Consider the following 72,089-nt stretch of genomic DNA (forward strand, 5'->3'; position numbering starts at 1 on the left):
ATCTAAACCATCCAAACCAATCTCAAATCTATAAAAGAAGCTCATTCAAGGGTCAAATCATCTAAGTTTACATTTGCATACTCTCAAGTTGTCAATTTATATCTAGCTTACTTCATTCTTAGCCTAGTTTAGTTAATTGCATTGTCATTCCATAGCTTAAATCATGTTGAATTGCATGGTAATTGCAAAATAGTTCTTTGAATCTCACACTCTAAGTTATCTAGTCACTAATGTAAATTAAAATGTAATAGTAATAGCTTAATAAATAAAACTATTCCTAGTTAGGAAGAAATAGATGCTCTCTTTAGATTATTATGCATTGTTTGATTTCATTCAACTAACCAAGGCACTAATGTCTCATTATGTTATGTTTTTATGCTTGTACATGCAACGGTAAATTTCAAATGATGGGAATGGGAGTGGGCACACCACCCCCTGATTGTGCAGCAAAAATAGAATATGATGGAGCTTTCTTTGTTGGAACCACACCAATGTACAATTCATATAGTAGGATACTTTGTGACCCTAATAAATAGTTGCATGTTAAGCATGACTCCTCTCTATGGTCATCTCTTGAATCTGAAGATCCCTACCAGCCAACTATGCCTCCATGGTAAACACTAACACTTTGCTCGTTCTCTTACTGACATCTTACCACGGCATCATAATCTCTTCCACTAGGTGTTGATGTAGTGGTTGTATTTGATCACCACCACCCTATCTCTACTATTGCTCTTGACCAAGTATTTTTTGTTGTCGCAATCAATTTGTTGATAGTAATGGTTCTAGACCTTGCTAAGAAGGATTGACCCTCAATCTAGTCTGGCTCTTGCCACCACTACCTCCATCATCATCTTTACCTCCATTTCCACCATCTCCATCACCACTAATCAGTCCTATCTCTCCACCCTTACCCCTATTATGATCTCTTTCATCGGTGTGTCCTACCTGACGCCGATAGCCTCTTCATCCTATATCATCAGGATCATAATATAATGGATCATCTATCCTAGGAGCCACCTCCTCTAATGTAATCAATCAAGAAAAGGGATATTGCTTTAAATATGTCATGTACTCATCAATGAGCCCTACATCCATAATATCAACATGATAATCGCATACATAAGGGGGAAGGTGTTCATGCTCCTCCATAGCAATCTCAATCAAAAGGTGAGATCCCCAAGATGGATCCTCATCTCGAATATGAGCATATATAGTAGAATGCTAAGAAATGCCCTTTAGTATGCCATACTAACTCAACACTCAGTTAATGATAAATCTCTCTACAATAGAGAGTGCACCTAGTTAGATATTGAATCATAAAAGAAAAGGGAATCTCAAAATGATTTGACCACCAAGACTCACAATCAATACATGTGCCCCAAGAAAAACATCATGGTCTCACCAACATATCCTCAAGAACATGAGCCCACCCACAAAAGAAATCATGCATACCTCAATCAGGCATCAAAATATCCCCAATCAAGCCATCAACACTAAAAGAAGAGCATGCTATGAATCATGCATATGATTCCAATTAATATGTCAATGAATAGTGGAATCATCCATGAATACTCGTCGTGTAGCAGCAATGCCAACTTGTGGATCCTTATCAAAGTACACAAGATTTCCAATTATTGGAATGAACAAAGTTTTCCATGCATCCCTTGGTGTCATAGTAATATCACCAGTAGGCATGTGGAAGGTTTTATGCTTTGAGTGTCATCTCTTGAAAAGAGCAGTCAACAACCCCTTTTTTTTCTAAATATTAGGCAAATCTAGGTAGTAAATCAGACCTAGCCTCCCAATAATGCAAATAGGGTTGCAAGAAGAGTGGGTTTGACCATGGAGGAAACTTCATAGTTAAGCACGTTCAAACCAATGTAGTATTGGGATGGGTGACCTCCTAGGAAGTTTCGGTACTTCACCTCTGTGAGTATCACCTAGATTCAATGAGTGCTAAGTGTTCCATTTATTCTCATGAGAGATGAATTTGTGTGAAACATGATTCAATGAGTTTGACTCAAAAACTACATAGTTAAATCTTGATAGCAATATCATAATGTATCTCTTGTCATCTGTCAACTATAGAGGCATACTCAAAACCCTCGATCATTGACCTCTAGATGTGACAACTCCAAGATCACATTGTATCAAAATAACAGAGTCATCAATCCAACATGTAGATAAGAGAAGAAAAACAAGTAAACATCAAAATTCAGTTGAATGGAAGAGCAAATAGATCGAACAAGATTAAAACAAAAGGGGCTAACAAAAGGTTTCCCCCATGCAACTCAAGATAGCCTACATGTGATTGGGAAACTACATGTAACCTAAGGAGAGTAGGGGACGACCCAAAAACCAAAAATGACTCAATAATACCTAGGTACAACTAAGGAAAAGAAGGGAAATTGGAAATGACTCCAGAATTGTAGGAAACAACTGACAAATGAGGAATGACCTAGGATAGACAAGAAATGAATATGTGGGTTACAATACAAAATGCCTAAATGGAAACGATTCCATAAATCCTAGATACAACCCTAGAAATAAGGGACTAGTGGAAATGACTCCTCATCTACCTAGTACAACTTAGCATGCAAGTATGTGACTCAAAATATAAATGGTTGAAACAATTAGAACATATGTTAAAAAGTCAACATCAAGATTGTAATAAGAAGTTAACTTACAAAGTGGACGATATGCCTCAGATCATCAGTGCCTCCTAATGAGCTGAAATCAAGAATCAAAAGGTAAAAATAAATGGTATAAAAAGTGATTTTGACCTTATTATACTTTTTTAGAGTAATTAAGTCAACTTTTGACCTGACAAGATAGAAGAACAAAATTAGGCATCAAGTTGCATATTGGGACCAAAATCAAAATCAAGGTAATGAAATCAATCATAAAAATTTGCGTAACTTCAAGTCAACTCAATTGAGCTAAAAGTTAACATTGGTCAAACCCTAATCAAAATGCAATCGCCAAGGGGCATAATCAATTAAGCATCCACATAATCAATGTAGAATTATTGGAAATCAGTTTCCCACAAACTTTTTAGGTAAACCAAAGTCAACAACATCAGATTTTGGTTAACACTAATCACATTTGGTCAAACATGGTAGAAAAGCATATTATAAATTACCAAAATTAATTTTGAGTCAAATTAATATGTTCAAAGCATTCAAATATTGGTCAACCAAAGTCAAACTTAGTCAAATCTCACTCAAGAAGTGGTCAAACTTGGTCAAAACATGTTTGGAATCAACACAAAATTGCTCCAAAATAATTCCTCATTCATCTGCATCAATTTCACATCATCTTAATCATTAGAAATCAGGACTACATCACTTTTTTATTTTGACTTCGGTCCCATGGGGGCATGACCACATTTAAAATCAATCAAATGGTGAAATCTTGTGAAAACTACTTCATTTATCATCTGAGCACATCAAAAATCAATCAAATTCATATTGGTTGAATCAAAGAATCCTATTAGAACTACTTCATTCATCATCAATTCAAGCTAATTATCAAATCAAATCTAATGTCAACATCAGGTACATCAATTTTATAAGGAATCATGTTAAGTTGAGGGTTCCAATCAATCTGAATCATTAATTTTGGAATGATTAATTTCATCATAACCCATATCAAATTGCTCAATCTCATCAAACAACAGGGGCATGTCAATTTCATTGCATCACATCAAATTGGTGGTGCCTTTATCAAATAGTTGACTTCATCAAGACCCAGATCATATCAATTTTTTTACAATAATCAATTTCATCACACAACATCAAGTCAGTTATTTGTCCCATCAACCTCGTGATTTCAAATCTTTCTGACAATAATAATCAGTTTTATCTTGTCACGTCAAACTAGTTACTTGTTAACATTGAAATCAATCATGAAATAGGTGTTTAGTTTCATCGCTTCAAATTAAGATGAACATGTTGGTCTTTGTTCAATCAAGCTTGGAGTTAGTATCATTGATCTTCATTCAATCTAGTTTAGAATCAGTTTCTAGTAAGAAATTGTTTCATCACTTCACATCAAGTATTTCTTTGATTTGTCTATTCTTTGAATCAATGCACTGCTCGCACATCAATTCAAAGAGGGGCAAATGTAACCACCTAACAATTGGTTGTTCTAACTAAGAGCCCTAGATCATCAAAACTGATCAAAATTTCCCTACTCAAATAAATCTTCTAATTATGTTAGTACAATCAATCAATTTGCTAGCATAATTCATCAAAAGTTAGTTGATTGAATAATCAAGCATCCAAGCTTAACCAAGTTGATCAATTTATTATTTAATGCTCCATTCCTAGTTAATTAAATCAAGGAAACTGAATCCCTTAGATAGAGTTATTAATTAAAGCAATTTGTTTATATCCCCTAATTTTCATCTTATCACTAAGAGACAAATGACTTAGTTCCCACCAATCAAAGGATGACCACATGAATCAAGAGAGGATTGATCCTAACCACTCTTCAAGGATGAATCTAAACCATCCAACCAATCTCAAATCTATATAAGAAGCTCACTCAAGGCTTAAATCTTCTACATGTGCATGTAAATACTCTAATATTGTCAATTTGCATCTAGCTTGCTTAATTCTTAGCCTAATCTAGTTAATTGTATTGTGATTTCATAGTTTAAATCATGTTGAACTACATGGTAATTGCATAAGAGTTCTTTGGATCTTCAATTCTAAGTTGTCTAGTCACTGATCTAGATTGAAATCTAAGAGAAATAACGTAATTAAATCAAATTAGTCTTAGTTAGTAAGCAATGAGATGCTCTCTTTAGATTATTGTGCATTGTTCAATTTTATTCAACTAACCAAGGAGTTAATGTCTCATTGAGTTTTTGTGCTTGTAGATACAGAGATAAATTTCACACACACAAAATGTACGTTGGATTTCAGTACCAACTATTTATATTTTATCTTCCAAATCAAATCCAAGATCTTGTTGGATTGCTACTACAATTTTTTTCTTACCTTTGTTGCCTTCATATGTTTTTGGATGCAAATTTCATCACCTGGCATCGTAGTGCCCCTCTTTCTTACAATGAGAGCACATGGCCTTAGTATCCCCTTTCTTTACTTTAGTTATATTTTTCCTTTTTCTTTGCCTTTAGGTTTACCCTCAAGCTTAGATGGTTTCTTGGAAAAATTATTACTAGAAGTGTTCTTATGTCTCGACTCTATGTGAGTGGCTTGGACCAATACTTCATCTAGATTGTTAGGATTTGACACTAGAATAGAATATCTTAGGTAAGAATGCAAATCACTTATGTACTTAAGTAGGGTATCATAAGTATACAATGAAATATTCAAAGAAATAGCCCATTTCCTAAATTCATGGGAGTACTATTGGATAGACTAACCCTAGCCTAAAGCTTTGCTAGTTCATTGAAAATTGTTAGATGTGACCTAAAGGGTATATTTTCTTTTAAGAGCAACAAAATAATTCATTTAGATCATACTCACATTACCATAGTGAGAACCTACTCTCCCACTAGGTGACAATTATACCTCCTAACCTGAAAGTTGATAACTAAATCCTAGAAGCATCTCCTAGTAGGCCTTGTATCCTATAATAGGCATCTACCTCGTGTAACCAGCCATACATCTTTTTAGCATTCAACTCCTTATTAAACTTAGGCAACTTTAAGTTTACATCCAATTTTATAACATGCTTATGGGTGCTCTTAAAAGGATTAATGGAAGAAGACGAAGGAGAAGGAGAAGAGGAAGTAGGAGGAGGATATGTTGGTAACTTGCCACCACCTTGTGGTGTATTCTTTGTCCGTTTGTTCCTTATGGCCTTGTTAGAATGTGAGGTTGATGCTTGTCATTGATGTCAACATCCTTATCTCAACCTCTCCTATATCAACAGTGATCTATTTTCATCTCAATGCTTATATGGTGTATCGGTTTGTTTCATATTGGACAATCTTCCTTCACCAATTTGTTCGTATCAAATGATGTGTGTTATCATTACTTGAGCATTATTTTTTACCATTTCATGCCTCGATGATGATATGCATCATTCTAGTGGCTCATGTTGTTGGATTAATTAGTTGTAATGTATGTGAACCAATTTTGGTTCCAATAGTTGTTCTTAGTGTGTTCAATCATTACCATTTGTACCAGTGATTGTTGTGGCATGTTGTTATGCTTGAGAATCATTGCATTGCTCAAGCTAGCATGTCCTATGTCAAATTTTTTTTAGTCAACAAATTTGTGGTGTGCATACAATATATATAGAAGATCATTTCAAGAGGAGTGGATGCAATTTTGTGAACTCAAGATTCTCTATTCATATAATCTCGTTTCTTATATGTGAGCTACATGTGGTGTTAGTGAGAGCTTACATAGTTGATTTGAGGAGGTGCAGACAATTGTCGACTATAATTGTAGAAGCTTGGAAACTTTATTCTACAGTAGTTTATACTTCATATTTTACGCACAGGCTATAATTTTGTTGGCAATGAGCCTTATTCTATCAGTATTGAACCTTCATCTTGTATTTCTAGGGCATAGCCATCGCGGAAGACCCCTTTCATATTGCAGTGAGCATCTCAAGGAGTTGTACAAAATACCTTTACTGATCTTCTTCATTTCATGAGAATTAGCTTCTCTATGGATTTTCCTCGCTTTGGGTTTTCCACATTTATCCTAGAGTTGATTGTGTTGGTGTTCTCGTGCATTCATGTTTATCTTTGCATTGGTGAATTACTATGTTATAACTCAAATCTTAAGTGGCAGTTGTTGATTATTAACTATTAATTGGCATATCAGTTTTAATAATTGTGTGGGAATAACTAATCCCCCCCACCCCTTTCAGATATTTGACTCATTCAACACTTCTTTCTTGGATGATGCACCTCCTTTAGCTTCCAACCATTCTTGCCTATCTTGGAAGAGCACTTCAATCATGGCCTTATATCAAGAAAGGCCTCTTCAAACTTCTTCATATCAAACGTCTAAGGTTTTGGATATGACATCTTGGTGGGTTTATAAGTTATCCACTTCCCGATCTCAGGATTGTATTCTACAAGCTTCCCTTCACCTTGTTGGCTCTTTGATAGCATTCATGTTTGCAAGACACTAGCCACACAAAAAACTTTGTTAACACTTGATCTGATTAATGTTAGGATCTATGATTGTCGCATGTTCATGATTAATCCAAAAACAAATATAACACAAAAGAACTCAAAAATTAACTTTAAAATGCATAATGGAAACAATATAGCATAAGTGATTTAATGGAAGAAGACAAACAAATAGAAGTACACAGAGATGGCAAATTAATTATGGAGTTGACCGATATAGCTAAGTCTTTGAATCCTCCAAGTAGAGCGATCAATCCTTGTCAAACTTCCCAAAAATGGTTACAAAGGCCTCAATCTGGACATCTTATTACATTGAGCTTCGAGATCCTCCTTGAACACGATGAAATTCTTGAAAGCCTAGAAAAGAACACTCAGCTTTTGTACATATCTCTTACAAAAAAAATCACTAATTCACCTCTTCTAAAAACTTTTGCTTTTATACTCGCAAATTTCTCAATTTAGCTTAAAACCAAATTATGTTGACTCTCTCATAATCCACTATTTATAATATTAAATCTTAGAAAATAAACCCAACCCTTAGAACTATTGGCTCTTATAATTTCAAGCCAACAAAATGTTATTTGGATTGGTTTAAATCTATAAAAATTGGGTTTGATTTATATACTTTTGATTGCAATCAATATGGGGAGGGACGAAGGGGGCTTAGGCCAATCCTAACCTTTTTCATTATTTCTTAATTTTGCATCAACTTTTGCCTATACCATTTCCGAAATTTGTGGTGGCATGGTGACAAAGAGAGATTTATGAAGAGAGGGAGGTCAATGGTTTGAACCACTGGCCTCCAACTTACCATGTCCACTCTTTTACCTTCTTTAAATAAAATGACCACCTAAAATAACCATGTGTGAATCTAGTGGCACTGATGAGGAGAGAAAATTGAAGGTCGGGAATTTGAATCCCCTAACCTAAATTTTTACAAGCATGTCATATGATACAATTGATGTGAACAATGGGATGCCACGTGGTAGACTTTCAATTGTTCTTACCTTGACATGTGGAGAAGAATGATGGCCCATGTCAACAATTTTACTAATTATAGCGACAAGTTTTGCCCATTGATTAGTTCCTTGTTTAATGCCATTTGTTGTGTTCCATGCCACATCAACGCTCTTGCTGACTATTCATGATGACATCAACAAGTCAACCACTTTGTTTTTGTGATTCAAATTGTGTTGGGTTCACACTGGGGAACCCTATAATTTTTTACTACTCTCATTGAATTTTGAGATGATCAAATTCTTGCGTTTGAATTTGGAAACTTTCATTGACCAAACTTTAACTATGTACAACTTTAGCATATGAATTCCATTTGACTCTTTTAAAGTTATGTCAAGCTTATGTTAGTGAGCAGTTCAATATGGCATAGATTAGAGAAGCATTCAGAACACTTGAATTTTTAGTCGAAAAGTCCACTTGGTTAACCAAAAACTCAATTATTTAACAAAGGCTAGTCAATTAGCAAGGACCAACAAGTTTATTATTATTCTCTATAACTTATTTCTAGTTTATTAGGGCTATTTTGCCACCACTAGCCAATTTTCCCTCTATATTTCCAAGGCTAAACTTTCAATAATGTGTTTATATTTATTAGCTAGATCTATAATATTACACACAATTAAACTCATTTCTTAGGCAATGTTTCATCACTAAATCAAATACCATAGACTTGAATATTATATGTAAAATGATATGTAAAGGAGTGACTACCAATTTAACCCATTTATCTAATAAACTCAAACAAACAAACAAAAACTCCTAAAATATAAGGCATGGATTATTAAAAAAAACAGCATTTCTAATGAGTTTGCCTATAAAACCAAATGAACTCATAAACAAACAAAAAAACTCCTAAAATATAAGGCATGGATTATTAAAAAAAACAGCATTTCTAATGAGTTTGCCTATAAAACCAAATGAGTTAATAATCAAATGGTAGTATGAACAAGCTATTAGCATTAATATATGTTCACCATGAAGTGGAATCCATACTTTAGTACCTTTTGAGTTTCAACGTGCTAAATAATACTGCTTACTCTAAATAGAGATAGATATTGAAGATGACGGATCAAAGATTCTTTATTATTGCCTCCAAATTGAATTGAATGATGATATTTTAATTCATCCAATGTCCCAATTATATATTATCTTATTTAAAGGAACAAAATGTCCTTCGAATATTTTACTGAATAAAATTGTATGACTACTAATGTTGTAATAGTGGCATGGTGCAATAGTTAGATTGTGGTGTTGCCTGTGCCATCAAGGTTCAAACCCCATTAGGGTGGTATTATTGAATGTTTAAATGGGATGATTTCCCCTATAGTTTTGATTTCATTAACTCATAGCTTAGAGTCAAAAAAAAATTGCCTCTTCAAAAGAAAATGTCAATATTACAACAATTTTGTGTCAGTCATTTGGTAAGAAAATGAAAATATCATTTAGTACACATTGTAGGGAAATTGCCATGTCGCTTGGTCTAAAGAAACTTGGGCCATTTTTAGGCCAAATACACTTGTCAAGCGATGTCAATTATACTTATTTCATGTGCTCAACAAGATTGACTTTAAAGAAAATATAACAATGGTGTTGATCTGCAAGACCTAGACAAAGTACAAGCCTACTTCCAAAATCAACTCATTATCATTATTATTTAAGCATCCTAACAAGGGGATTGACCCTTAAACCACTACAACCCAAGGGTAGTCCAAGACAACTATTTACAAGGTCGAGAAGGGCCTTGGATAGCAGAGTAGCAACACATCCTAATCCACGTCAAGAATGGATATACAACCCACTTGTAACCTACGAAGGAAAGTGAGTCAACAAATTGATTTTTTCTTTGCCCATAGATACCCATCAAGGCAATACTTTTAGTAGGGTCCCCACCACAAGGGAGAAGTAATGGAGCGCTCTTCAGGGAGAGAATCAACAACAGGTACAAAGTATTGACAATGTTGTAACTCGGCAGCCAAGGGTTGGTGTAAATCAAGAGCAGCAACAAAGGAGTGTTCACATAGCCAAAGGGGACCACATCGACGAGAAGAAGTGGGGTCGGATCTGCTAGGTCAAAACAAGCCATCTTAGTAGCAACATGTGAATCAAATGATCATTATTTGCATCCCTCCACCAAGTGTCAACACCTCTTTGATGCGCAAGAGAAATCTGTAGCCACATAGCTAGTAAAGCATCATCAACAACAAAAGAAAAGGACCTCGTAATCCACCAGTTGATCCCCATGGTATGTCCCCTATGTTAGACTAACTGCCAACGTTCCCCTTCGAGATTCATGACATGGCTTAATCACCTACTGTGTTCAATAAGTCTAGTGGTTGTATCGGGCATTAACAAGTCGATCTTTTGGTGCAACGACAACTCTAGCTTGTAACAAGGGGTATTAGAGCTTGGTCATAGGTTTGAATCTCCTCGAGTAATGCTAAGAGGGGGATTGTTGGACTAACTGCCAACGTTCCCCTTTAGGATTCGTGACATGGCTTAACTGCCTCCTATGCTCTATAAGTCGAGTGGTTGTATCAAGCATTAACAAGTCGATCTTTTAGTGCAACGGCAACTCTAGCTTGTAACACCCTACCATGAGACCACCTCCCTAGAGGAAGGCATGTGGCGATCTCAATGTCAACCAAAACGTGATGAGAGGTACAGAGGCCCATCGCAGTCGTAGCCTCACCCACCTTTAAAAATCAACTGATAGAATTACCAACAGTCTCAAAGTAAGTTCTCTCAAAAATGTTGGGGGAAATTGGAGAGACAAACTTGCACAAGAAGCACATTGAGTAGTCAAGTAAGAAAGTTAAAGGAGGTTATCCAAGGTTTAGCCAAGAGAGTGATTTCCCCCACACCCCAAGCTTGCTCAACACCAAATCACATTCATCAAAATAAGTAAAAAATAGCAATGAAAAACCCCTAAGCCCAAGGGCAAAGCTCCATGTTACTTGAGACCAAATGTCTCCAAGGAACAAACACCCAACGATGTGGATCAAGAAGAGAGGGCTGGTAACCATCGAATCTACAAACCAACATGCAACATTGGTAGAAATCCATATTCTCCATACTTTTTGATCACACATTGGCACAAACCATGGGTTGAGATTTCTCCTTTAAATGGGCAGTAGCAATAAACTTTGCAAGATGAGCAAAATTGCATCCATTAGCCTTCTGGGGTACACAGCCCAAAGCCAAGTCTCTATGAAGTGTGCCCAAAACGCACACCCACCCAAAACCCTTCCACCATTTGAAGCAAAAATCCCCAAATCACCACAAGCTATCCCCAAACCACCAGCAAAGGGCTGAATAACAGCAGTGTCCCCCATGCCACAAACACAAAAAAGGGCCAAAGAGGTCGCAGCACCACCTAAACCTGGTGAAACACCCGCAAACAGCATGTAATCCAACACAAGCAAACCCAGAAGCCCTAGGGTCAGAGCCGGCCATTGCAGAGGGAGCTGATGCAGAGGTGAGAGCAACCATTATGACCATTTTGAATTTACAGAGAGCTAGATCCAAATCAACTTTGCTTTACAGTGAGTATTAGGCATGAAAATTGTCATCTATCAACAAGACATTTACGTAAAGTAGTTATATTGTATCATTCTTACATTATAAATAACAATTGGCAACCTTTACTGAATTTACCTTGCCATAGGTCATATCCTTATGTAGAATTATCATGAAGAGAATATAACTGAATTTCTAAACAATGACCATGATAGAAGTTGCCTGATTGACTTAAGCTGTCTAGGCACTATCTGCTTTACATTGGAGCACAATACAGATCTACCATTTAAATATAACAGAGACTGGGTCTAAACATGTGATAAGAAAGGTTGACCCAGAAACAACCAGCAAACTTACAGAACAGTGAAAGACGCCACCAGTGATACCCTTTATCATTAATATACTATTTAAAGCGCTTGCTTATCATTCTCTAAAATACTACTTTCCAAAATGAAAATGGTTTAAATTTGCAACAATAGCAGTTAATTCTCTCAATTGGTAAAATTTTGTTTAATGCAATACTCCTATCTTTTATTCATGCCCCTCTCAAAAACCTAGGCCTTTGCAGCATTTAACAGGCATGTACTGATGACTTAGATTACAAACATCACAAAAGGGTGAAAGCTGTGGAAGCAAAATTGAAAAAATAAATCCGACTCTTAGGTCTCCTTGGAACAAGTGCTCCAATTTGCACTTAAGCATTAATATAAATAATAAATAAATTTATGCCCCGGAAGACCAATCATAGTAGTTATTTGTTATGCCTCAACTATTTGGTAAGTTTATGTCTAATGCAACTGTCCATTTTTTATTCATGCTCATCTAGAATCTAGCCCTTGACAGAATCTGACTGGTTTATAACAAGCCCTTGGGTTACAATCATCATCATAAAACCATAAAGGCTACATAAGCAAATCTAACAAAATTGATCCGACTCCTCTCCTGGAAACAAGTAAACCAAGTAACACTAAGCATTAATGTAATAATAACAAATTTATGCACGTAGATTATCTTCTTCTCATTTTCTCTCTTTGTTCCATATTCGCTTCCTTTTGTTGTTTCATCTTTTCCACTAGATTCAAGGTATCTGGGTTGGTAAAGCGTTCGTGTATGTATTTCTTTTCCTCGGCTTGAATCTCCTTAATTGCACTTGGATATGGGTTTGGAGGGGGCTTCTTCCCTTCAAGCCGAGCAATTTCCTTCAGCCTGATATAAGCCTTCCGTTTTGCTTGCCTTTCAGCTTTGTATTCCATCTGCAAAGAGTACACTAAGGATGAAGGAGAGTCTCATACTGCTTAAGTTGTCAATTATCAAGGATGATGAAAAACAATCAAAGTTAACATATCATGAGATACTGTCTTATAAAAGTTACAAATACTGAAATTGGATTACAGGTACAATAAAGTTCAGCATATATATATTTTAATTAGTAACTAAAACACCCTTCTACCATACCAATTGAATTTTTCTATCCAACTATATATTTATAGACTAATCCTAAGGGTTAAATTTATTTACTTTATGGTAAATGTACATGAATTTTAACCCTAACAAGGCATAATATTTACAGCAACTACAAGTACTGTTCTCACCATAGTTCAAAACTGATTGCAAAAACTCTGCATATAAAAATACACATAAACTAATGAAAACGTAGTACAAAATACTGTTGAAAAGGAAAAGCTCAATTCTTAAATAGCTACGAAAATTGAAATCCAAACAATGGAATTAAATTTGAAAATTAAAACCTTTTCCACTAGCTGGAGAGTTTCTAGAGAGGCCCAGCAAAACCTCTGCAAAGATATCAGCTCAGCGGGTGTATTTCCGGTGACTTATCGGTTCTTTTGGGCTGTGAGTATTCAAAAATCTGCAAGTAACTTGCAGGTTTCTAAACTAGCATTGTCACAGTACACATGAATTCAATCAAGACATTAATGTATCCCCTCAAGGTTCTTTAACCATCAAAGTTCTGGCAAAGGTGTTAGGACTAGGGGAGTAGTTAATGTTTTAAGCACCTTGCAATTGCAATTATTTAATATTTTTGTGATATTGTAAATAATGTACCCACATGGAAAATGGCATCCCACTTGTATGGAATCATGTGATTCCAAAGTTGGCAATGGCACCCTCCACTATATGTTGTTGGTCTTATGACAATAGTGACTAGTCACTGAATAGGGGCTTACTTGGTGGAATATGATTAACATCTTAGACTGACTATTGATAGCCATGTGCAAGAGGTGTACACACATTATTTTAGACTCATGTTGGAGAACTTATTGAACTGTAATGTCCCCTACAGGGACTTTACTCAATCTGCCCTAAAATTCTCTTTCTAGGGTTTGAATAACGCTTGGAAAAGAGAATTGTTACTTCAGTGTCCTGATGTAGGTCCTGCAACCAGGTAAGAATCACAAGCTAAATAGACATATAAGCCAATATTGTACAAATAAAATTCAACTCCACTATTGTAATATTCAAAATATACATATGGGATTCCTTTGAAGTTCTAACCAACAAACCCATCATCATTATGGAGGATCAATTGGGAGATCATACAAGGTACCTTGAGCCGTTCCACCTAGCCCAAGAGAACAGAATGGCAACCTTCATCCAGCCTTCCAGCCCCACTTGGGGTATCTCTACCTGCATGTCTTCCTAGCTAATTGCATCCTCAGTATGCCCTATATCTCCCCTCCAAAATGAGAGGACCCAATGGATGAGAATCCTTAAAGGAATCTTCATATGTGTCACATTATACACAGGCAGACATATAGCAAAGATAACAACATATAATATGCATGTCAGAAGCAAGGTGGAATATTCTATCTGCTAAAAGATTCAAGTCCAATGATTACCATGCAAGTCATTACACAATATACATCATATTACTAAATTAGATAAGTATACAAGCTGCAGTTTAATATATGTGTTTTCTGAAACTATATCCTTATCTGATTTATTGCTCAGTAATGATGATGCTGTCTTTCTTGTTTGATACCTTTCCCTCAATTGGTGGTTGGCCTCATGTATCCTTAAAAGAGGATAAAGAGTCAACCTTTACCAAGAGTTGCCACCCTTTAGTAATGACATGTCTTCTCTTAATCAATCGCTGCCTCTAACCAGTTAACCTCATGTGCAGCCTTAAAAATTATAATTGCTGCTCTTGTAAGTACATCACTACTATTGTTTGATCTTATGCCTTTTCAATCCTTTTAATGGTGACTTGAATAATATCAAGAGTTGTAATTCACTTGAGATCATTGTAGTTAGAGGCTGTCTTAATCACTGTTGTTCAGGGAAATGATTGTTAGTTTATAGCCGCACCTCCTCATTGATCAATGTGCTTAACTAGATATTTAGTGCACTGCATTGATACATTCTATCACTGCTCATCTCCAGTAGCCACTTATTAATGATGTTTCAGTTTATTAATATGGATGACCTTTTCAAAAGCTATGTAAGGCTTTGTCCTAGGTCATGACTCCATTCTGGACATGTGTATGTTTATTTCTGGATTGTTCTTTAGTGATGCTAGCCACGTAAGGGTACTAGCTCTTGGCATGAGGAAATAACATTTTAGCTGCCCACCCAGATAAACCTAAAGCTGGTGTTTTAGATGTTAGAGCTAGTGTAATTAAGGCATTTTACCTTAGTTAATTCATACCTAGGTACCAAATGCACTTTATTTAAGCTTACTTAGGAACCACATAGGAATTTCTCCACTTTAGGTAGTGTTATTAGTTATCACATTCCACTTTATGTATAGACTCCACATTTAGTTCAATTATCACTTTATCACTCTCCACCTTTATTGCACATAATACACATACTTTACTACTAGTTGGAAGATGATCCACCTCTAGTGGACGTGATTCCACGTTAGATGGGTGATAGTTTTTCCACTTTAAGTGGTGTTATCAGTCATCACGTTCCACTTAATATAGACTTTGTATTTAGTTCAATTATCGCTTTATCCCTCTCCACCTTTGTTGCACATAATGCACACATATACTTTATTACACATTGGAGGACGATCCACCTCTAGCTGGCATGATTCCACCTTAGATGGGCGATAAGTTAACTCTTCATTATCATGTAATGAGACAACATTGACCATTGTCTCACACACTCCTTTTTACTCGCCTTGGCTATATAACCAAGGGCTATCCTATGTACCATAATCTATTGTAGATATTCTATTGCATTCTTGGTGAGAATACAATTTATTCTCATCATATTCATTCGCTTCCTATTGTGCTTTCCATTTGGCTTCTAGATCTTTGGTACCTACCTTCGCAACCAAAGCTTACAAGTTGCATGGTATCACAGCCCATAGAGTGACATTAATTTTTGACAAAAGAAATTTAAGTGCATATTTTGGTGAGTTTTGGGGGTGTCCTCTTTGTGGCTTTCTATTGCAGGGCAAAATTGGAGCTTGTTGGTGCAAATCAAAAGTTGGCATCACATTGAGGAACAAGAATCCCAAGATCAACTTTTGTTTCACCCAAATCAGACATCAAATGCCAAATCTATAGCCATTTGAAGTTTGAAGGTGTGTGGCAATTCAAACATCATAATGTGATTTTCAAATAGCAATATCTCTGCCATTTTAACTCCTTGTTTTGAGCAATATTTTTAATTTAGGGTAGAATTTTGTGCTCTATAAATTGGTGCAGGTCGTTTTTTAATTACTGATTTTTCTAGAAAATCAAATAATCTCATTTTGTATACTTTTATGGCCTCATTCAGGTTCATACGAACTCCTTTAGAGATGCAATATTTTTTGTAAGTGCATGACTTTTCCTGTATTATACAACAGTGCTATCAATGTATAGTCACACAGTTGACACTTACCAGAAATTGAACTTTCACATTTTGTCTTAGTTTTGCAATTGTAATGCATAGACCTTACTTTGGTCTTTTGCAAAAGTGATCTAGGTCTATTATAGCCTGATCATGGCAATTGCAATCACTAAAATGGAAAGTCTATGAAAGAAAAAGAAAAAGGAAAAAAAGATTAAAGTTTTCTTTATTATTAATGAAGTTTTTAAGTAATGAAATGCTTTTAAAAATAAATTTTAAATAGATAAGCAAATTTGGGAAAGATATTTTTTGTCCACCTAGTAACTGTTGTAGTCATTCATTCTCCAAGTGGTAGCTGGGGTGGTCAATTCTCTCTATGTTTTCTCGGCACATCAGTCCATCAGGCAACATCAACAATCATTGCAGCACATACTTTGGTGGCATCATTATCAGTTTCCAACTTTGCATCTTTGTCATGTGAGGTGTATTCTCTTGCGCACACACTAATATGAGATTCCATCCTTCTTTATACTCTATCATTGATGACATATTTGATGCAATCCTTCTAAACTCAGTCGATTAGAAAGTCTCATGAGACCTGGTACATAGCTCCAGTCAAGACTTTAAAATGTACCAATTTACCATTGGCAAGTACCCAGTTGATGCTCAAGCAAGTTTCTCCACGTCTGATCTTCATCATATCGCAGTGGATGATTCATAGTGCAACATTGACTCTATTTTCTTCCTATGGAGGAATATTAGTAATCATTTTGGACCATCTTTGTAGAACATTCGACATTGAGGGGGAAGCCTCATGATCTTTCCTCTTTTCTCTTAGGGGGACCTTTTCCTCACACGAATTTTTGTCTTAGTTGTCGATTCGTGAAACGAATCCGATTTGGGTATGCGAATCGGATCCGTAGATTCCGGATTTTGTTTTTCCAATAATGATCCGTAGAGGATTCGTGTATATATATATACTAAAAACTAAGAGAAATTATTTCATAGTATGAATCTATGATTCTAGTATGCATCTATGAATCTAGTATACTTGATAATTGATCTATTTTCATGATTATAAAGAAAATCAGAACATTCACATTCATGATTTTATGTTTTTGTGGCTTGTATTAGCACGGATTCATGCTTGATCATCGAGATTCGTGCTTGGATCCTTGAGGCTCTGGGCAGGATCCTTGATTATGCATGTGGATCCATCAAGATCCTTGGGCCGCGGATCCTGACAGATCCACAGGCAGGATTGCGGACCCTGCCCATATCCTCATGGATCCACGTGCGAATCTGGATCCGGATCGGACCCAAATCCAGATTTGGGGTCTAATACGCAAATCCGATAACTAAGGTTTTTGTCCTTATCATTCTTCCTTGAGATTTCTTTTGTATTTCCATCCCTATTTTGGGGAGGAAATTTGTCCCTTTGGGTTTTCTCTTATTCTCTGTGTGTCAGATATTGCATTGCATTTGTACATGAGTACCTAACATGACCAATACCTTCTTCTTGAGAATAAGCTTTACATACTAACCTTGCTTTGTTTATTGAAACTTCTCCATCTTCATTCCACTTATTTCTGAAAACCCACTTAGTGCCAATTACATTTTTATCCTTGGGTCTAGGAACAAGAGTCCAAGTCTTATTCCCTTCTATTTGCTCTATCTTTTCATAGTAGTTAGTACCCATTTTGCATTGTTAGCTTCTGTACAATCTTCCTAAGTCTCCCTTAAAGGGAGGTGTTGGTGTAATTAAAGCATTTTACATTGGTTAATTCCAACCCACATACTAAATACACTTTACTTAAGCTTACTTAGGGACCACATAGGAGCTTTTCCGCTTAAGATGTTGTTATTAGTCATCACATTCCACTTTATGTGTTGACTCTAGTTTTAGTGCACTTAAAACTTTATCACTCTCCACCTTTGTTGCCATGTTGCACATACTTTTTTACACATTAGAGAATAATCCACCTCTAGTGGACATGTGATTCCACCTTAGATGGGTGATAAGTTTCTCTTGATTATCATGTAATGAGGAGACACTTGCCATTCTCTTATTCCCTCCTTTTTACTCACCTTGGCTATATAACTAAGGGCTCTCCTATGTACTGTAATCCATTTAGTTATTGTATCTTGATGAGAATATAGTTTATTCTTACCATATTCATTCTCACTTTCTATTGTGCTTTCCATTTTGCTTCTAAATCTTGGGTGGTTACCTTCATAGCCAAATCTTATGGTTAGAAATTTGTGAATTCTCGTTAATTAAGACATTTTTTCTATAACTATTTATTTATTCATGTTACGACAATGAATATCATTATTATATTCATCATGAACGGATCAAGGTTGTGACTTGAACCCCTTGATGATAGGAGTCAAATGAATCAATCAAAAGTTCCACTCTATTTTCGAAGTTACACTTGGAGGTGAAGTGTTGATTTGGAGTCTGGATTTGTATCGTCTTGACTTGTTTTTTACTCATGGTTTTGAGCATGTGGTTTTGGGAAAACATTCTTGGCTCTCTTGCTATATTTAGAGGAGTTGGGATCTAGATACAGTGTAAAATTTTATGCAAGGTTAGGATGTTAGAGTTTCTCTAGATTCAAAGTGTAAACCTCATTAAGGCACAAAAACCTTGATATTGTCTTGTAACATCTGTTGGTGATAAATAAATTGGGTATAATGTTTTTGGATGCTAGGCCTTTCCTATAAAAGGGTTTTCTCAAGGTTTTGTCACATTCTCTTGTGGTTGTTCTATTCTCTTGAATTCTTCTTATTTTAAGTGTTGTTTATATGCATAAAATCTCAAGAAAGTTACATACATTGGAAAACATATATTACTTTCCTCATGGGATTAACTATAATTTAGACCATGTTACCTTTCAAAAGTCCACATTGTAATGTTAAATATCACAAAAGTCCACATGGTAATGTTAAGTATCACAAAAGTCCATCGTACTTTGGGCAGCCTACAATGAATAAAATCATAAGCCAAGTTGTGTTCATTCACCCCAAATAGGAAACTGAAAATTCATTAATCATTTTCTAAAAAAATAACTAGATTTTTCCTTGATAATTAGAAGAAAAAGAGAATGAATACCAAAGGTAACTTTTCCACACTTCCCTAGGGTACTCTACCATGCCAATGGATTTTTGAAACCTTAATTTTGTGCAAAATAATCACATTAAACAGCTTGATTGCCTTAATTTTTTAAATGGAAGCCAAGACTTAATTAAAATATATATACTTGGTCTTTACAACACTTCACAAGATTCACTTAAAAGTCAGACCTATACCAAAAGCATGAAAATCAAACATGAAAAGAAAAATATTTTTTTCATGATGCAAGATTGCTTGCGAGCGTGGATGCTTCTGCATCAAACACGTTGAGTAAGAAGTTTGTGAGAATGGCTCACAAAATGGAGTTGGGTGGTTGGACTAACCTTCCAAAAAGTAACAATTAGCAGCATATTCTAGAACTTTCATTGGTACCATAAGTTTTTTCTTTCCTCTCCTTTAAGGTATCTACCTAGAACTCTTCCTATCTTCTTTACCAAAACTGCTTAGCAATCCCTCTTTACTTGTGGATTTATGTCCACCATAGGCGAACCTTCCACACTAAATACAATTTTCTCTATTATTTTTTCTTGTGGAATTCAACCCACCACAATCCAACCACCTTCACCAAAGTTCTTTCCATTCTCTTGTGACAATTATGCAGATTATCCCTACGGTGCTAGGACGGATCTATACAAACCGTGTATTATGGTATTAACCAGTACTTCTAATTACCATAATCAATTATCAGAATCAAATGCAATATACAACCAATACAATACCATAATAGTCCCTACAAAATCTGTCTTTTACTTCGCTTGGATCAGTTCTTATATATTATTCATGTTGGTTAAGTAAACCAATGGACATAACCTTTCACTACAACTAATTACCCAACTCCGCCACTAACTAATTTGTAGCATATTATGGTACTTCCATTGGTGCCATGAGTTTTTTCTTTCCTCTCCTTTCCAGCATCTACCTAGAACTCTTCCTGTCTTCTTTACCAAAACTGCTTACCAATCCCTCTTGTGGATTTATGTCCATCATAGGCGAACCTTCCACTATAAATACAATTTCATCTCTTCTTTTTTCTTGTGGAATTCAACCCACCACAATCCAACCACCTTCACCAAATATCTTTCCATTCTCTTGTGACAATTTTGCAGATTATCCCTACAGTGCCAAGACAGATCTATACAGACTGTGTATTAAGGCATTAACTGGTACTTCTAATTACCATAATCAATTGTCAAAATCAAATGCAATATACAAGCAATACAATACCATAATATCATACAATGAGAAGGGGATGATATCTTTTATTAATTCCAAAATAGTCCATACAAAATCTGTCTTTTACTTTGTCTGGATCAGTTCTTATATATTATTCCTATTGGTTAAGTAAACCAATGGACATACCCCTTCGCTACAACTAATTACCCAACTCCCCCACTAACAACTTTTAACATTAAGTATACTAATTATCTATTACTGACCTACATTATCCCCCCCCCCCCCCAAAAAAGTAGTCATTTTCCCGATGAGTGAGATAAAGATGAGCTAACCAAATGACAATATCTGCTAAGAAGATTGTAAGGACCTAGAATGGTGGTTCGTGGTTGTTGTTTTTGAAGTTTCAGATCCCTTTCTACGGCTAGCTGCTTTTCCTGTGTTGTCTGTAGTAGCCTCAATGCATCCATTCTATCCTTCTATGTCATGGCTAGTTTCTCTGCTTGTATAGCTTTCTCCAATTCCAACTTTGTTTCTAACTTTTGCATTTTTTTGTTTCCAAGAGAGCCCGTTCTCCTTTGATCTCTGTTGCCTCCCTTTTTCCTGTTGTAGCTCCATAAAAGTGAATCTAAATGTTTCCTCCATCTGTGCTAGCATAGGTATGAGGGGTGGTTGTCTCATATATGTTTGAACTACCTAAGATGTCCTCCATTTCCCCATCTCTTCCTCCCTTCTGCCTCCGCCTCCAAGGAGTGCTAAATTCCTCAAAAATCCGCTCCACATAAATTTTCACAATGACTCTGTTGCCTTTATTACCACTCCCATATTTCACTCCTTTACCATTTTGATTCTCTTGGGTAGCCTGTGTTGTGACAGTTAGTTCCACTAGGAATCTCTTTGAAGCATCTCCAAATGATGGTGCCCCACTTTCTATCATCCCTCCTATATCCTTTTGTGTGTCCTCTTTGTGCTTCCATTGTATCTTCACCCTCGCTTTGTTGGCCATGTTGCTCCTCCCATACGTCTTCCATTAAAGTAGGCAAGGGTGGGGGTACTTCTTGAACTCCCATCTGAATTATTTTTTCAGCAGCCTATCGGCCTCCTCCATCGTACCCTCCTCTTCTCTGTGTCTAAGGTTGCTCGTGTGATGACTGATTGGTGCATGTTCCTCTTGTGCTTTAGCTTTTCTAGTTTTAGCGGGTGTGACCACCAAAGCAATTGGTTGAGCTGTTTCTACTCCTTGTGGGATGGTGATTCTGATGGTATGCGTTGCCTTTTCATGCAATCTGATATCTACCACCTTTGCATGTTGTATCTTCTCAATGGGTACTAAATGTGCTACAAATGAAAGTTGTGACTAGGTAAATGCTATCCTTGTGGCTCCCTAGTCTGAAAATGTTGATCCTTGCTCCCCCTTGTTGATTGACATGTCAGATCTTAATCCATCCGGCCTCATATGGCTGGCCTCCTTGACATGTAACATACAACTAGCTCTGTCCATGGGCTTCGTGTTAGACATAGGGAATACTGAAAGGGGGTGAATCAATGTTTCACAAATTTTTGCCCAACTATGGATATCATTAACAATCTTTAAACTTGCATAGATGATCGAACTGAAAAGTAAACATAAGCATAACACAATGAAGCTCATAATACCATTATTTGTTAACTAGCGAAACCCTGGCCAAGGGAAAACCCCGGTGGGGATAGTACCCACAAAATGATCCACTAATCAAAAGTATCTGGTGAAAGATATTGACTCTGTTAGGAGTCTATTACATTTGTATAGTGTATTTGTCCTTGTTCGAGGACTAGGCCTTAGTAGAAGCCTCAACCCTGTTAAGAGTTGTAATTACAATAATAAGAGCAATATGAGCCCACTACTCAAACATGCATATACAATTGTACAAAGCTATCTGTTACATCCCAATTTTTGGCCTAATTTAAATTTATTATAGCCATTGAATTGAATGGATTTTCTTTAATAATCATGTGAAAAGGGTTGTTAAATATACCAGTATGAAATTGTTTGCTGTTAATTATTTGTCTAACTATTTAATGATGATGGTCAGTATCCATTATTATCAAATGATGATGATAGTAGTTAACAATTGTTTGGTTTCAAAATTCTGGTTAATAATTAAATTCCTTGCTAATATCTACGTTAAAATTGTTATTATGGATTTATCATGGAACTTGTTATTATTGTGGAAAATGTTGCACGGGTGATTGCAGGAGAAGACGAAGGGGAGAAGCATTGCTAAACAGGATCAACGGAATGAGGTACTATCAGTCCATTTTTCTAATCGACAGATATGACCTCTAACTATCTTGGTAAGGACCTAGCGACTTGTATAGTAGGGTACAATCATTTGGATTAAAAACATTAATGATATTAACTTAATTAAAGTACATACCTTTAACAGCTTATGGTTGACATTTCCATCATTTCATTATCATACATATTTATGCATGTGCACATAGAGATAGAAATAAAGGTGACACCACAGTATTGTTTTTATACAAGATTCTATTTGATTAATACGTACATTTAAATGCATGTACAAGAAGATAAAATAATCTTCCAAATGAAGCATGTATTTAGATATACATAATAAAAGATACGACCTTGAATAAAACATATAATATGATGTCATCTTATAAAATACATCTACATGCAAGTAGATAAATATGTTATAAATTATCCTTGATTTATAATCTTCAAGTTCTTTTTCATATTTATTCAATTCTTTGCTAGAAACCGAAATGTACACTTGGCATATTATATCGGTGTTCAAGAAGGCAAGTCATTTTCTTTAAGAGTTACGACTTCTTGGAAGCTGTTGATATATTGAATGCCTTTACATATATTTGGAAGTCAAGAGAAGACAAAAACATGAATATTGTCTCCACATGATTTACCTCTGCATATTTTCCCACGTTAATACTTCATGTTCTACCCCCTTGCTGAAGGTCGGAAATCAGAAATATTTTGGAAATTGCATACGGATTGCTTACGTGAGGGAACCGGCTGTTAAACATCAAGCCAAGGCTCATGTTTCCATTAAGTCAGACCAAGTTAAGTGGTCATTTCCTTTTCGAATGATACATCTTCATTCTTTTATTCCTGCATTCGAAATTATAGCAGAAGGAAGTACGTCCATGAGAAACTTGTACTGTATTATCAATGAGACTAATCTTTCCATATTGAGTCAAGACCAATTGTTCATGATAAGTCTAAACATCTTTGTTTTACTGTTGTAAGTCAAAATTGAATTGTATTTTTGCAAGTCTTAAGATTATTTTCATAAGTCATAAAAGTTGTGATATATTGAAACATGTAATATTCATACAATAGCTGAGGATCAGCAGAATGAGTTGGTTTACTCTAAGATTTAAACACCTAGGATCACCCGACTGTATGGCCAAGGACGAGGTGAAGAGGTGATAAAGAAATCTACAATAACATGGAAACAAATCAGAAATAACATAACAATTATATATTATTTTTAAAAGGAAAATTATTTAATAGCGCATGCATGTTCATATTTATTGTTCTAATGTTGTCAAGTCGAGTGGTGGTGATCGAGTAATAGAACCTATCCAAAAACCTTGGCCAAGGTTGTTAAAGGCATGTTTGCCTTCATAAGATCACTTGATGTCAGTAGTGCAGGTTATTCAAACATGTCTGTCCATAACTATGCAGATATTCTAAACACCAGAAATGCTCAGGTGGCTGGACTAGTAGTACCCCAAGGCCGATCCCAAGGTAGGGAGGGTCTTTCTTTTCAAAAGATTGTGTGAGGATGGATACGATCCGAGGTTGGGAGGTTAAACCTAAGTCAATACTTCTACTCTTACCAAAAGTCGAGGCTTGCACAACTAGTTAAAGACTCGCCAGTTACTCCTATGTTTCTTCTTTCCATTCCTGATATGCATTTATATTCCTCTTGTAACTTATCATGTATTTACTTTACTATATGCAAGGAAAGATAGGAAATCGTTATTTCAATTACTTCAGTTAATGGTTATTTCAGTTATTTCAGTTAAAATCTCGTGAAAAAGATTTAAGATGTTTTGTTTCAAAAGTTAGTTGAAGAAACTTCTTTCATTTCTATGTGAAACTGGATATTAGTTCTTCTTTATTTTGTTATGAAAATCCGTTTGTTACACTATCTATAGAGATAGATGCAAAAACCTTTGACTGCTTGTTGATATTTTCAATATCTAATCAGTCCTTGTAGTTCCTCTTCACAAAACATTCATACAACTTCTCTCCTCTAATATGAACATCGAATTTGCATGTATACCAATCACATAAAGTGCACATATAAGCATTATATCATTACACTACAATGCCACACATCGCTAAACAAAAAGACATGGCCTTCTGCTACCTTGCACGTTACCAAATCTTCAAGTTAGATTTTGCTAGGTGTAAGTTAACATCTAAGATGTCATCCCAACCTTGTTAAGTAATTATTTTGCAAGACAAAATAATTCATCAACCAAAATATCAATACATTGTTGTTTACTCTATTTTGTCATGTCAAAACTATTTCTGGTAAACTGCCCATAATTCATCCAAAACTTATCATTTCTTTCAACGCTCTTGCACATGTGCTCTCTAGTGTCCATACTACCTTCTCCTAAGCTCACATAACTTTATGTGCTTCTAGTGAAGCTCACTGAACAAAATAAGTTACCTATTTCCTGTATTCTGGTTGTATACTTAGTCAATTTTCTAAGTTTTCTTTCTTCAAACTTAATCAAAACTTCTACCATATCAAAATGAGGGATATGTTTCCATAAACGACAACCCTATCAAATAGCCTTAGCCAAATTGCCAACACTCAATATATGGGTCTCCTCTTGGCATCATACGAATGTCTTCTTTACCTGGTTCTATACAAACATTTCCTTCCTCTACCTCCATACGATCATGTCTTACTCTTGGTCGTATGGTCACCTTCGTTTGTATGTTGTACTCCTCTCTCTATGCCAACTAATATTCCTGTTGTGCCTTGGACTCCCTTTTCTCCACCAAAGTCTACTACTTGTTCTAGTACGACTCTTGGCAGTCCATCAATTGGTAGGAATGTGATATCTCTGGGTGTTCCTCTAATGGTCTCACTTGTTATTTGTGTTTGATATTCATTCCCATCAGAACTTGAAGATGTGTCTTGTGTACCTATATCCTCCAATGTTGTCCCCTCTCCATCTAAACTACCTTCTTCCTCCTCCTTGGTCCATGCAGTGGTGGAAGCTTCCTACCTTACCCTCTTTTTCCTTGGTTCTCCACTCCCAACCCCGAATGTATCTAGGTGCAGCCAATAATTCATTATATGTTAGTAGGGTTCCACTCTATTCTCCAGAACGAGTGTCCCCAATGCTATGGAGCTACTTGTGTGCAAAGGGCCTCTAGGAACTAGTTATGGCATGGTGGGGCATGTATAGGTCTTGTGCCTTAGCTCTAAAAATTCTTTCATTCTTTCTGAAAGGAGTTGAGCACAATTGTAAATCCTCTCCATATTCAATTTGTTTACCAAGGGTGGTATCCATATGCCTATATTAGAGATTCAGCTCCCCTTTGTGAGATTTCTTTTGAACAATTCCACAATGCATCTCCATTCTACATTAGTTATAAAGGTTTTTTTTCAAACCCCTGCTATTATTTTTACTCCAAATGCTTTCCTGTTCATTCTCTGTAGTGTCATCTCTATAATCAGTTGGAGCCATATTTTTTTTTTCTTTTCTTGACATTTTGGATGGAGGTTTTGTTGGGTCTTGCCCTCTATTTGGGACTCCACAGACTTTGCTAGCTTCTTTTGGAGAATAAAGAAACCATAATTGTTTGCTAGAAGTATTGAATTACATGCTTGTGTGCTTTCTTGTCATACCTAGCAATCATTGTTCTAAGCACAAGCTCAAATTCTTTTAAATCAAAGGCATAAAAATGATTCTATCCACCTCTGCTTTTTGTAATGCAGCCTTTAGGAAATGATTATCATTAGCATTCTCTCACCAGCCTTGACACTCACTTCTAGAAACACTTTCAAATGTGATATTGGTTGTTGTGATTCTTTCTACACTACCCTTTCCCTTTCCTTTCCTCTTTGTAGAGGCCAAGTGTTTTCTCTGCAACTTGCTACTTCCCTTTTCTTTTCACGAGTCTATAATTGTGCCCTTGCTAGGATTCCCAATGGTAGTTTTCACCATACTATTAAGTCTTTTAAACACACTTGGCACATTTATGCCTTTCTCCTTCCAATCATTCCTACCCACATATCCTTCTCTTGGATCTTCCTTTCTTTGAATCACATCCAATTTTACCTATACAACACGTACGAACTATGTTCATTTCATATCGTAGTCTATAGTTTTTGTTCGTTGCTCACGAACTGATGTACATTGACTTGTACTTCTCATTCTCTATCTAATTGTGTGCACAACCTTCTCCTCCTGTCTAGCCTCCTTTGTACGGTCAATGCTTTCCCTTGACACATACGTCTTCTCCTACAAGTCCTATACACTTCACCTTTGTCACCTCTAGTTGTACAGTGTCTTTTGTATGGCCAGTGCTTCGTCTCTCCTTGCGTATAGCAAACGTGTTGAATTTGATTTGTACATTGGCTTGGGTTTGTTGTCGTACTCTCTTTCTTGGTTGGGCTTACTTTCCCTTGTATGGCTTTATAGTGTTCTTCTAGATTTAGATATAGCTACTTGGTTATTTTCCTTATTCGCTGCCTTTTTATTATTTCCACTTTTTCTCCTTATATTCTTTTTTCTCTCTCTTTATTTTCCTTAAGTATTTTTCAATGTCACTACCCATACATGGATGCTTTTGTCGTTTTAGTGTGATTAAGGGTTGGCCTCCATGTTTTGTCCCCACTTCTAGCACATTAATTTGAAACATTTGATCTCTTTGTCCATAAATTGTAAGCTTTGATATGTTTATTGGGTCTCTTAGAGAATTATTATCTAGTTTAGATACTTTTGTTTCAACTCCCTTATTTTGTAACATCCCAACCAACAAATTATGAGTTTTCCTGGTCGAAGTTCATTACGGCCATTATATTTAAGTACCAATTGACCTAGTTGGAAATTCATTTTTTGTCAACGTTTATCATGCCAAAATTTTCTCATTCTCTAGGCCACTTCTATAGCTCATTATGTTGTCATCCTCCTTTCATCTGGCTTGAATAGTGTATTGAGTCGCTCTTTCAAACTTCCAGCATCTCCTAGTTTGTGCTCTATTGTGATCCTTAGGCTTGGAACTATGTACTCCACTGGCATTACCGCCTCTAACATTGTGGCTTTGTGAATAGTACAATAAGCCCATTACTCCTATTGTGGCTTTGTAAGTAGTACGATAAGCCCATAACATTGTCAAAAGCCTCTCTTCCCAGTCACTTTGTTCCATCCCACATGTCTTATACAAAACAGATACCAGCACTTTGTTTGTGGCCTCTACCTAACCATTGGATTGTGGATAGTACAGACTAGAAAGCATATGAAAAATCTTGAATTTTGTTGTCATTGTTCAGATGACTTGGTTTACAAAATGCACTCCCCTATCACTAGTAATCTAAAGAGGTATCACAAACCGGGTTACTATTTGTTTGTATAGGAATCTTGTCATACTAAGTGTTGTGTTATCAAGAAGAGCCCTTGCCTCTGCCCACTATATAAGATACTTTATGGACAGTATTACGTATCTACATCTATGCATGTTACTCATCTTCAGGAGCCCTACAAAATCTAATCCCCACCTCTGAAATAACTTTGGTGGTTGTGACAGGAAAAGGGGCATAAAATCTCTCTTCAATGGTTTCCCTACTCGTTGACGTATGTCATAGCTCAGTACCCACTCCCAGGCATTAGTATGTAAGGTGGGCCACCATAGTCCAACTAGTAAGACTTTGTGTGTTGTAGCATCCTGTCCCATATGGACTCCTATCAGTCCTTCATAGGATTCTCAAAGTACCCCTAGAACCTCTTCTTCTATTACACATCTTTGTAATACATCATCTAGGCCCATCTTATATAGTAGTTCATTGATGAGTTAGAGGATTTTTCTCTTCAATGCTATTCTCCGTCTTTCACTAGTTGGCATATCTCTGGGAAAGTGGAAGCGGATAAATACTGGCCTATTTCATCCAACCAAGCAAGTAGTGCAGCAATTTGGAATAAATGTGCATCCGAGAAGTCTTCGTTTATTACCACTTCCGCAAATTCTCTTGATCGCATCCTTACAATCACATGACTTTTCCCTAGACGTACTATAATTCTAAAAGTGAACTGTTGTAGAAGGATTAACCATCTACTCACTCTACCTTGTATGATAGGGTTTGTTAATTAGATACATTAGGGCTTGGTGGTCAACAAAGAATTAAAGATGTGGCTAGCAAATAATGTCCAAATTTTTGGACAGCATATACCATAACTCGTACTTTTCTTTCACTCGTGCTATTATTTTGCTATGCTTTTGATAATAATCGGCTAGCGAAGTACACCGGATGATCAACTTTCGGCCCAGCTTGTGCCAACATGGCCCCTATTGCATAGTTGGAGGCATCTAGATGGACATGGAATTCTTTGTTCTAGTAGGCATATACCAAGATGGGAACTCCTACCAGCCATGATTTTAGCTCCTGAAATGCCTCCTCTTGTTCCTTCTGCCATGCGAATGGTTATCCTTTCCTTGTTAGCTACTCCAACAATAATGATACCTCGGCTAACCCTTTTATGAACCTTTCATAGTACCCCACACGTCCAAGGAATGATTTGATACTTGTTACATTTGTAGGCCTCTTCATGTGGATGGTGACATTGATTTTATCTTGCACACTATGTGGCCCGATAGTCTGCCTTGTGGCACAATAAAATGATTTTTTTTTTGGATTTAGTGTCATCCTAGCTCGCCGATATCGCTCATGCACTCCCTGAGGGCCTTGAGATGATGCTTCACACTATAGATCGACCAATCATCCCAAAACACCTTGAAGTTCCCAATTGACATCTTATCAAAAATGTGGAGTGTGATCCTTTGAAAGATGACAAGTGCATTACAGAGTCCAAACAACATCTGGTTGTATAAGTATACCCCAATCTCCACCACAAAGGTTGTTTTTAACTTGTCCTCTTCTACAATGTTCATATGCTTATAACCTGAGAATTTGTCCATGAAAGTATACATCTCATGGACCACAAATTCTTCCATGATACAATCTATGAAAGGAATCGAAAAGAGCTCCTTCACAGTTACAACATTCAAGCATCTAAAATCTACACAAATTTGGATCTAATTACCTTCCTTTTTCAATGATATGACAATAGGTGAGACCTATTCACTAGTTTGTACCTTAAAAACTAATACCGACATCAAGCATTTTGGCAATCTCTTCTAGTACCTTTGCCACATATTTTTTATTCATTTGATATGGTCTTTTTCATACTCGGCTTGCTCCTAGTATGAGGGGTATTCGATGGACGCATAACTTGGGTAACACCCCTTTTAGGTCTTTATACATCCATGCGAATACATCCTTGTATTCTAGAAAAACTTTAAATGATGTTGCTTTTACTACTAGGTCCCGATCATCTCCTACCAGGATTACCTTAAAATCATCCTCTAGCCCTAGGTTCGTTCTTTTTATATTGGGTTCTTTATATTTCACTACTCTGTCTTCAAATTGGTTAGCTAGGGTGTCATCTATTTTTTTTGTACCTTCTTTGTACTCCTCATAATGTCGGGGGTAAGCCTCTTCTTTGGTTTCTAATTCAGGAATTTGTAACATATTACATTTTGGTTGGAAGACCTCATAATCTTTCATCTGCCAGTACAATAGCCCATTGAGGGAGCTCGTTTCATCTTCTGAGTTGTTTCCTAATCTTAATATGCCAACCTCAGTTGGTTCTACTCCTTCATCCTTGTCCCATTCCCCATTATCTGCTTCGGAATCCAAGGCTATCTCTTGACTCATTGTCTAGCTTCAAATATCAATTACATATTTCCATTGTGCTTCAATGGAGAGAGTATTCTTCTTCCAATTGCGATTAGCTTTAGATATAATAAGCCACCCTCTCCCCAAAAGTGCATCATACCTCTCTTTTCTAAAGCAATGACAATGAAATCCAGGAAGAATTGTTGTGTCCCAATCACCAATTTTCGTCCCATCAATGTTCCAATGGGCTTGATCCCATGTTGGTCTGCTCCTACAAGCTGAAATTTTGGTCCCAATTATAATGCACTTAATTATAATCCTGGTGTGAATGTTGCTACACCCAAGTTTGATCAGCTTATAATCGTGACCCTCATGAGTTGCTAGTGGGATTTGAGGGTCTCAGTTGTAGACTTGCTATTTTTAGTAAGTCTATTTTTGGAAGTGCACTGTGGACGCAATTGTTGGTTGTCATCTACTCAGTCATCTACAAAGGATGGAGCTATATATTGCTGGAGTTCATATTTATTGCATAATTATGTGGCTTCATTATTATTAATGTACTTTATCTTATTACATGTTATAAAATGATGATGTGGAGTTGAAGCCTCTTTGGTGAAAGGTGTGAAGTTGAAGCTAAGTTTCGCAAATAAGATTATAAATTTGACTCTCATTTTGAAAATTGGCCATCCAATGAATTGTTTATTTTCTATATATTTGTTGAGGGTTTCAGTTTGGGAATTCTGGAAATTCGACCGAATTGTGCTCCAAATTTTCGCAGAGGAATAGCAATTTGGGTTAACTTCTCATCTGTTTCTACTGTAATTGAGAATTCATGGCGGAATGGTATTATATGATTTCTGAGACCAAATAATGAAGATTATATTGGTTGTGGTTGCTTCATAAACCCCTGCATTTTCTGTCCTGGGGGTTCAATCTGAGTTTGTGAGAGGTTGCTGCCACACATAGGCAGCAGCTTAAGACATTACAGGGCTGTGTTTTTTATTTGGGAAGGCATGTGTTAGGGTTCTAGAGGCCTGCGACTAGTTTTAAGTAAGCCACAACCCTAGTTGAGGCTCACATAACATTGACTGAAGGCTGGGATCTGTCTAAGAGGCAGTTGTGGCATTTCATCTGCCTAATGTGGGTGTTGGAGAGGACTACTTGGTGTCACGTGGGAAGCTAGGAGCTCGATAGAGCATTTTATTGCATTATTAATCTGCACACAATCCAAGTTCCATATGTTGGCTATATTAAGTTTATGTATTGCAATTAGTATTGACATTTGTGCAAAAATCAAAATTGAGCAAATAAGAGTTTTATTTCTTGCAAATAAATTCTTTAGCATTGCATTTATTTTTCATTTACCATTATTATCCAAAAATAAAAATAATAAAGCATATAAACCGAAAAAACTAGAAAAACAAAAAACACAAAAAATCATCTTTGCTTCATCAACATTTCAATAGAGACAATTCATGGTCTTTACAATGTTATCAGAGCGGTTTCCTGCCAGCCTGCAGGAATTGGGTTCAATTGTTAGTTTGATCAATGCACTGTTCAAAGACTTGGTATTCAATGTTCACGGACGAGATAGGAGGTTTATTCCACGTAGACACTATACCCGTAGAGACCCATTCGCTAGTTTGTACCGTTGGCGACAAGGGTGTTGGTGATGCAAGTGGATCAATTAGTACAGGTTACAAGGATGATGGCATAGGTTCCAACATAGGCAAGGAGGCCAAAGAGACATTTAAGGACTTAGCAGCTGGACAACACCATGTTGCAGATGTGCTACGGCAACTTTCTGACACTTTGCTGCAGATTGCACTCCCTCGACGACAGAGTAGGGAGATGGGTACTCAGAATGATTATGTTAATTCCCACGGATCTCAAGTTGCTAATAGGTCCAAAGTTGGTGACAGATACAAAGCAGAGGACCGAATAAGGATTGATGACAGGGTCAATGGGACTAGATATATATGGGTTGGTGATAGGCCACAAAGACCCACTTTCTTGAGACCTGAGGTGGATGCAGTTAGTACAAAGACTGAGGTTGCACCCTTTGCGGATGATGTAATTGCACATTTTGCTGAGTGGGATGCTCATCCACGAGTCGTGAAGCAAACCCTGAATTTCGAAAGATATCTGACACAGAAGCGTGAGCATTCCAGAGGTAGGCCCTCTCCTGATAGATAGAGGCATAGACAGTCAAACTTACAAGAGGTAACCAATATGATGACTCTGGCACATTTTTATGGCAGCAGGCGAGTGACTGCTAGAGCTTGGGTCCACAAGCTCACTACCTATCTTGCTTTGTGTCCTATGACTGATGACATGAACCTATCTTGCTTTGCATCCTATGACTAAGGAGGATGCTATTAGATTTGCAGTATTGCATCTTGATGGAGTTGCACATGATTGGTGTTATCGCAGATCGGTCTCTCTTCATCATGATCAGATCACTTCCTATTCATGGACAGACTAATAGAGCGCTTCTATAGGAAGGACCCTAAGGTATATTTTCAGGAGTTGGCTCAACTATGAAAGACAGCTAGTTTGGAGGCCTTCATCAGTGAGTTTTAGAGACTTTCAGTGATGTTGTATGACATATCTCAAAGGAGGAGAGTCATGTTGTTTATAGAGGGCATGGTTGAGCCACTTAGACATTGGGTTAAGTCCCTAGACCCACCTTCACTTTAGGAAGCTATGAAGAAGGCTAGGAATTTAGAGGCATCTACACCTAGAGGCTAGTTTGCCTCAAAGCTTTCTGATTACTCCTATGATAGGGCAGCCCCTAAGCAAAAAAATTCAGATTCGAAGCTTCTTATGGTAGCACCTTTGGATCGGGATACTATTAATGATTTGAGGAAGAAGTTATGCTTCTATCTAGGGGACCTTATGATGTTACTCATGATTGCCATTGAAACCCAAGGGCAACAAGAAGATGATGGAGTGGTTTTATTATGATGAGGATAGTTCTGATCCTACAAAGCAGCTAGCTGATTATGATCATGAGGTGCATAGATCCACAAGTGAGGATGATGATGAGGTGGACGATTCCCATCTCAAGGTTGCTTATTTCTCTAGCATGCAAAAAGATGGACCATTTAGGATGCATGGTCTATTGGCGGGGCAGCGAGTGATTGCTTTATTTGATACAAGTGCCACACATAATTTTATTGATGCTCGTTTGGTCCCTAGAAGAGGTATTCAGATTGAGGACTTTGAGGGATTATTGGTTCAAGTGGCTGATGGTTACACCCATAGGTGTAACAAGATGATTTCAGATCTTCCAATTAAGCTGAATACCTATGTGGTAGATATGGGCAGCAGAGCCATTGTTCTTGGCATGGCATGGTTGCATACACTTAAGGACATTTACATCAGCACAAAGAGGATGGAGATGAGATTCATCAGGGATGGTAAACCATGAGTCCTTAAGGCTATTAGGAATGATGATCTTAAGAAGATTTCTCTTAGACGTATGCAGAACTTGGTTTGCCATGAGGATGTGATTGATTGGGCAGTCGAGTGCAGGATGATGCCTGCCTTGGATAGTACATATAAGCCAACATATCACCCTAATATTCAGTAGTTGAGGACTAAACACTCCAAAGTGTTTAGTGATTTACCTCCCACTAGGCCACCTGACAAAGGGATTGAGCACATTATAGAGTTGGAGGAGGGCATTAAGCCCATTATGATTACACCTTACCAGCACCCAAAGCATCTTTAGGATGAGATTAAGAAAAATATAGAGGAGCTACTAGGTATAAGACACATCAGGCTGAGTAAGTCTCCCTTCGCTTCATCAGTTGTTTTGGTGAAGGACGGTACATTGCGAATTTGTATTGATTACCAGATGCTTAATAAGAGGACTATTAAGAACTGGTATCCTATCCCTCAGACTAATGAGCTTATTCATGAGTTGTATGGAACTCTCTTCTTCTCAAAGATTGACTTGAGATATGGATAACATCATATTTGAGTTAGAAAGCAAGATGTGGATAAGGGTCTTCACGTGCCACTATAGTCATTTTGAGTTTCTTGTTTTGCCATTTGGCTTGACAAATGCCCCAGCCACTTTTCAGTCTACTATGAATAGGGTGTTTCACAATCAGCTACAGAGGTTTGTGTTGATTTCCTTCGACGACATCCTTGTTTGTAGTAAGACCTAGGATGATCATGTTGCTCATCTCAATACAGTATTATTTTGGATAGGGCTTCGTTGTACACCAAGGAGTCCAAGTGTGCACTTGGTATGATAGAGCTGCTATATTTGAGTCACATTATCAATGCAGAGGGTGTTCACATGGATCCTGATAAGATTCCCGCTATTTTAGATAAGCCTACACCACAGAACCTAACACAATTAAGAGTGTCCATTGGACTTTGTGCTTTCCACCACAGGTTTGTGGCAGGTTCTCAAGGCATACAGCTCCCCTTACGAATCTGACTCGTAAGGGTGCTTTTTAGTGGACTCCTCTCACACAAGAGTGATTTGAGAAGTTCATAGTGATTATGACTTCATGCCCTATGTTAGCTTTGTCAGATTTTTGAGGCCGTTTGATTTGCACAATGATGCCTCAACTAAGGGTATTGAAGCAGTATTGTCCCAAGATTGCCATCTAATAGCTTTCGAGAGGAGGAAGCTACGAGGCCCTAAGAGATCATTCAACATTTATGACAAGGAGATGTTGGCCATTATGCATGCTTTGGCCAAGTTTAGGCAATATTTGATTGGTAGCAAATTTTGTATTAAGACGGATCATAATAACCTGAAGCATTTCCTGGGTCAGTGGGACCTGAATGAGAGACAACAGAAGTGGGTTAGTAAGTTACAGCCCTACAATTTTGACATCTCCCATATTAAGGGTACGCAAAATATTGTTGTTGACATCCTTTCTTGGAGACCCCACTTGTGCTTGGTTACTAAGATTGTTGAGGGCTAGAGGCACTCTGAGTATGTCAGGGATCAGTGGGGCAACCGGTATTGTAGATGGCATTATTCAGGACAGCAGTTGTACCCTTGCAAATGAGTTGATCATTTACAAGGGGAGGATTTATCTTGTCCCAAGATCAAGTGTCCGAAAGATTATTCTTCAAGCCTTTCATGATTCACCGTAGGCTGGTCATTCTAGATTCTTTAAGACATACAGACAGATTCAAGAGAGATTTACATGGAAAGGCTTGAAGACAAATATGCAACATTATGTCAAAGAGTGCTCTATTTGTCAGCAAAACAAACAAAAGCATACCTACCCCACAAGGTTGTTATAGCCACTTCCCATTCTTGAGTGGAAGTGGGAGAGTATATCTATAGATTGTATTGTGAGCTTGCCTAAAGCCCAGGGTAGAGATTGCATCTATGTGTTAGTGGATCAAATCACTAAGTATGCTCACTTTTTCCTTATCACCACTACATATTCAGCTTTGCAATTGGCAAAGTTGTTCTTTCGGGAGGTGTTCAGGTTGCATGGCTTACCCCAAACTATAGTAAGCAACCGCGATAGCAGTTTCATGAGTCATGTTTGGAAGGACGTTTTTAGATTATGCGGGGCAAAGTTGACTCTGAGCAGCAATTACCACCCTCAGACTAACGGCCAGACTGAGATTGTGAATAAGTGGGTGGAGGGCTATTTGCGAAATTATGTTTCTTCTCAGCAGAAGGCTTGGGTGAAGTGGATCCATCTATGCGAGTATTGTTATAATTCCACTCACCACATGACTATACAGATGTGTCTATTTAGAACTTTGTATAAATATGATCCTCCGAGCTTCATGGATTTGCTTTGCAACGACAATAAGGTGCCCAGCACATGTAATATGGAGCAAGACAATTTGAACATTATGAGAACATTGAGAGATAATATTTAGCAGGCACAAAATCAATGAAAGCAATATGCTGATCAGAGGAGAACAACTTGCTCCTTTTAGGTGGGCGATATCGTTTATTTCATGTTGCAATCGTACAGACAATCTTTCATCAAGAAGAGTGGAGTTAAGAGACTCAAGCCTTGTTATTACGGTCCCTTTCGCATAGTGAGGCATATTGGTGAGGTGGCGTATGAGTTAGATCTGCCAAATGACAACAAGGTATATAATATGTTTCATGTTTCACACCTCAAGAAGGCACTAGGCAAGCATGTGGTTTCCTCTCCTATTTTACCTTTGCTGGATGATTAGGGGAGGCTTGAGTTGATCCTTGAGGCAATTTTGGATTCTAGGAAGAGACGGTTGCAGAGGAGGACTAGTAGAGAGGTTCTCATCAAGTGGTAGGGACTACCAGATTAGGATGCCACTTGAGAGCCAAAGGATATTATTCAACACCCCAGATTGTGATTGCTTGGGGACAAACAATCTTAGGGAGGGACAACTGTAATGTCCCCATTTTAACAGGTTCCTATCGCCAAGTTTGATCAGCTCATCATTGTGACCCTCGTGAGTTGACAGTGGGATTTGAGGGTCTCAATTGTAGACGATATTTTTCATAAGTCTATTTTTGGAAGTACAGTGTAGGCACAGTTGTTGGTTGTCATCTACTCAGTCATCTACACAGGTTGGAGCTATTTATTGTTGGAGTTCATATTTATTGCTTGATTATGAGGCTTCATTATTACTAATGCACTTTATCATATTACACGTTATAAAATGATGTTGTGAAGCTGGAGCCTCTTTAGTGAAAGGAGTGAAGTTGCAGCTAATTGCAAAAATGAGACTATAAATATGACTCTTGTTTTGGGAATTGACCATCCAATGAATTGTTTGTTTTCTTGATATTTGCTAAGGATTTGAGTTCGGGAATTCTGGATATTCTAAAATTGTGTTCCAAATTGTTGCTGAGGTATAGCAATTTGGGCTAACTTCTCATCTGTTTCCATAGTAATTGAGAAGTCAATTGGCGCAATGGTACTATCTAAATTCAGAGACCATATAGTGAGGATTATATTGGTTGTGGTTGCATTATAAACCCCTGTGTTTTTTGTCCTAGGGTTTTGCTCTGAGTTTGTGAGAGGTTGCCACCACATATAGGCAATGGCTTTATTATGGTCAAATAATGAATGTGTTCTTAAACAGAGATCGTAACTAATCTATATATACAAGTATACACAAGAATGTTTCTACAAAGAGAGAAATAGAAACATTCTAAAGAGAGAACGAGAAAGTTACCACATTGAACAGAGAGAGTATGAAAACATAGAAGAGTGACCATTACAAATAGAAGTAAATCTACAAAAGAGAGTAATTATAGAGCTTTATCTCTAATGCTGTCCCTTAATGATAAATCTAACTTAAAAACAAAAAAATTGCAGGAGAATCCTCAAAAGGCATAAAAGGCAGACTCAGGTTGATCAATGAGCTCTACACATTTTGCAATATTGATCTGTGGTAGGACGAGTCTTGATACCCAAAACAAGCGCCTCTAGGCAATAGTACTTGAAGATCGTCATCATTCTTTGCTTCCAGGTGTTGTAGTTCTTTCCATTAAATCATTGACTACCTTCCAAAAAAAGATTGGCGAGAGATGCCATGGCATGTTTTTATGCAAAAAATGTGAATATCTGGAAAGGCACAAACTTCAAGGCAGATTGACAAAAGACCTAGAAAAAATGAAATGACACCCAAAAAAGAGCACGAAAACTTAGAAAGAATCTGAAATTAGATTATAATTCTGCTGGCTCGAAAATCAAAAGCACAAAAAACGATGCACCCAAAAAAGACAAAGACCGACCCAGTTGAGATCTACAAGAACCCAGCAAGAATTTGCAAAACGTTATTTGAAACGGCACTAAAAAGGAGAGTTTCGAAAGAAACCCTAGCCATTTTGAAAAAACCAAAAAAAAGGCAGATGTGGCTGTAAAAATGGTGGAAAAATGCAGGCCTTTGTTGTGAACCAGTTTAAAAACCTTAGACGACAACAAAAATGTTGGATGTTGTATAAGAAAGACACCTCGAAAGCCACGGATTTGTCGAAAAAAGAGAAAGATGCTCAGAACAATGATGCACAAAAGAAAAGAAAAAATGTGTCGAAGACAAAGTCTATTCCCTTCCAAAAGAAATGCTACTAAGAAACCCTACTAGGGTTTGAGGAAAAAACAAATTCTTGCAAAAAGAAAAAAATTGAACACACCCACACAAAAAATTTGAAAATCTACGAGTCTAAATATTTCATGAAGAAATTATAGATATTCAGAAACTATTTCGAAAAATAAATTAGAAAATTTCAATAATTATTTTTCAAAAAAAAAAAAAGCTACCATACCATACTATGGTAAAATAATGAATGTGCTATTAAACAAAGAAAATAAATGATCTATATATACAAGTATACATAAGAATATTTCTATAACGAACAAAGAGAGAGAACTAGAAACATTCTGAAAAGAGAGAGAGAGATTCCACATTGAATAGGGTGAGAATATGGAAACATACAAGACGAGTGACCATTAGAAATAGAAGTAAATCTACGAGAAAGAGAGAGAGAGAGAGAGAGAGAGAGAGAGAGAGACAAAATTGGAGAGATTAACTCTAATAGGCTTAAGACATTACAGGGTTGTGTTTTTAATTGGGAAGGCCTGCGTTAAGGTTCTCCAACTAATTTTGAAGCCATGACCCTGTTTGATGCTCACACAGCATTGACTAAAGGCTGTGATTTGTCTGAGAGGCAGTTATTGCATTTAATCTGCTTAACGTGGGTGTTGGAGAGGATTGCTTGGTGTCATGTGGGAAGCTAGGAGCTCGATTGGGTGTGTTATTGCATTATTAATCTGCACACCATCCAAGTTCCATGTGTTGCCTATATTTAATTTATGGAATTGTAGTTAGTATTGATATTTGTGCAAAAATCAGAATTGAGCAAATAAGAGATTGTTATTTCTTGCAAATAGTTTCTTTAGCATTGCATTTATTTTTCAATTATCATTATTATCCAAAAATCATATAAACCTAAAAAACTAGAAAAACAAAAAACACAAAAAAAAATCATCTTTGCTTCATCAGCATTTCAACAAAGACAGTTCAGGGTCTTTACATTATGGCACATGTGTAGGCATCTGCGTAAGGGGATGTTGGTACCAGCTTCATCTTCCTCTGTAAGGATTGGGTTAGTCCTCAATGAGTCACTGTTTTTTCAATCCATCTAATGGTTTATTCTCTTATTTGAGTTCCTTTGGTCTCCAATTGTAGGTTCCTACAGATTCATTCTTCTCTTGTCTAGTATTATGTATTTCTATGATTATTTCGTCATCATCTTGTAAGAGTCTAAACTCCTCTTCAAAGGTTGTTCTAAGATATTTCCATGATGTTTTCTTAGTATCATCTTGTTGGACTAACCGCCAACGTTCCCCTTCAACATTCGTGACATGGCTTAACCGCCTCTTGTGTTCTATAAGTCTAGTGGTTGTATCGGCCATTGACAGGTCAATCTTTTGGTGCAACAGCAACTCTAGTTTGTAACAAGTGGTATTGAAGCTTGGTCACAGGTTCAAATCTCCTTGGGTAATGCTGAGGGTGGGATTGTTGGACTAACCGCCAACATTCCCCCTTTGAGATTCATGACATGGTTTAACCGCCTCCTGTGTTCTATAAATCTAGTGGTTGTATCAAACATTGACAGGTCAATCTTTAGGTGCAATGGCAACTCTAGCTTGTAACACATCTATCTTGGTATATCAGTCGATGGCAATTGCCCTCAAGGTGGCTGGGAATGCTCTTAACCAATTATCTTGATCATTTAATCCATTTGCTTGCCATATGGTTATGCACGTCTTGCACTGACGTGTTGTGTTGTCTAACCCATTGCTTGTGAATCTAGATGTTTTGCTTCTCCGCTATTCCTCCCATTCCAATTTGTTGACTATTGCCTTGTGTGTTTACCACAAGCAAACTTATTTCTACTCCTTTTCCTTGTACCTCTTCTTCAATCCAATTGGAGCTTCCTTCATTGCTTGTCCGGTACTCTCTTTGTGCAAGTGTTTCTGGGTCTATCCACCCAACCCTCATTTCAGAGCCTTCGGAAATAGCCAAGTTTCCTATTCCCCTTATGGTAGTTTCAATCAAGTCCTTCACCTCTTATTCAAAGTGGGTTGTTTCTTCTAGTTGATGATTCCTTCTCTTTGGCTCACAAAATTCTTTTAGACAATGATGCCTCTCCTCCTATTCTCTAATGTGTAACAATCTTTACAATGCAACTTCTCCCCCAATTCCCTTTTCTGCCAATTGCCTTGGGTCTTTATTTGGTATTAGGGTCATTAATTATTTTCTTGGCTAAGCATTCCATATTGTAAAATATCTTGCTCCTATGTTTCTTGTTGGTTCCTTTCAGCAAATTGCCGTAGCTCTTGTTGCTTGTGTTGCTCAAGTTGTATTTGGGCACATTGTTCCTCCAACTCTACTAGGTTCCCTACTAGTAGTTGAGGGATTTTCCCAGGAGATCATACATTGTTGATGAGACCGAAAGTTCGTCACATGCTATGCTCTCTGAAATCACTCTCTCTGAGGCTTCCATTTGCACGCACTAACCGACTGACACTTCCTACACCTGCACCAAATCTTGTTCCACTTGATCCTCCCTTGTTCTTCGTCCTCTTCAATGTCATTGCCTATGACTAATACTTGTTGGAATGGGCAACCCATCACCTCCATTGCCATGAAGTTATGATCTCAAGACCTCCAAGTTCGAAGACAGGCAACGCCACCAAAAATGTAGATTATCTCTATGGTACAAGGACGGATACAAACTGTGTATTAACCAATATTTCTAATTACCCGAATCAATTGTCATAATCAAATGCAATTAACAACTAATACCATGCCACTTGATACACTACCATAATACCATGCAATGAGAAGGGGATGATATCTTTTATTAATTCCAAAACAGTCCGTACAAAATCTGTACTTTACTTTGCCTGGAACATTTCTTATATATTATTTCTGTTGGTTAAGTGAACCAACGGACACACCCCTTCACTAACTAATTACACAACTCCCCCACTAACAACCTTTAACATTAAGTATACTAATTATTTATTACTGACTTACAATTTCACCTGCACTCAACTCATTACAATGAATATCATTAAAATTGCATAATCTCGTTCTTTTACCTCTTCATTTACTTCTACACACAAATCAGCTCCACTAGCATTATGGGAAAGTTCTTAATGGGATAAATTAAAAAGGTCTGGAACATTGTGCACACACCCTTACCAGGCATTTGCCCAAATGATACCATGCAGAGCTGTTGGAGATTTATTTCAAATGTCTGAAAGGAAATCCTTACTATTTAGGACTACTATTATTAATAAATTCCCTTTAAAAAATGTAATATTTGTGGTGTAGTATGTTGTTTACACCTATATTGTCATGTTGTCATGACACAAAGGTAACTTATTCCCGTAATCAAGGAATATGGGAATTAAACAAAATGTAGCTCATTTGGAAAACCAGTTCAATCCTCTTTGGGCCTTTAGGTAATATAGGAGTTCAACAGGTTTCTTCTCTTGATTCTTAAGATGTCTAGAATTTCTTTTGGACTTCTAGCTATCTTCTTTCTCATTATATTTCTTATTTGCTCAGCTTAAAAGGCTGACATATACCATAAGATCATTGCACTCCCTTTGGCTAACTATCCATATACATAGGTTATCTTCTGCAAAATGGTCTTCCCCGCAGCCACCTTAATATGTCAACATTTTCATTGTATGGAATCAAGGTGACTTGTACTTCCAAACCATATTTCACTTATGATTCAATATTTTAATAGTTGAATCTTAGTATTATCACTTTTGGATTTATGACTAATCAGGTAAGCTGTAATGTTTTTAGACTTGTTCGAGAACATCAAAGAATTGTGCAGATTGTCAAATTTAAAACCAATCATCAGCCATGCCAGCTAATGAAAAATGTAGCTTGAAACCCAAAGGTAGACCAGAATTCAAAGAAATGTTGGTGTCAGTAAAAGCAATTTTACAATTTAATCTCGAGGTCTCCAACATATAGTGGCACACAGATAGGTTGTGAAGGGATGCACTATACTTCAATTGGCTACCAAATTTCCTATCGAGGTCTCCTATTTTATGGCATTTAAACAATCGCACATAGCTTAGTTAGAGAAATGTTCTTATTAATTATTTACTTCTTTGGTAGTTGGCACGATTAGTTCTCCTTACGGGATGTAAACCATTGCTCTTGGTGGTTTCTGACAGTTGGAAGTTCTCAACAAGTGCTAGCTAATTTATATACTCCTATTGCACTTGAGATAAGGGGACATGTTATGAGCATTCCTTGAACTAGAGTTATATAAGTGCATATAGATAAAAAAACATTGTGATATCTTTGTGCAATTACAGATATGAATTTATTATAGTTATTGGTATTTATCTATTCTGTTTACCCAATTATACTCATGGCATATTGAATTAGGAAGTAAACAATGGCCAAGTTTGATGCTTTATGAATGTGTAATGTTTTGTTTGCTTGATGACTTCAGTAGAACAGACAATGTTCTAAGAGTTGTATGTTGGGCTCTTATAACTGCACAGCACTTTTTTGGCTATCTTTGTCATTTATAAATGCAAATATGTTTATTCCCATACCACAATAATGGAAAAGGTGAAAAATGATCAGGACAAAAGCTGACTTGAGATATAAGTGAGCCTCTTTCCAGAATGAAGATTGGAAATTGCATTTGATCAGATCCAAACAATCGAATGTTTCACCTCAGGCTTTGAGAGCAGCACAATTCAGGAATAGGAAAATGTACGTGCATAATGAAGTTCGAGTACTAGAAATAAGTATAAATTGACCAATGATATTATTCTCCCATTTCTGAACAGAAGCTATTTTATTTTTAATCTTGCTCTCAAACCTGGAGCAGTTACTTCCTAATATTGTTTTTAAAATAGGATTAGAAACTGTTTTAAATCTCAGAAACAAAAATGAAAAGGAAAAGGTGAAAATTATTAGAAAATTGATCGTGAATCATTAACAATCCCAACGGATTTCAAGCATTAGAGGCACTGGAAATGAACTTTTATGAGACAATACAATGACCCAAATGAAAGTAACAATCAACTTTACATAAAAGCATTTTGTGTGAACTATTTTAGAATAAAATATAACCAAATAGCTTACATCTGCTATAGTGGTTGCCTCTTCTTCAATTACTCCATCATTCATTAATTCCAATATCCGCCAAGCAAATACACGTGCGGGAGGTGGATCATACCCATTGAACCTGTCAAATGAATTTAGATTGTTAAGTCACATTGCTAAAACTAACATCTTTTACAAGTCTTATTAGTAATGACACTCTCCTTTCAAATGGAATGGTGAAGAAGATCCAGTAAGACCACTTGTGTAACTGGCACTTCAGCATATTAATCTAGAACACAACGCAAATTAAAAATCCATGTTCGTCTCCAGAATAATGCTGGAAGTTGCAAAAAAAGAGTGGGTGTACAGAACCTATAGTCATACCCAAAAAATGACAGTGTGTTAAGGAGATCAATGCAAATAAACTAATCTGCTAGAAGTTGCAAAAAAAGAGTGGGTGTACAGAACCTATAGTCATACCCAAAAAATGACAGTGTGTTAAGGAGATCAATACAAATAAACTAACTTATCATCACAGATAAGGATAGTTAAAATCAACAGTCCAGGTTTATTTGTTGAGTGTTGAAAGGATTCCAAAATTTCCACTTTTTCTTATAGCCACTGGCATATACAAAATAGTTTCACAAAAGAATTAGTTTCCCCTAAAGTTTTTAGGCAAAACAAGTAATACTAATAACTGAACCAAAACCCAAGGAAACATAGTATTTGATAATTTGAAAAACTCATTTACTCTACCCACAAACACAAAGTTATCAGATTGAATTTTAGAGCTATACACCTATATGACCTCAAAACTACATGATCTTATTCCTCTGAAGATCTTTCTAACAACTATTTACTTATTTATCAAAATTTATTCCAGGACCCTAAAATACCTTTATGCAGAGTCTTAGAGGCATCTGTTATTTTCATTCTTTGTTACCTCCAGAGCGATTCGTGGACAACATGCTATATATCTTCACAACAAACAAAATTATTTTTTTAAGTTCAGCTATAATAGAAGTCAAAGACAAGAAGCTCTCATACTAAAGCCTTGAGAGATATCCAGGCAATAAGCAAGGAAAATAGAATGGCAAGAGAGACATCCTTTTGACTCTCCTCCAAATCTTGTTAACCATCATCTTATCTTTACCCTGCCGGCTAGCAAGATTTTGGGATTACCCTAACAAACTTGCCCAAGCACCTTGTGAATATCAAGTCCGCTGACTCTTTCTCGTTGGATGATGATGCTTTGAGTGTTACTGGTCAATGGTTCGATCTTCCTTGATTGATGCCTTGAGGTATGGGTGAGTGATGATTGATGCCTTGAGGTATAGGTGAGTGATGATTGATAAGCCCCCTTCAATGCTTGCAATGAATACTCCATTATACTTTATTGGTGGAAGGGTTAGCACCTTTCATAAGGATTAAGTCATCGCCTTTCATTGTTGCCTATGAGAATAATACATTATTCCCCAAATTATTCTCTCTTGGATATCCTCCTGAAATGAAAACGTCCCCCCTTTATAGCCTCCAACTGGAAGGAGAGACACACTGTAAAGACCTTCAAGTTTGTATGATCTGAATCTTCTGTTTTTTTAACTATTAATACAATAACAGACCACTTACACAGAATAGATTCAAGAAGAGAAGATGAATTCCAAATATCCTGTAGATCATTCAAATATTTAATTGTGTTTACACAGTATTTACTTGAAGCTGCAAGTACTGGAACTATGACTTATTCATACAAGACCAATACAAGATCTTTAAACAGCGGCCATTTGCTTACAGTTTTAGGAATCTTTAACAGCAGATTTCAAACTAAAGCTATTGCAGACCAAAAAATAGAGTTTGCACAATACACAACAAAGCAGAGATGATTCGTAGGGTTTTCATCCCTTCACCAAACGTGCATAACGGTAAACAAAGTATTCAAAATGAACAAAAAACATAGCAGTCTTCTATATATACCTAGTTGGGGTGGTTTATTAACTTGCCATTCAAGGCAAGTAGACAATCTGACTTGACCCGTTTCTTGAAGTTGGTAGAAGGGTTCATCAACTTGACGTGCAGGACTAGTAAAAAATCTGATTGGGCCCCTTTCTAGAAGTCTGTAGAAGTTACAAACAGAAATAAAACAAAACAAAAATATAATTCCCTTCTAGAAGACAGCTATCACTACAAGACAAAACAAATCTGATTTCGTTCTAGTAGACAACAGTCACTACTGTTGTCAAATTTTCACACCATCGCCACATTGCAAATGGGAACCCCCTATTTTGCTTTAGCAGCAGGAGTAGTGGTCTTAGCTGGTAGCAATTTTCAAGTCTCCAAGTCTTAGAGATTGAGTTTAGGCGACTTTAGCTCACTGGGTAGTCAAGTCAGTCAGGGATATGAGCAAGAGTTGGGCTAAGCTAGTCAAGGAGGTGAAGTTGAAATCAAGAAATTTGTGGTGAAATGAGTTAGAACTCTTGAAAGTTCTTGTTCCAATTTCAATTTCATCTTAGAAAGTCAAGAAAGTTGTGGGAGATAACATCAATGGAGGTGCGTTCATTCCCAAAATTTGGCTAAGTCTGGTTTTTTTTAGATTCTCCCAAATTCTAAAAACTTTATTATAACTCCTATGAACTTGAAACCACTATTAGATATCCTAACAGTATTTATAAAAAATTATAACTTAAAGTATGTGATAATATAACATAAATATTATATTTGATATAAATCATTTCACCCTCCAAGCTAAAGAGATTGAAGTGAACAAGTGGGAGTTAACTTGCAAATTTGTTATGGTAAACCAATGTTATTATTAAACAAAAGAGATGAGAGTGTATTATATAGATTTACAAAGATGATGTCTCTAAAAGAAGCAATTCTGAACCAAAGAGGAAAATAGAAGCTATCTAATAAACTAAAGACTAAATAAAAGAAGTGTTACAATATTCTAATATAACTACTCTGGAGAAGACTATGCATGTCTTGTGGGTCATGACTCTCACCTATATAAGGGAGGGCAAATCAATTCATTTCACCACAAATCCAAGAGCAGTGAACTACTTAGAAAAAAGCAGTTGCTTCTCAATAAAAAAACAGCAATTTTAATGCCTATAAGGGTGATCAAGAAGAAATCTTAAAGGGCATATCTCTGATTTTTCCCAAAATTAAATTTTAAAGCTTGCAAAGAGAAAGTGATCTGGGCTTCAAAATGAAGAAGAACCAGAACCAAATTGAACTACAGGGAGAGATCTGGATAGAAATTAAAAATCAGACCTTAGGAAAACCGAAGTTCTTGATCAAATTGCTTTTGTAAAAGAACAGTTGCTCCAGATGCAATTTCATATCATGTAACCTTTCAGATTTCCTTTAAAACAAAGAAAAATCAGAACCGAATTGAACTAGAGGAAGAAATCTGAATAGAAATTAAAAATTGAACCTTAGAAAAATCAAAATTCTTGACTCAAACTGCTTTTAGTAAAAGAAAAGTTGCTCTAGATGCAATTTCATATCATGTAAGCTTTCACATTTCCTTCATTTATACTTAACAAAGAATTCCTTTGTTTTGCAAGGTAATCATTGAAGAAGGAGAGGCTTGGAGAACAAAAGATGGTGACAAGATCAAGTTAAAAACTTCAAGCAAGAAGATTTCTCGTGGGCAAGAAGGATGATGCTCAAGGTTGAAAGTGCAAATTCAAAGAACACTCGACATAGAGTTCAAAGAGAAAAGAACAGGGAGAAAGAACAAATTTGCAAGCTTACAAGTGAGAGAAAATTGTGAAAGAATGGACTTCCGGAAATCCAATTTCACTTTGAAGGATCCGGCTACATGAAAATATTCGTCACTTAAAGAAGATCATGGCCACGAAAATCAAAATTTCCAAAACCAACAAATGCACTAAAAAGATTTCCAAATGAAAGAAAGCGGAGAAAATTTGAGAAGATGAAGCAATTTGGGAGTATGCCATCACAATTGAAGGCTTGATAATATTGAGTATGAAGAGATTTTTTCATCACCAAGGAACTGATCAAGTCTACAAGATAAGGATGTTGAGTTGCTGTCCACTTGTCTTCAACTAATAAGAAGGCTTTAGTTACACACATTCAATCATATTATGCCAAGTGTACATGTGGAAGGCATCTAGTGCCTCTACCTAATCTATTTTCTCACTGGCTCTCGAAAGCATAGTAATTTTCTTACTGGCTCATAGGGTGGTGCCATTGTGTAATTAGATGAGCATTTAATGCTTGAAGTAGTTAGGTAGATTAGGGCAGTGTTGACATAATCTTGGCCCTAGATCTTGACGATATTGGCCCTTCATTATAATTAAACAACAATAAAAGGGCAAGGCCCTCTCATTTGTAAGTAAATAGAGATTAGAGTAAGGGACATGTTGAAATTGTTATCATAATGCTAACAAAGTAATTGTCGATTCATTGTTGCTTTAGACCATTACTTGTGTTACTTTAGACCATTGCATGGTTTCTATATTTCCTCAATTAGAATGGGATTTTATTTTATGTTGACTAGAAATAGTGTTAAGCTGAACAGAAGTGAATTTGGATGCATCTTTAGTGAACTCACTTATAGACCAAATCATTAGTTGCTTGTTGATTGTAAGTTTTTCTTGTTGGTCAAATAGCACATTTATGAACTTAACTTCAATTATTGTTAGCACATTAATATGCATCACGGATGGTGTTAACGGAATTGTCGTAGTCTAAGCATCTTAAATTTAACCAAATCATTAGTTGCTTGTTGATTGTAAGTTTTTCTTGTTGGTCAAATAGCACATTTATGAACTTAACTTCAATTATTGTTAGCACATTAATATGCATCAACGGATGGTGTTAATGGAATTGTTGTAGTCTGAGCATCTTAAATTTACCTAAGGTGATTGCACTACCTTGGTTGATGTCGATGGCTAAACTAAGTCCAATAGAGTCACAAATACATCCACAGTTTCTTGCATTCTAGGAGAAGAATGCTTTCTAAACCCTTCTCCTTGGAGTTTTGTTGGTTGAAAGAAGTTTAAGTCGAGTTGGCATCCATTAAATGAACAGCGTAAGTCCCTTTGTAGTATCCAGCATATCACATCATAAAACTAAGTGAAAGTTCGCAATAAGAAGAAACCTTGAGGTTGTCTCATTTAATCACACAATGTGTATACATTGTTTAGGATATAATTTATAAACATCCCTATTCAAGAGAGAGTTAAACATTTTGGAATATTAGGTATTTGAATCTACATGTACTGGAACAAAACTCACATCAACAACTATAAGACAAATTTGAGCTTCTTCAAAACGTCAGTGGTTCTTACTAGAAACTTCAAGACAAAAATCTGATTCTTATCTTTCTAGACAAGATAAGATTGCTCAGCTGGCAGCAATCTGATCTTTTCTTGATTTTGCTAGAAGGAGACGAAACTTCACAGTTGGCAGCCAACACTGTTGTCCAGGCCAAGTGGCCTCAACTTTATGGATTCATTACACACAGCTCTTCATTATGGTCACAGCCTTTCACAATAACCACCCTTCAAAAGAGTCACAACACTTCATCATTTCTTTCCCTTGGAAAGAGTCACTTCCTTATCTTCTCCCATTCATTTCTTCTTCCATAAATGCTTTCTTAATTCCTTTTGCTCCCTTCTTCCTTCCTCCCTCCATATGTCCCCTTTCAAATGAACTCTTCCCCCTTTTATATCTTTGTCAGAGATTAGTGTTCAAATATTATGTTTGTTGGGATGTTGTTGGGATTGCTGCAGGGGATTGCATTATATGTATTGGCATTAATGTCTTGTCATTGATGTCAACATATTTCTTTCTCCTGACAGTGTTCTTAGTTTGTTCAGTGAAGAGATTGGATCAATATGATTTATGTATATGTATCAGATCATGCATCGTTACAGATGGTTGCATGGATGTTTGTAGATGATCATTGTTAGATTGCATAGGTTGATATTATGATTTAAGTGAGCTACAATGTGTTGATCAACACTGGTTTTTCTAGTTATTCTGGTAATGTCAATGTTGCATCTTTTGGATCGGTATGGATCGGTTATGCAATATTTTATGTTGCTAAATTGGTGATGTGTTTAGGACTCTGATATGTGTTCTCAGCTGGAGTTGTTCATTATTTGGAGACTAGCAAGCTACTTTTCTTTAATGGAAACAATTGCTATTTGATTTTTATGATGAACAATGCAGAGTTGTTTGTGGATTCTAAACCAAAGATTTTACTGTTACTGATGTAATATTTCAAGATGCTTGTTGATGTTTCTATTGGTGTCCTATTCTTGTTGTTGGGTCGCATTGAGCTATGTGATCAGATTTAGAAGATTTCAGAAGCGTATTAGAGTGATATTGGCCAACTAGGTGATGTAGCAGGTTGCATTGGATCTTGAGCATGATTAATGGATCGTGTCATGTTGGAGAATATATGTTTGGGTCCTAGCTTTGTCTTAATCGACATGTCTTGGATCTCATTGATTATTGTTGTTGATTTTTATATTAAGGTTGTGATTAAGGCCAACCTTGTTTATGTTGATGTTATGTACATAAAGATGAAATCATTTACGTAAATGAAAGTAATGGATGATGTTAAGAGTACGTATTGCAAAGGTGTGTTAACATGCCATATCGGAGATCAAGAAAAGAGGTATGAGTGGAATCTATTGAGATTGAGGATTAATGTACTTCATTTGAGTTGCATTGGCATATCAGAGATGCTATCAGTTGGTTCATAATTCATTGGAATGTTTTCCATAGAGGATTGTAGTCCATTTCAGGGTTGTTACCTTCAGAATTGTTGCCTTTTTGTACCTTTGAGCCGTGATCTCTAGGCAGTGTGCCTAAATGCATGTACATTCCCCTAGTACCTTTAATAGGGTATATGTGCTAATACATTATCTAGTGGGTTTGATCCCAACCGTAGTGTTTCCCCTAGCAGCGTTTCTATGCAAAACGATCTAGTATTACTTGTTATGGTGTTGCTTTCTTTTGTGCATTAATGTTTATCTTACAATGCTAAGTTTTTATGGTGGTGAATTGTTCAATGCTAAATTATCAAGTGGTAGATCAATTAGATTCCTTGCCTACATCATAGCTTCCTACTAGGAACCAAAAGCACACCATTCTTTTTCAAAGTCTGGAATTTATCAGTCATAACTCACATTGTACGAATTGCTAGATCCCCTAACAAGGTATCAATATATGCAAGTCAGAGTTATGGTTTTCCTTACTAGTTCATTATATTCATTTGAGCTTGTAAGATTAAGGTCGGATTAGGTGAATATCTTCTAGATGCATGCTTTAATGCCATTCCGCTCTCCTCCTCTTGATGCTCACGTTGTAGGCATATTAGACTAGGCAACGACACAAGATAAAAGAAGCACATGTATTCAGATTTGTTGTTGAGTAAATATTGGAAGCAAATGTGTATTGGTGAAGAGCTAGCGGTGGACTTTAAGTTTTTTAGACATGATATTGTGTTCGATCAAGCCAAGTTCTCTAAGATCTTATTTTGGGAAAATGTTTCGTCTTTTGTTTAGTCTCTTAAAGCCTATGCTCCTAGATTGGATATTTCAAAAATTTGCATTAGTTCTTGTAAAAGCATTTTATGTGTTAGTCAAGTTGTAGAATAGGGTCCTTTTTCAAAAGTCATTAATGGCTTTGGTATTAAAAAAGCATTATTTTAATTGTATATGGATGCATTTTTGCTTTTATGGGACATCCACTTTATGGGGAGGGGCATTCTAAAATTGAGTCCCAGTGACAAATCAACTAGTGGCAGATCATTGTAAGAATTTTCCTTAGGGAAAATTCACCCAAGAACTAAGAACTCAAACACAAGCACAACTGTAGACCAAAAATGGATATGATCAATTAATCAGAGTATGTCCTAATGCATTGCTCTGTTTAGTATATGATGTACAAACACACTAGGAGTGCTTGTATATAAAAGCCTCTCAGGAAGCACCTAGAATGTCTCTAGAAAGAACTAGGAGATAAGATAAGCATTATAACAACTAAGCACATGCCTTATCCATCATTCTAGATGAGTGGAGAAGAATGAGAAGATTGTAGACATCATGTGCTTAATTAGTGTGCTAACTCCTGTGTTGTAGACAACATGTGCATAAAAGAGTTACAGACTCCTGTGTTGTCAACATGACAACTCACAAGAGTACGCATACTCCTAGGTGGCTAATTATTAGATGGCTAATAAATAAATAATAAAAATAATGCATTAACCTAAGTAAACTTAAGTAAGTGTAAATAGTAAGTATGTATTTACACCAACACCCCCCCTTAAGTGCAACTTAGGGGAATGCCCTTAAGCTTACGAAAACTAGGACGAAAATGCATAATGGGTCCTGGCTACTAGGCCATGTTAGGTACCCATGTACATAATGAAAATGCAATCTCTCATAAAGCGGAGAAAGAGGGAAAACCTCATGGGAAAAACCCTCACCCAAAAAGAGAGATGAAAGAGGACGTATGGATGGATGGAGTAATCAAGACCCCCCTATTATGACATACATCCAGTATATACAAGAGAAAAAAGGAGAAGGACAAAACCCCCTTAAGAAGAAAAAGTCCCCCCCAAAAAGGAGAAGGAGGAGACGAGGTAGTCCCCCCCCCCGAAAGTAGTGTGTCGATCAATGAGGAATGCTCCAATGTAGAAGTTGATCCATGACCTCTGGATGATGTTCCTCCCCTTCGGAAGAAACAAAGGCAAGGGTACCTATGAGATACGTCCCCAGAATGGACAAGGAATCTCTATGATGATCGGTGTCGCTGAAACCTGTTCAGAAGTCCCTGTAACAATACTAATGATGGCTTCCTCCAAAATTGCTGAGGAGAAGTGCAAATCGAACAAGGAATGTGGTAGAACCTGTCTCAAGAAACCAACAGTCTTCTCAACTAATGAAGAGACCCCCTGCAGATGTTGTACATGAGAATCCACAATCACGCCAACCTGAAAGGATTGATCATGTAGAGAATGGACTTGAGGGTCAAAGTGGGCCCTCGCAACAACTAGAGAAGAATCCTCAACAAAGAGAAGCGATAAATCATCAAAGAAATCCTCCAAATCTGTTGTGTGTGACTCCACGAACAAACTTGAAATGTCAGTCAAGAAGTCATCACTTGGAAGACCATGTGTACCCTGCAGTGCTGAAGTACATAAATCTGTCACTGCAGCAATGAATGAAGAATTCGCCTCAAAGAGAAGACAAATATCATCAATAGTGTCTCCCATATCTTCAATGTGAGACTCCATGAACAGGCCTACAAGGGCGAAAAGGAAGTCGTCACATGAAGGTAGAGTAGGAAGACATAAAGAGTTCTGCTGCACTAAATCCGAAGCATCTATGGCTAGAACAGGATTAGTAGGAGCAACAGGAGCTGGAGGTGTGATCTCATCTAAAGAGGATGCAGCAACAACTGGAGGTAAGATATCTTCTGGGAATGGAGGAATGTTTGGATCTCCATAGTGCTCCCAAAGATACATCCAATGAACATATGGATCAGTTTCCTTAAGGTCAATAAGTGAATCCAGAATGTCCATATCTATATATAGAAAGAGAACACGAGTAATGAAGGAGAAAGTCTCAATATCATAGTCAAGTCCTCTCGCATATGGTAGTGCATTGTGCTGACTGAAATATTTGATAGCAATTTGAGTCCATTCCTGATAGTTGTCTGGGTACAAATAGATCAAATCGTCCTCTTCCATGATGGACCAATCAATGAAACCTCCAAAAAATCAAAGAACCCCCCCGAAAAAGATGTTGTTGGCACTTTGTATGTGGTGCGTGTACTTGTCAAAATGAACAAAGTAGACTTCTAATTTTCTCTATTGCAACTGTCGCTTGAGGCCTAAGACTAGAACTAAGCACTGTAGCTGAATTTTGAAAGCAATGCAGAAATGGCCCTAGTTCTGAAAGTGAGATTTTTGTCCACACAACCCTAGTATGTGACTACAAATCTAGAAAGTAGACGAAAAAATACGCACTTTCAAAAAAAATGGAACCTATTTTCGAGTCTAGATGAGCCCGTACAAATCGTTTCAAGTTGCAAAATGCAAGATTATGCAGGTACAATCGCCAAAGGACACAAATTCTGACAAATCCTTGCACCAAAACCAGAAAATAACACCACCACTAGAAAATTTAAACAATTCTACCCAATTTCAAAAAAAATTGCACCTGAATCAAAGTCCGAATGTCCGAGTTATGGGCTCGCGAAGTCAAGCTACCAAACTAAAATGCAATCTAGAGAGGGGTCTGGAGCAAACACTCCGAGTCTAAATTTGACGGTCAAATGGTCGTTGCTGCAGTTGTAAAATGACTGGATTTGATGGTCAAATGGACGTCAAATTTAACCTAGTGAAATGATAATATCAATGAAAAAACTGTCCTAATGGCGTGTCTGCTGATAAGGATGTCCGTACGGTACGAAACATACAGAAAATGACGGCGTGTCACAGCGCAGAGATCCAGATGGTTGCCACATGTCGCCTTCTAGGATGTCTGGCCAGCTGAGCTGGTGTATATGTGGCTGCCATGTGTCAAATATATGAGTTTGAAGAAAACCGCGTGGCCAAATGAGGAGATTCCACGTGTAGGCAGTGCAAGAAAAGCACAGTGCCCAGAAAGAATCAAGAAAACGCGGTCGCAAGTTTGAATGTCACCGCCGAACCAGAGTCTGATCATAGTGGGTGACCGAGATATTAATGCCACCAGAGGGATTTTAATGCACGATGTCGGAATATCCAATAAACTACCACTGGGTAACCTGCTGTTGCCGAAGTCTGAAAAAATCGGATGCGGGGTAAAATGATTGCCGGAAACTGCGGATGTTGATCACCGAGAATCTGCACGGGATGCCAGAGTCACCAATGGATGGCCAAATCAGAATATACCACAGGATCTGCTGTCACTAGGGATCTTCAACTCCAAAAAGGATAGATAGTAGGCTAGAAAAGTCTTTAGTCGCCGCCGAGGCCAGATCAGAATATACCACAGGATCTACTGTCACTAGGGATCTTCAACTCCAAAAAGGATAGACAGTAGGCTAGAAAAGTCTTTAGTTGCCGCCGAAGTGGGATTTATATATCCCACATTAATCAGGGATAAGCGCTATGCGCTTTTTAAAGGCAAACCCCTGCGGGGTTGTAAATGAAGAGAGCCCGCCGATAGGCTATGTATGTGATGCGGCCGATTGTGAAGCCTAGTCGGAATGTGTTAAGCCACCAATAAAGGGGGGCACACGCCGGGAATGTAGTACAAATGCCGAATAAATAAAAGTTCGCCTAAATAACTGTGCGAACCTGCAGGGCTGGGATCTGACAACTCGGTACCTGCAAAAAAAAAATTCTCTGCAAGGCCACTTGGCCTAAAAAAATTCCAAAAATTCTATTGAAGAAATACGACGAAAATTTCAGAGAAAATAAAATACTGAAATGACCATACCCGTAATGCAAATCGGGGCCTCCGAGGTCCGATTTGCAAAAAAAAATTGCCTCACGGTCGACTATGGCCGAAGATAGCCGAATTTATAGTCAATTTTCACCGAATGAATGTTCCAGACGCAACAGTGAGGTCAGATCTGGTGTTGGACACTCCCAATTTTTGCAATACTCCAAAGTCAGGCTACGGTGATGAAGCAAGATGATGGTCTCGAACAGCTTCATATAGAGGAATTCTCCAAGAGCTCTGATACCATGTAAGAATTTGTTGTAAGGCAAAATTTACCCAGGAACTAAGAACTCAAACACCAGCACAACTGTAGACCAAAAATGGATATGATCAATTAATCAGAGTATGTCCTAATGCATTGCTCTGTTTAGTATATGATGTACAAACACACTAAGAGTGCCTGTATATAAAGGCCTCTCAGGAAGCACCTAGAATGTCTCTAGAAAGAACCAGAGATAAGATAAGCATTATGACAACTAAGCACATGCTTTATCCATCATTCTAGATGAGTGGAGAAGAATGAGAAGGTTGTAGACACCATGTGCTTAATTAGTGTGCTAACTCCTGTGTTGTAGAAAACATGTGCATAAAAGAGGTACGGACTCCTGTGTTGTCAACATGACAACTCACAAGAGTACGCATACTCCTAAGTGGCTAATAAATAATAAAATAAATAATAAAAATAATGCATTAACCTAAGTAAACTTGTGTAAATAGTATGTATTTACACCAACAATCATGAATTGCATTAGTGACAAATCAAATTGTGCCAAATCAACTAAAGGGAAGATCGGTTTTCTCGTGGCAGCAGTTGTTGGCAATGCACTAGCATCCCTTGTAGGATTTGCGACATGTATTAACCACCTCCTGTGGTTCTATAAGACTATTGGTTGTATCAAGCATTGGCAAGTCGATCTTTTGGTGCAATGGCAACCCTGGCCTTTCTAACAATTGGTATCAAAGCTTAGTCACAAGTTCAAATCTTGCAAGCCACAGCAAGTGACGCTGGGAGGGAGATTGTTGGCAGTGGGCCAGCGTCCCTTGCAGGATTCACGACATGGCTTAACCACCTCCTATGGTTCTATAAGACTATTGGTTATATCGAGCATTAACAAGTCAATCTTTTGGTGCAACGGCAACCCTGGCCTTTTAACAGCCGCAACCACATCTCATATCATTTGTGATCAAAGTGGCACTGATTTACAATGGTGGCTGCATATGCAACAGCGAGAGCTTGGTTCTCAAACTTTTTATATTGTGGTTGGATGTGTATATCCCCAATCACATCTCTTGGTTATTAGTGAATGGATGTGTATGTCCCCCTTCACGAGGTAGTAAAGTGATTGAAGCTTTGACCCCAGTCACACAAGTTGGTGATTATGATTGGATATGTTTGTCCCCAATCATAATTGTTATGAGTAAATGTGTTTGTCCCTGTTCATGACCTTGTTTTTGGATAGATATATTTGTCCCTATCCAAATTTGATGTAAGACCTTGAATAGATGTGTTAATCCCTAACCTTGGTTCCATGATAGATGTGTTTGTCCTTATCCTTGGATAAAAACACTAAGTGTAGTGAGGATGGTTCCACTATTGTTGACATGAGTTAGACGTGTCTGTTCCTACTCTTACCTTATATTATTGGTGAGCTACTAAGAGTAGTGATCAATTTGTGATGTACTTTCTCCCCAATGTTCACACTAGGGGGATGTTACAGATTAGTGCTCACATATAATGTTGTTGAGAAAATAATATGGGTTGTTCAGACAACTCACATAGAGATCTAAGAGTATTTGTAAGGATTTAAGTTGTTGAAGCAACTTGCATATTTAGAGAGTTATGTGAAGTTTTTTAAAATAAAGGATATACATATCCTATGAATATGTAATGTTTATTGAAGAGAAAAGGAGAGAATATTATTTCATGTGCAAATTTCTATGGTTTCCAACAACTTATGTTGACGTAGTCAAAACTCTTCATTGCATGCCTATGCACCTTTCATTTAACTTAATTAATTTTTAATTTTTTAATTATATCATGTGATATTTTATATTATTTTTATTTTTTTTAATTTATTATTATTTATTTTTAAATTCTATTTCAGAAAGGGGGATATTACATTATTTTAAGTTAAATCATGTTTGGAACTAAAAGTTTTCTTTGCAATGTAGAGCTAACCATGTGAGAACCTTTGAATGCAATTCGACAGAGGACTGTCAATTATAAAACATGGGAACACATGCTGCTTTAATAAGCTGGCAATACTAATACCCTTCATTTTGGTTTGCCTGTATTGTTTCAGATTGTGCGAGTAAATTCCTTTATATTTTAGCTACTTTGAAGATTGATCGATACCAAGTGAAGATTCTGAAACGTTTCATTCCTTAGATAACAGAGTTGATGAACTGAACACTTATTCAAATAACGTGTAGCTACAACACCAAGCATCAAAAGACATGATGAAAACATCATCTTCAACATGGCTGCAACCATGACTTTTATTTGCTTAACATAACAACTAGAGAACTCTGACTTGAGATGAAATTTGTGAAGTAACTACTGGTGATCCCATGTCCTTTTATCACCACACGGATGCTAAATGTCAACAAAACCTCTCTGCTGACATATATGTGTTTTGTGTTTGCATCTATAGGCCTTTCATATATTTCGAATATAAAAAAATGGAGGCTTTGGATGCTTTAAAATAGTGTAAAAATAAAGGAATTCTCCAATCGCAGATACCTGAAACATTATCCATTGTTGAAGTAAACAAGCTCGTACAATGACCAAGTGAACCAAAATACTAGTAAAACTTCAAATTTTGACTTTAAAATTTAAATTGATGAAAACAATTTAAATTTTGACTATAATTTGATGAAGACAAGAAACTATGTTGGGAACAGGTGAAATGACATGTTTCTCCTGTGGTCTTAACTATGGTGTTAACTAGACCTTTAATCTACTTGGATCACTCTCGGTTGGTTAGAAGCTTTCCTTTAATATGATTAGTTTTACAATATGGCTTTCTTTAATGACTTGACTACAATTTTAAAAAATTGAATTTGCCCCTATTTTACTACCTATTTTTGTTGGTTTAGTTCTAGAGTTTTTTTTTGGTTATTGGAATTATTATTGGAAAAATAGAACAGCAGATTTTAAACAGAGAAGGAACCTCTAACTTAATTTTATTGAATAATAGATGCAAATTTATACAATAGCTTGACCAACAACATTTCTAAATGACTGCTAATTAAAATGACAACAAACTACTTCATGATTGACAACACACACATAAACTTGACAGCTAACTGAAACTTATAGACACCTAACTCAACACATCTACAATAAGAACTTGATTCAAACTAAAACTCTTTGACTCACACCTAACCTAAACTTGTGTTGCCAGCAACTCAACAAGATTTGCCACATTGCAACATTATTATTGACTAGTGTTGGAACATTAACTCCAACAATTATTTTCTTACTTCTACTTGCTATAGAAACTGTTATTTTTTGGTCACTTCAACTACTGTCATCATTTAAAGATATTCATATTACCTTTATTTCTTCCCAAAAATTGTGAAAAGGCATAAATAGAAACGAAGTTCCTATTTTATAATATTTTTTTCATAGCCTCCTATACAAGAAAAGCACTACTCAAACTATTGTAACTATTTTATACTTGAAAACACAGAAAATGAAGTAAGAGAATACCAGAATGCTTCTTCTGTCAAAGAACCTGGATGCTTGTTATAAAACTTTTTGATATATTTATCTTCCGGAAGTACAATTCTGGGTGCTTTCCCTGCAGGGCGAGGGAAAACTACGGGAGGTGCCCTACATTGTAAACATGAAATCATAAAATTCCTGACAATCAGAATCCTGAAATGCCACCAAGCATACATGGAAAAAAATACAAAATCAAACTTCTTTTTCTTTCATAAACACAGGAATCTTAAGCGATGTATTAACTTTTACATTACAAACCTATACACGCTAAGCTTTTTTGTATACTTCGAATATCTATATATCAGCAACAACTTTTGACAAGTAAATGAATCCTAAAATTCTCTGACTAAAATGGGATATCTGAAATAATTACACATTTTTGGAAATCGTTTACAGCAGAGTAAACGCTTAACATTATGTGTTACACTGACATCAATGCCTGCCATGAGGTGATCAAGGTGAACTGTAACAACAGAATAAGGCAAACGCTGAGTCTTGATCAGTTCAAGAATGTTTCTAGTATTTAAACTTAGTGACTAGTGACAATAACTTTACAACAAATTTGCAAATCCCGGGATAGCATATGAATAAATAAATCCAATAGAAAAATAAACCCTAAAATATGTTTTACACGACATCATGTGTTCAATGAGGTGAGATCTAATCATATAATATGAAAACACTAAATATTAAGGAAAACCAACATATGAAAAGGAAAAAGTTATTGGAAAAAAGAATGGCCTAAATAATATGTTATAAGCTCAAATCAACTCTTAGAATATCTTAAGTTGGGTGAACTTCTGATTATATAAAAATGCAAAAGTACAAACACTGAAGTAAACTCACTTCGCGTTTGATCAGATTCAGCCACAAACTGTATTTATGTTACCAGCATAGGTTTTACAACTAATTCAATTTCATGAGATGGAATGTTTAGGTTTATAAAAAATAAGAAGGCAAAACTGCACCAAAACAAATCTTAAATAGTCTGTCTTAAGATCACATGAGGAATTATCGTCTTTTACGATTTGAACCTTTGATCAAGGATACAAGTTGCAACTACTTAAATATAGAGGAAACCTGCTTCAACTCGGATAAGATTTCGAGGCATTTCAATTCTGAGAAGTCCACATTTGTGCAATACCATATTATTTACAACTAGCTTGCATTTCAGGGAAAAACTGAACAAAAGAAGATTGCAGGAAATACTCTTCCATCGCTTTAAGCCAGGTGGGTTTGGTTATGGCGAAACCTTTGACAAGTTTTCTTGTCTTGCCAAGCAGGTCGTTTCTAAACGCCATTGCTGCATTTACACCGAAGGCCTTTCTAACTAGAAAAGAAGTGCCCCGGCTTCCGAAATCGATGATCCAGATTTGCGTAGAATCGTCCCTCTATCGCCGTGTTAACATCTTTATTCGTTTGCTCGCGTTCAGGGCCACATTTGATGGTGTACTTTTCGGAGATCGCAAATATTTTTAGTTACTGCCGTAGACAGGTAATAGCATCCAGCAGATGCCAACTTTTTCTCTTTTGGTCTGATTGAGGGAGCCAATCAAATTCTATATAACGTTTGTAGTTTGGAACATTCTTTTTTATTGTTTATGTACTATATTTATTTTGCTATACTTCTATGCTTGTCTAAGTGTTTTAGAATGATTTTAAATTATTATTTTTACCATTTTATGGTCAAAATTTTTAGAGTACCTTTCAAAATCTATTGAAATGGGGTGGAGTCCTTTCAAATTTGTATGATAATAATATCTTCCCTCCACTTGTGTGCATACATCTATTCTCATTTATTGTGGGTGTCAGAATGGGTTGAATTTGGAACACAACAATAAATCTTATTGCTTTTTAAAGTAGCTATTGTCAGTGAATGATTGAGTGTTGATTGAGTGCATTTAATTTTTGGTCATAGACAAGGGTGATGGCAGGTTAAATTTTAAATATTGTAATCTGAAAAAGCATCTTTTCCTTTTCCATATTGATTTCTCTAGACGGTGTAGTAAACATAATTAATTCTCAATCTTTTCTTACCTGTTGCAATCCTGAAATCAACGCTAATTTCAACAGTACATGTCACCTCACTATAAATGTCGGCCTCATTGTAAATGTCGGTGTCACGAGTTAGAAATATTGAATGAGGTCATTATGTAAGTTTGTCGAAATCTAAGAGGAGCTTCACGAGTGCTTTGTTTTCTGGGGAGTGTCGGAGAGGATCGAAGCAAAGGAAAATATTTGTACCACAAGAAACTAGCCTCGAGTTTGAGCACATAACAGCATATGTATCAAAATCCTAACATGTTGTATCAAAACCCTATTATCATTCTTTAGACTGTCATCACGATATTGTAATGAAATTTCTATTTTTGTGGTTTACTCAAGGAACCAAATTTCGTTTGAAAAGTTTTTAGTTTCGTCTATTTTGGCAGGGGTTAGGATTACGTTGGTGGAAAGTAAGTGAATGGGAAGAAAGTTAGCTTTTTATCACTCCTATTACTTTCATTTCTACAAGGTATTTCATAATGTCAACCTTAAATATTTTCCTCGTAGCTCTTGATACAGATAATCAAATTGTTTATTTAGTTTTTTTTTTTTTTTTTTAACTTTCAAATGTGAGAGTTTAGGCTATCTCTATTTAAGAAATATGTTTTCTATTTGAATCTTTGGCTATTTTAACAAGATTTTAGAGAGAGAGAAGGAGAGTACTTCAGAGCTCCAATGTTTTCAAACAACTCATATTCGGTATGAGTAAAAGATTTAGTGTGTAATGGTTGCCAATCTCTTCAAACTTTGAATCATTTTCAACCATTTTCAGAAAATGTTATTGCATATTTTTGAAAGCTTGCTGTAGAAAGTCTCTTTTTCAAGCAGCTTTTGTTGGAGGAGCAACATATATGTAAAAGTAGAGTTTATATGTTGTATGACCAACTCTACGTATTATTGAACAAACATAGCTTTTTATAAATAAATGATTACTGATTGCTCCAAAATTCCACGGATACAATTTATTATTTTACTCTTTTGTTTCTCTCGCATCTTTAGTAACACGTCTCTAAGCTACGACATTTTGTAAGCCTTTATTATGTTTTAAGCTGAGTAGATTTGCCTAGGTAACTTTCTCAATCTCGTTTCAACTTAGATTCATTGACTGATATCTTTTAAGTTGTTGATGTTTATCTCCCATTACCATATTGTGCCTACGATCCTTTGATTGTTGTGTCCAACTCCTTACTACGTCTTCAAACCCTAGTTGCATTTAAAAGAATAAATCATATAGTTTGCGGACATAGGTTTGGTTCAGTTTCTGCAAATCCCATTTTGTTTCTTTTGCAAATACAAAGTAAATAGTTCCTAATCTAAAATGTTGGCAATATATGAAAGAATATTTGGCTCAAACACAATGTCATGCCAAATTAACAAGACAAAGCACAACCACACACTCTTTTTTTTCTTTTTTTTAAAGCTCAAGATTAAGTTTATAGAACTATACTAGTTATGAATGCTCTATCAAACTGTGGAGTGTCTAGACAACAACCTATGTTAGAAAGTACCAATTCGATCATTGTGTTTGGAGGTGGTAAAGTTAATTGGTGGAACGAAACTTGTTTTCATTGGAATTCATGTACATCAAGTTTTCACAGGATACCAATTTATTTCCTAACATTAATAGACCATATTTAACTATTGATGTTATTATATCGGTCTTGCATCCTATCCTCCACATTTCTATATAACGATACCCTCTAACAACTCATTTATCCGTAATCAATAATTCTATTTTATTTTATCATTATTATTTTGGACGTTTTACTTTATCTTATAATTACTTTATTGTTTTATTTTATTACTTCTTTTTATCGTTATATTCTACTAATTCGATTATAGGTTTAGCTACCATTTTAAATTTTCACTACATTTTAATTTCAATCTTTAATTATTAATATTTAACATATTTCTTCCTAATACTCTATTTCTTACTAGCTTGGAATCTCCACTAGTCTCTTCCATGTTATTGACCATATAATCATGATTTAATCGATTTCTCTCCACACATCTAACCAAATGGATGATCATCCAAATCTAGGAATTATAATTTCATGTTCTAGTATACATCATTATGAATTCTCAAAATCTATTAATTAATATTTTCTTGTCCCGAGTTCTAACTAACATGTTACTCCCAAAGTCATTACACATTACATATAGTGTGTTACATTCATTGGTCAAAGTTTTGTGGGGAGATTAATTTTAATGTCCTACCATAAATATATTTGTGTCTCTATATATATGTTATTAGATGCCTATATATACAATAATATCACATAGTGCCTTCTAGATTTAAGTATCTCGTTATAGGAAAATATATATAAAGGTGATGGGAAGCACATTCCTTACCCAAAATTCATCCATAATACCACTAGCTATAATTCCATGGTCCAAATTTTACCTCATAATCATATTACCTTATAACATAACTGATTTCTTGTAATATTTTAATCCCAATAATAATAGAATGTCCCATACCAAACTAGCCCAAATAATAATATAAGTTTTATTTCCTAGTGTCTAGCTATCCTTAGATCCTAACACTAATCTTAACAATATCAAAATTAAAATATGAACTTTACATAGTATTACAAATTCAAACTTTAATAAGACCTTCCCTATCCTATGACTATGGGACTTACCACCCTATAATATCTATTTACTTTTTATGCAAAGTCTCCTCCCATCAGAACCGACGTACCCCTTTTACTCTTTCCCAAGTGAGGTGACATGAGTCACATCCCTCTAGGACGCCTAGGGGATAATTTAAACATGTGGGCAGCATGTTCCAATGCAAATTTTTTTTATTGCAATAAAAAAACAAACTTGGGTCTTCTCCCAAGTACTCCCTCTTTTCTTCTAGATGTGGGTTGGTGGTGTAATTAGTGTCTTACACATTTTTCTCCTCCCAAAAAGGGTTAAGCACCTAGGGAGGAATGAAACACCTAGTCATGTCACAAGACAAGTACCATCATTACCCTCTTTTTTTTATGTAGCAAAACAAGGTCTCCTATTCCATAGCTCCATCTCCATCTGAAATTATATTGGTATTGCTGCAAAAAGGTACATATGGAATCTAACAAAGTCTTAAATTTATTTATAACATTTTGCATTTGGGTTTGGTCAAGGAGTTTTTAAGTTTTATATTTAATAGTTTATACTTTTAGGGGGATTTCCATTAGTACTTCCTAGTTCTAATCTTAGGTATCTAGACTTCTATGATACTTAATTCTGATATATGCATTTATTTATGAATATATTTATTACTTCTTCTTTTTTTGATGTACTTAAAAAAAAGGTGACATAAGGGTCACATGATTTATATGGGTATATTCTATATTTATTTTTTAATTCTTCGTATTTTGGGGAGAGACTTAATTTGTTTCCCCATACATTTTCCAGACAATTGAATGGACACCTACAACAAGTTATTTCTTATACACTTGTGCATATATGTCATTAAATTGATTTTTCTATCTATATAGTCTAAGGTATTCTTGATATGTCATTCAATACTAATTTTGGAAATTGCTAAGTACATTATATATAGTCTAGATTAATGGTTTTTGTTTAATCATCTGAACATTAAATTCATTACAAGATTTCACATATATCATCACAGAATCATGCATGAAACTAACTAGTTATACTTCTCTATGAATAATGAAATTTGGTAAACCATTTGCTCAAGATCTAACATTGTATTCTCATGCAAGGATTCAATTCAATGATGCATATACATTTACTATTCAAGAGATTTGAAATGATAATATCATTCCATGAAACTAATCCTCCTAATATTACAATTCTTCCATGATAATTAGATTCATTCTTGCAATCTACCTAGAAGTGAAGGAGCACAATAACTTAAAGAATCAAGATAGCTCATCTTCCTACACACAATACATGCTTCCTCCAGTAATTCTTACAATACACAAAAGGTGGTCAAATCTTCATAGTATGATAACACAATGGGAATGTTATTCACTAAACATAAATGTTTCTCCAAATCTCCTTGTCAATGAGGAACAATAACACTACTCTTGCAATACATCTAAATGCACACAACAAGATGGAGTTTGTTCATAGCCTCAACTCAAATATAACAAATAATGTCTTCATCTCCTATGCACATGGAAAGACAATAAGAGCTCCAATTTTTCAAGATCATCCAATAAGGACTTGGAAATAAGAGATAAAAATGGTAAACCATGGAGGCTCACCTCCCAACCTAGGCCTCAAGGAGGCCACCCACCGCGCCAGGGGAAACAAGGCTCAAACAGGATACATTCAAACAACATCACAAAACAAGAACTAGCATGAACACAACGTTTTCGCAACACACTTACAACCCCAACCAAGGTTTGCACAATGATTCACAAATGGAATCATAAACAATGGGTGAAGGTGGGCTCTTCAAGGAGGAGAATGCCATATCCTTATGAAATAACAAATCTTGCAGTTGTAATATTCCAATAAGACTTCCAAGAAATATGCCACGACAAGGCTATCAATAATCACATGCCTCAACAAGGATATCAACACTTACTCCTCTTCACAAATCTTCAGTTATACCTCCCATAGAACAATATAAAGGCATGTGGCCTTTCAATGGAGCCCATACTCCATAAAAATCATCCCCTCTCAAAGAGAAGGATTTCTCAACTTCAATGTTGATCCCAACTAACTCCTTCACCCCAAGGCTTCTCTTCCCTCCCAAGGGTGAGTGAAGCCTTCACACCCAACACAACTTTCAATCCACAACCACAATCCAAGAAAGAAAAACCAAATGCAAATAGATTCAACATGCTCACTCACATAACAATCATTTACAACATGCACCATATGCAAACACATCGATCCTAAAAGAAACACTCTTACAATTTCCATCTTCAACTTTCATGAGATGAGAGAAAACATGGCACGAAGCACTAACCTCCTTTCAAGCTAATGGTGAGGAATGGTGATGAAAATATTTCCTTCCTTGGCTTCCAAGATTCTTCCTTCAAACCCTAGGTGTCTCTACAATTAGAGAGTGGGTGAACATCCACTAAGTTTGGCACAAGCTTCCTAAAAGACCTACACTTCCATCCCCACCTACCCCTCTTACACCCTTGTACCTATCTACCAATAGGAACTTACCCAAGTGGAGGGATGAGGACAAAAGTCATGTGACACTCTGATTTTCGAATTGGCTTGAAAATGACTAGTTTAGAGGGTCTCCTAAGTCCCCTAGACCAACTTATGGCTATATCTAGTCCCCCAACCTATACTACTACCATGTGGGTGACTTATTTTCACCAAAATAACACTTGGGAACCACTTTTAGGCTCTCTAAGGTTCCTATCAAATTTTAATTTGAATTCCATCATGAAGGTGTCTCATCCTAACACTCTCCAAGGTGGGTTAACTTAATTTCATAATGGGAATTAAATTTAGGTTAAGTGACTTCATGCCCAAAAATCCTATATGACATGTCATTTATACATAGACAATACAAGTGTCAAATGACATGCACACATTAAATACTTTACACATCATGATGACATGTCGCTAATTAATCATGATCTTTAAACTTATAACACCCATGCATAATCACATTACGAAATAAACACGATACAAAGAGGTTTTGAATCTTCCAAAGATTCACCTTGGCTTTACCATGTTCACATAAGTTTGAACCTTGTTTCCTCGAATAATTTCCATGGTTCAATTTTCCTGCACACTCAACTTAAACATCAGTAGCCCAATGAAATAATATAGAAATACATGCAAATAAGTGCAGAATGATCTAATAGCACGTAATTTGCATTAACATATACAATTATCTTCCATCTAATCATTTCCATAAAATATTCAAAATGTTGAAATATCAAATATGTGTATCAATAGTTATCTTTCTTAACATAACCAATTATCATTCTAAATATTATAACAACTCTTTCCAACATAACAATGAAACTCTAAGGTCCTCTTTACTAAATCATGAAAACATATAAAAATAGATCTTAGCATATATGTCCTAAGTGAAAATCACTAATATGCAGACTTGTTAACTAGTATCCTTCCAATCAAGTTAAACATAGCGACATTCCTAGCAATATCCCTTTATCACATTATGAGGGTTTTGCGTGTGAATTTCTAGGGTTAATTCCTCATACTATTAGAATGTTTCCACACTTATGTCATAATAATTTAAAACCAAATTTTGAAAGTAACCATATGTCTTGTTGTCATTATAACCTACATTCATTGTTGCTCTCATTAGACTGAATGTTAATTTATCTTTCCTAATTGCCTTGTGGATCATACCTTGAATTTTGTGACTAGGTTCTTAGCTGGAACATATTGAGTCTCATTTTCATGTGGTCTTATCTATTCAACCTAATGTTATGGAACGGGTATTAGACTTATAATAACCAAAATCTGCATCAGTCTCTAATAGGATCTTATAAATCATTATTAGTAACAAAAGTGTCAATCATGACCTAACTAACTCCTAATCACATTCATTCCTTAAGATTTATAATAGGGTATGAGTGTGGGCCTTACATACAACAACCAAATAATAGCAAAGGCTCTTATCTTCTTCTTTGTGATGAGATAGCCAATGTGTGTCAGATATAGAAGGGTTACAAGAAACGCTTAGTGAGGTTTGATTAATCAATAAATGTTTCACTATTTTTACAGTTGTTGGAGCCCTTGATAGAAATTGAGGAAAAGTTATCACAACATATACCATCTTGGATTAGGAAAACCCATAGTGATCTAGCATAAGAATTGTTCAAATCTTATATTTCATAATTTGTCATAATGGTCGAGACTATGGCATAGTCTATCTGATTTTAAATAGTTCAAGTGACCTTGGATCGGCACAGCCTCTAGCTCTAAAGCTACAACTGGGGGAAATGAAATCAAGCAATTTTTTTTTGAGTCATTTCATCTACTTTACTAAATTATTCAAAGCTTTATTCATGATCCTTCAGATATTGTTCTAATTTTGATTTGTAGTTGGCATTTCTCTTCATTTTGCTATCTACCCACTTTTCAATTTTGTTGTTTGTACTTCAGTTATCTGTCGTCCCCATGAGGATTTTTCGCTAAAAATATTTGTGGTTGCTTTTGGATTAACCTCTACAAAACTATAGTAAGGCATAACTATTGACTTGTGAAGGCGGTCAATCTAACCAATTACATTGGCTAACTGGGTTCTTTGTTTCATTTGATGAAAGGCCAATAAATGTAAAAATCTGGAAGCTTTCTATGCTAATTATGCTAGCACAAATTGATTACCGTCTTCACCAATTATCCTTGGAACTATTTTAAAGATGGCACTTTTTTGGACCAGCCAAAAGGTCTATTTTTTTATTAGTGTCTCTGTTGCAGGACAACTAAAGATCTGGTACTCTTCACAAAAGCTTTTTTATGAAGTGTGTGATTCGTCCTATAGTGTTTTAGCATCTTGTTTGATCCCAGTTTTCATTTGTTAATTTTAGAAACAAAAATCTCAATCAAAGGTGTGTGTTTTTGTAGGCGTCTTAATTAATAGTCTAGTAAACATTTTTTTTAAATAAAAAAAATGAATTAAAATAATAGCTATGAATTATAATTTTGAGAAAACTACAAAAATATATATAAATATAAAAAAGGATGATAAACCTAAAGAAAGCCATATTTTGCTACTAAACAATTTTTTTTTAAAAATTTTATTTGAATTAAAATAACATCTGTGAATTATAATTTTGAGAAAATTACAAAAAAATCTATAAATATAAAAAAAGATGATAAGCCTAAAGAAAGCCATATTTTGCTTATTTTTCTAAGTCTAAATTTTTTTTTACATCATTAGTCTTCGAAACACAAAATCCAGACATATTTTATAATAAACTAATTGACTAAGCATGTTTCCCAAATTCCAACATCATCCTGAATGTGACACATCCCTTGTGCTCAATTAAGTGTCTTAAGTTGAGAGAATGGCTTTAGTTACAATCATTAATACATCTGATGGGAGCCCAAATTAAAGCTTTCGATGAATGGTCAGGATGTCATGCAACAATAATCTATTTAATGAGTTGTCACTTGTCAAAAGATATCTTTAATTTCCACATTCACTCTAAGAGAGATGTAAATTTGGAACATTTACTTTAGGTATTTTCATACAGTGTATTTATGGTAAATGGTAAGTTTAACTATTCACAAATGTCACAAGTGATTCACAACATAGGAAAGATATTTTAAGGCCATAATCATATAGAATCGTCTCCCATTTAATATGAACATCATAAAAGTTATTGATCCTAGAATGTTTTTATTATTATTATGATATGTTGTTATCCTCACGTTTCATTTTTATTTGTGCAGTACATGACACAATTAGTTTTAGGTATGAAGTAACATTACTGTTCTTCCTCTCTCTCAATTGTTTTCGTTGGCAAATCCCATATCTTCAATGGTCAATTTGTATTTGGGTCTTCTAATTTCTTTCGCCTAATGTGCTTGTTAAATTTCTTATCCATAATCTTAGAATTGTTAAGAGATAGTAGAAAATCTTTTTCTATCATAAAAATAAGTTGTGAAGGAAAAAAAATTCTTAAAATGAGTAGCATTTGCTTATTGAAATAACTATAAGATATATTTACACTTTTCTTTTTTTCTTTTTTTTCTTCTTTTACCATTTTCTTTTGAATTTTATGTGAGAAGATAATATTTAAATAAATATTCAACAAATAAGTACAAACATAGATTGTTATATTCATTCACTTTGATTTGAGGATCTGGAGCAATTTGTGTTATTCTCCAAACAAAAATGGGTACCTTGTAGAAGACCCTGGTTGGTGATATTTACATCAATAATCCTAATCAAATATCCTTGCTTATGCTTCCTTTAGGATTGCCCTGTTTCAAGGCAGTTTAAGCCTCCTCCTTAGAAAGCCTACATAAGGAGTCATAGTCTTTGTTCTGGCCTTAAGGACATTATTAAAATATTTCATCCATTTATTCGTTTCTAATTTTCTCAAACAATTAACTTAAAGAGTATTCAAAGTTTTCCCATCTTTCTTTTTTAGAAGTCTTATAAATTGGAATGTGTGTCAGTTTTAATTATTTGTGTAAATGCAACACTATTTTTTAATTTTCATGGACTGATCATGTTACAAATATGATATTTAATCAAAATTTTCTACAAATGAGTTTTTGTAAACCAATGGTATCAACAAAAACTAGTTACAAATATGTTAATCTGATATTTTTTTAAAAGTTTGTCATCCCTGTTTGTTAAATTATTATGGAATAAATGTAAATGTGAACATTTCTTCTTTCTTGTATATGTGCTAATGTAATTTAAAATTTGAATGGGAAACAGTAACATCGACGTCCATTTGAAAATATGTAACTATCTAAAATTGATTGAATACTTTAATTCCATATCTAATTTTGAAGTAAACTATCGCAGATTTTAGCAATTGACAATGTGTGATCATGTATATATTCCAAGTCTAGGCGGTGATTAGGATTGTCCCTTGATTGGTGCAATTGAATCAGCACATTTGGAAAATATAAATTTTATAGATTGCCCAAATGTTGATAAATCATTGTGCATTATTCTTGGTGAAGATTTTTTGGAAAATAAATATGGAACAATACATTATTCAGACATTGTTTCAAAATTCCTTACCAATTGCATGGACCTTTTTGAAAATGAGGAAATTGTAAATCATCTAGCAAATAGATATGTCAAGAATCACTTTAGACCTATTGAAGACTACAATGCATATATTAATGCATATGTAATAGAGATGAGTAATCCACCCAAACTTTGAGCTCTTGTGCTTTTATGACCTGTGTGTATAATTCCCTCAAAATTGCTATCAAAACTAAGTGGAAGTTTGTTGTAGACCATGCATTGCAAGTACATAATTCCCTATTTTATGAGCAAGATGTATTGAGGACTGTAAATGTATGTGATGCAATGATATTCCTACAAATGCATATGTCTCCTCCTGTTGTTGCCTGATCATTTATCCTTTAGTTCATGTCATTGACACATACTACATAGGGGGTTTGAGCTTTTAGTTATATGGGAAAGTTGCTTGTCATTGATGAACACTTGACAAAGAACTCTATGCATAATTTAGCTCAACACTGAAAAAAAAAATTGTAAACAGATGTAATTATATTTAAACTATGTATTGCATCTTTTTGTAAGAATTTCAACATTTGAAGTTAGTATTTTTCTACTTCAAACTGTCTTCATTCATAATTATACTAAATGGTAGTAGAAAATGAGACATTTAAATTTAAATGAAGGCTTATTGCATGAAAGCAATAATAAATTAACAATTATTTGTACAAACCATTTCAAAACTTGGAAAGGAAGACATTAATGAATAGATCTATTCTTTCATAAGCAATGTCTAATTACCTACAAAATATAGTTTTCATGGTTACTTGAATGGCTGCTCTATATTTTTGTATCTTGTACTATATTCTCTAAATAGATGGTTATTTCCATATTGCAAATGCATCAAATGATTCATATATTGATATTGAAGAAATCTTACATGGCTCATCATTTTCTACATTTTCAATTTTAGGGGCTATTGGAGTCTATTAGGAGTACATTGAATTTTCAATATATCTAACAACATCAATTGCAACAATCCGGTATGTTTCCATGCAATTATTTTCAGATACAATATCAACTTCTTTCCTCCAAATATATAGATAAAGTTGAGATTACTACATCTTAAAAAGAAACTTATGTTTCACTTGTAATGCTCTTAATTTTTCTGCACATTTATGCTTTCCATTTTTAATCTTTTCTTTAGTCATTTTTTGTTCAATGGATGTTTATATAATTCATGAGATATATCAAGAATTTATGATTTTATTTGACATTGTTTACACCACACCAAATATAGTGGCAAAATAAATTACAAAGATAAACTATAGTTGTGTGGAGAAAAAATAAATAACGTTTCCAAAGTTCTTTGCTTATCAACAATGATGG

At 35.8% G+C, this 72,089-nt stretch overlaps 1 protein-coding gene across 1 annotated transcript; it reads right to left on the reverse strand.

The window, feature by feature from the left end:
- Positions 1-12,328: 12,328 nt before the first annotated feature.
- On the reverse strand, positions 12,329-60,561 carry LOC149532576 (uncharacterized). Its single transcript, XM_089804859.1, has 4 exons — positions 60,239-60,561; positions 59,015-59,137; positions 43,859-43,961; positions 12,329-12,915 (listed from the first exon to the last, which is right to left on the reverse strand). The coding sequence occupies exons 1-4, from the start codon at positions 60,328-60,330 to the stop codon at positions 12,670-12,672; spliced, it is 564 nt and encodes a 187-aa protein (XP_089660985.1). The 5' UTR covers positions 60,331-60,561; the 3' UTR covers positions 12,329-12,669.
- Positions 60,562-72,089: the final 11,528 nt, after the last annotated feature.

The sequence above is a fragment of the Cupressus sempervirens genome, chromosome 10 (genome assembly GCF_028749045.1).
Source record: "Cupressus sempervirens isolate cs-2001-9-10 chromosome 10, ASM2874904v1, whole genome shotgun sequence".
Lineage (NCBI taxonomy): Eukaryota > Viridiplantae > Streptophyta > Pinopsida > Cupressales > Cupressaceae > Cupressus > Cupressus sempervirens.

Excerpts from the sequence above, each read along its gene's own strand:
- LOC149532576 (XM_089804859.1), bottom strand. The coding sequence starts at position 60,330 with ATGGCGTTTAGAAACGACCTGCTTGGCAAGACAAGAAAACTTGTCAAA. Across the intron at positions 59,138-60,238 it reads TGGCTTAAAGCGATGGAAGA|GGCACCTCCCGTAGTTTTCC; the intron begins GTATTTCCTGCA and ends TTTACAATGTAG. Across the intron at positions 43,962-59,014 it reads TTGACAGAAGAAGCATTCTG|GTTCAATGGGTATGATCCAC; the intron begins GTATTCTCTTAC and ends TTCATTTGACAG.